Raw genomic sequence first — 54,334 nt, 5'->3', positions numbered from 1 at the left:
TTCAATGGCTCAACTACGTATTCGGTGTAACTTTTTAGAATACTACTTTAAGCTAAATTATTTCCATCTTAATTAGTTTTGCAAAATTATTGTTACAAATTATGTTCGTATCTTTTTTTAGTACTAAATTATGTATTTTCCCAAGTAATTTAAATTTGATTAAGTTTAATTTTAGTTTTTTAACTTTTGAAAATATGTTTTTTATAGAAAAAATAATGGTATAATTAGATTACTAATTTAGTTTATGAATATTAATTAATTTATGTGTTTTCTTTATCTTAATTAAATAAAGACAAACAACTTAAACCTAATAGAAGGAAAAGAAATTTTGAGAGGGCTTGAATCAGTATACCCCATTTTTTAAAAGAATATCTTGAAAGATTATCAATCTTCATCTCTTGAATAGACGGGTTCTATCTATCTACGAAATAATGGATATCATCTCTTCAAAACAACAATATTAATAAAAAAAATAATCATCGGAATAAATTTATATATTTGTTAAAAATAGGAAGAATCCGTACTACGTACACACTCTCGTTCCATATTGATCATAATAATATATATTTAAAAATAATTTAGATTCACAAAATAAATTAAATACAACTATTGATCCTATAAATTAAAAAGCTCTCAAAAGAAAAGAAAGAAGAAGAAATAAACTTTTAATTTTTATAATGTTTTGGATTGTCTAACTTAATGCATGAATGATTGTAGAGGACAGCGATGTTCTTAAAGTAGACTCTTATAATGTTAATATTTTGGAAATTTTGATAAAACCAAACACTTGTTTCCATCAACCTCTCTCTCTCTCTCTCTTTCTCTTCATGTGAGAACAAACCAAAATAATACATAAGAAGAAATCAAAATGCAAGTGGCTCAATTTTCTTTTTTTATAATATTCTTTTTGTACTAATTTGTCTACCCACCTAGGTTTTATGGTTGGAAGTTTGAATTAGTGGTGTTTGAAAGTGATTTTACAAAATTTATCCATTAACGATTGATTCTCACGCATTTATTTCATTACTTTCATTACGTTGCTTAATTAAACTCACTTTAGTCATTTTTTAAATTATTTTGATACACACCTTTAAACACTCTAAATTAATTTTACACTTTTAATTGTGATATATTCTTCACATCGTTAGTAAAAAAAAAAAAACACTCACAAATTTACCTTGACCTAACAAGGAAAAAATCACTTGAACGTTTTTAAAGTATATCACTTACTAATACTTTTCAAACATCGTAATTTTAGAATGGTTTTTTAAAAACATATTAAAGCATAAAAATCATCGTTAAATATGATTTTAGTCTTTGACAATATCATTTTTATATGTATGTGAGGTATGTTTTCATGAAAAATTATAGCAAAAAAATAAAATAAAAAGAGTCATATTAAAATATGACAAGTCTTTAATACATGAATTAAAATCCTATTTTAAACTAAAACTTTATTTTAAAAAAAAAATAAAAATGGACAAGTCTCATATCTCTTCTTATTACTAATTAATTTTGGTTTGAAGCTAATATGCATGTGTTTGTAATTAATTTTGGTTCGTTTTATATATAGTATGAAGTAAGGGATTTAGTAATTGTAAAATAATAAATTGAAATGAAAAAAAAAAGTTAAAGAAATATAATAATTAAAAAGTAAAATAAGGCAAAAAGAATCTATGAGTGGCCATATACCTAAATCCTTAACATGGGATGGGATGGGATTGGATTGGATTGGATATGGTGTGGTAGTGGTAGTGATAGTGGTGGGTGTGCCTTTCCTACCAATTTTGAACAAACAAAGTAACAACATTAAAGTAAAAGTGAACTTTAGGGAACCTTTTTATTTTTATTTTTATTTTTGATATGATTGAATTTATAAATAGGTTGTAATAAACTTGGTTTAATGATAATTTATATAACATTACTCAGGTCCTTTAGTTGTATTATTTATCTAAGTTTAATATAATAACAAACAAATGATAAAAAGTAATTAGAAAGAAGAAAACAAGGAACAATTAACCGACATAAATTTAGAAAGAAAAGAGATACTTCTCTTATCGAATGTGATTGATCTGTGAAGTTAGTCGGAGTTTTTGTGGTCAGAACAATGAAACATACAATTTTCTATTAGGTACAAATAATAGAAACACACATGGTGTGAAATGCATCAACTCATCCTTAATTGAAAAGGCCAAACAACCTAGCTCTGAAATATTCTCCTGATCTAACGATGAGAGAAGATGAGACACACGTGAACAATTAGATTCAATGATAAAATATCCAAAACCAAATTTCAATTGCAAGAGAAAGACCTAACTAAACCGCCATACCCTCGTATTGATTAGTTTCAGCTAAGAGTTCCCCAAAAACGGCAAGTAGAGAGCATCACTCTACCATAGACTAATAATATTATCATTATTTTTATATACATGGAAAAATAACCTCATACGACTAAACTTAAACATAAGATTCATTTGATAACTAATTAGGTTCCACGTACTCACAATTTCAATTTTTTTTTTATTTTTGAAAATTATGACTATTTTCTATCATTTTATTATCGTAGTTTATATTAATATCAAAGTATTTTTAACCAAATTTCAAAAACAAAAACTATTTTTTAAGAAGTATGTTTTTTAAGTTTTCAAGTTGTGATATGGTTTTGAAAACATGGATAAGATATAAATATCAATGCAAGAGATCTAAAGGTAAAAAAGATGTTTATAGGATTAATTTTCAAAAAACAAAACGGTTATAAACAAGTCTTTAGTTTTTTGTTTTCGATTTTTGATACTTAGATAGACACTCTTTTCACCTCCAAATTTCTTTTAATTTGTAACTTATTTTTTTTTATCAATATTTTAAAAAGCCAACAAAGTTCTTAGAGCTATAAAAAATGATTTTTTAAAACTTGTGTTTGTTTTTTAAATTTACCTGAAAATTAATTTTTTTAATGGATATGCAAACTATTGTTTAAACTCGAAAAAATATAGTTAATATTTAAAAACAAAAAACCAAAAATCAAAAATCAAGGTTCGATTCGATAACCATTTGGTTTTTAAAATTAAACATATAAAATACAATTTACTTCCAAATTTTCTTCTTCTGTTATCTTCTTTTTTATCAACGGTTTAAAAACTAATAAAAAATTTAAAATACATTATATTTTTATTTTTATTTTTAAAATTAAAAAAAAATCATTATACTTAAAGAATTTCGATCATCTTAAAAGTCAGAAGAAAAATAGACTTAATTCTTATAAACAATGGTCGGTTGAAAGGGTCGGTTGAAAGGGTTGAAAGTATACATCTAAAATTGAAATATAAAACTTTATAAAGCCACTCAGAAAAACAACACGATTATGACCTTTTTTTTTATTTTATTTTATTTAACTTCATCATTATATTGCATGTTCTTTTCAAAAAAACGAAACCAAAAATCATTACATTGCATGATGGTGAAAAGAAAGAAAAATGTAAGTTGTTTTTGTTACTTCGGTCCTTTGGTAACGTGTTGATTGTGTTTTATTTACTATTTCTATATATTAGTCCTTCACATCGGTTATACACCTGAAATTTTTGTGTTTTGTTTTCATTTTATTATTTATATTATTTTGTATGATAACAATATTTTCTTTGTTGAGTATCTTTATTTTTTAGTGATTAATTTTCCTTCCAACTATGGTTTCAAATTCAGATAATTCTACTTTACCACCGTTAGTAAAATAAATTAATTATATTACATTAGTTTGCTATGCTAAATTCTATAAACTTTCAGAAAAGAGAGTTGATGATGGAATAAAAATATAAATTAAGAGAATTGGCAAACACAAAGTTTTTCTCTTATACATGTACATATAAGTATTCTTAAATGCATGACAATTGATGAGATTTCATAAATCACTACCAAAGAGCTATCAACTAAGGATGTATTGTCATTTTCTATTGTTGTTTGTATGGACCTTCGAATGTACTTTCACTTTTACTGATAGTTATGGATTTGCATATTAGACCAAATCCAGAAACCTCTCGACCTAATTAGCTTAGTCTTGGATGGATAAATTGATTAGACACTCGACAAATAATGAAGATGTTCTAAAGTGCAATTTTTATATATCAATATCAACTTGAAACTTTGATGAAATGTAAACGATTTTCTAGAGATATAATTTTAAAACAAACACATCTAGAAAAGCTTAAAACAACTAAAATAAATAAATAAATAAAATAAAAAGAGAGAAAGAAAAGAAAAAGCTTACTTTGAAACTCTAGAATTAGTTAAATGTTATCCAAATTATTTGCACACTTGGGACGTAGAAAAAGGGATTCTTATAGCCATCAAATCTCAACTAATTGATGTCATTTAAAAATTTCTAAAGTTTTATTAATATATTAGTTATTAATTCTTTGCCTTTAATAGTTAGGATAAACTTTTCAGTTTCCTTATGCTATAAAACTATTAATTAGTTACAAATTTCTAAGAGGATAATGAATTATTGATTATTTTTATTTTAGAAGTTGGATGGACTTTAGGTTTTCTTGAACTATAAGTTGTTCGTGAGTTATAATTAATCTAATAAATACATAAGGTATTTATAAAATCCTCTCATTTATTCTTCAATTACCATAAAAATAGAAAAGTGAAAAGACAAAATTGTTACCAATGCAATAGTAGAAAATGATATAGTGGAAGGACAAAAATGTCATAAAAAATTTCTCCTTATCCAAGCTTTTATATATACTAGTTTTTTGCACGTACGTTGCACGTAGATGTATGTATCTTTTAAAATATAAAATTAATAATATAAGTTATAATAGTATTTGATTAATAATTATATTTTCATACTTTTAGAAAAAAATTACCTAATTTAGAGTTACATCTCATCATTTTTTACTTCAATTTAGAATTAATATTTTATTGATAATTATAATTAATGATAGAGATGTTTCAAAATTAATTTATATTAAATAGTGAATGCAAACTTTTTTTTAGTCTCTTTATTTCAAGTTTAGTTATGAATTAAAATATGATACTATTTAATTTATTTTTTTAAAAAATTAATATTATATCTCTAAATTATATAATAATTTTGAATCAATATTGAAAGAAGTAGAAGTTATATATATATATATATATAAAGAGAGTTCAATAATATAATAATACTATTGTAAATATAATGATATATTATAAATGTAGATATCCATAACCTACATAGGTTATAATTTTTATATAACGCTCACATTCAATTCCATATTGTAACATTCATCCTATTAAATTCCATAATGTAACATATATCATAATATGTCCTATAAATAGAGGAGTGTGGTGTCTTTGTAAGACACCCCAATTGAGTTCAATTGTCTTCTCTTCTTCCTCCCTTCTCTATTTTTCTCTTTGTTTGTTTCATTATTCTTTATTTCATAACACGTTATCAGCATGACACTCTACAATTTTATTATTTGCAAAAGGTAGGTTATAATATTAGTTTGTTTTTTATAGTATTTGTGAATATTGCATGAAACAATCCATGTATACATCATGCATAGTTTAAATGTTTGAGAATGTAATATTTTATACCTATTGCATGTTGCAATTTTACATATTACGTTTACATGGTTATTGTTTGTTAAAAAATATTTTTAGTTCATGATAAGATTATGATTTAGTTCATCTTTAATTTCTTTATGATTTATGTAATTGTTTATGTTTGGTTCTTATATCAATTATTTTAAGATCTATGTATAGTTTATGGATTGTTTATAATTTGTGTTTATAATTTAGTCGTTTACTTTCTATTAGTATAAGTTTTGTAATTGTTTTTATGATCTAAATGCTTTTATCAATTTACTTAAGTATGTTGTAAAATTAACATTTTTGGTGTGTATTGTTATTAACTTTTCATAATATGTATATGTAATTTTTATTTGTAATTTTAATTATTGTACATTAACATGCATGTTTTGAATTATTATATATGGGTTCCATTGATTTTTGTATCATGTGCATGATATGATATTTATCTAAGTTGTCTTAGAATGCATGTTTGATATGTTTATTAAATTTCTAATATAAGTTAGTTTATTTGTTATTTGTTATAGTTTTACTATGTCAAGTCTTACCTAATTAGAATTTCTAACTCTTGATATCAATGGTGATAATTATTTATCATGGGTGCTTGATGCTGAAATTCATTTGAATGTCATGAATCTTGGAGAAACGATTAAAGAAGGAAACACGACTTCAAGTCAAGAAAATGCGAAAGCCATGATTTTCCTTCGATATCATCTTCATGAGGGACTAAAGATTGAATATCTTACGATAAAAGATCCCTATGAACTATGACAAAGTTTAAAAGAAAGGTATGATCATAAAAAAAGTGTGATTCTTCCTAAAACTCGATATAATTGGATGCACTTAAGATTGCAAGATTTTAAATCAGTAAGTGATTATAATTTCACATTATTTAAAATTTGTTCAAAATTATTATTATACAGAGAAAAAGTTACTGATGAAGATATGTTAGAGAAAACCTTTTCAACGTTTCACGTCTCGTATATGCTCCTACAGCAGCAATATCGAGAAAGAGGTTTTAAAAAGTATTCCAAACTCATATCATGTCTTCTTGTGGCTGAACAAAATAATGAGTTATTAATGAAAAACCATGAATCTCGACCAACTGGAGCAATACCATTCCCTGAAGCGAATGTTGTATTTTTAAATATTATTAATGGTTGAGGTCGAGGTCGTGGTCATAATCGTGGTCGAGATCGTGACCGTGGTAGAGGAGAAGTAATTATACTTTACGTGGTAATAATCATTTAGATTTCAAGAAAACCATAAATGATGATCATAGAAGGAAGACTCCACAAAATAAGAAAATTAAAAGTGGTGAAAATCAATGCTTCCATTGTGGTATGAATGGTCATTGGACTCGTACTTGTCATACATCCAAGCACTTAGTCGACCTCTATCAAGCCTCATTGAAGGAAAAAGGGAAGAATGTGGAAGTAAACTTTACCTATCAAGATGATGTATTTGACCCTTCCAACATGACCCATTTGGATGTGACAGACTTCTTTGAGTCTCCTGAAGAGAAAATTGATGTTAATGAAGGAGTAATTATGATAATGTCCAAAACTAATATTTGCATTACGTTTTCTCTATTTAACATTTACCAGTTTATTTACATTATTTACATTTCAAGGTTATTTATTTTTTTTTTTACCAAGAGACTTATTGTAATTCTTTTTAATGAAGAGTTATGAACATTTCTCATATTTTGGCTGACTCAAAGATGAATAATGAAAACTTATGTTTGGCAGATAGTGCAACTACACATACAATACTTAAAAGTAAAAAATATTTTTCTACATTGGCAATGCTTGAAGCAAATGTCAATACAATATCAGGTTCTACAAACTCGATTGAAGGTTTTGGTAGAGCAAACCTTATTTTGCCTAGAGGAACAAAATTCACAATTAGTAATGTTTTGTTCTCCAGTAAGTCAAAAAGAAACTTATTGAGTTTCAAAGATATACGTCAAAATGGTTATCATGTTGAAACAACAATAATAAAACTGCTATATCTTGGCGGTCTGTAAAGCAAACCATGACGGCCACTTCATCGAATCATACAGAAATTCTTGCAATTCATGAAGCTAGTAGAGAATGTGTACGGTTGAGGTCAATGACTCATCATATTCGAGAAACATGTGGTTTGTCTTTCAGTAAAAATTTACCAACAATATTATTTGAAGATAATACCGCATGTATAGCACAAATCAAAGGATGATATATAAAAGGAGATAGAACAAAGCATATCTCACCAAAACTCTTCTATACGCATGACCTTGAAGAAAATTGTGACATCAGTGTTCAACAAATTTTTTCGAAAGACAACTTGGCGGACTTATTCACAAAAGCATTACCCACATCAACATTTGAAAAGCTAGTGTACAACATTAGAATGCGATGATTCAGAGAACTCAAGTGATGTATCCACAAGAGGGAGTAGAAATATTGTTCTCAAGGAATAGGAATACTACACTATTTTTCCCTTGACTGTGATTTTTTCTCATTGGGTTTTCCTAGCAAGGTTTTTAATGAGGCATTTATTAACGTATAAAAATGATGTACTCTTTTTCCTTCACTAGGGTTTTTTCCCATCGGGTTTTTTCTAGTAAGGTTTTAACGAGACATTTATTTTTATATAATATGGATATCTAAGGAGTAGTATTGTAAATATAATGATATATTATAAATGTAGATATCCATAATCTACATAGGTTACAATTTTCATATAACTCTCACATTCAATTCCATATTGTAACATTCATCCAATTAAATTCCATAATGTAACCTATATCATAATATGTCCTATAAATAGAGGAGTGTGGTACATTTGTAAGACACACCACAATTGAGTTCAATTGTCTTCTCTTCTTCCTCTCTTCTCTTCTTCCTCTCTTCTCTATTCTTCTCTTTGTTTGTTTCATTATTCTTTATTTCATAATAAATACTAATTTTTTAATTTAAAAACACATTCTCAAAAAAAAAAAAAAGAGAGAAATTTTAGAATGTTGATCTAGGAAACCTAAGTTATGTCATTTTACTTTCCCATTTTAGCTGGAAAAATAAAAGGAAAAATAAAATAAAAAATAACGTGAAGAAAAATTTTCAAAAAAAAAAAAGAAATAGAAAAGAAGATAATATTTACAAATAAATGAAAGAAAATATTTATATAGATCTTTAACATGGAAGAAATAAAAATCGTCTTTTTGCATTTTCCTTTTCTTCTAATTGAAGCTGTGATTTTCTAGATTCACTATTTATCTTATATTCTCATATTTTTTGTCTCATTGCACTTCCCTCTCCATTTTTGTTGCTATAAGTTACCATATATTTATATTGAATAAATTGGTGAATGTGTGGGCAAGAGAATTCTAAAAGGCTTATTTGAATTTATTATCAAGCCTATACAAATTCTTCCACTACCATGAAGTTAATTAGGGTCATAAATATTTTTCAATTAAATATTGAAATGGTTAAAGAAATGGAGAGAAATGGTTAAGATTCATCAACTATTCATCCTTGAAGTTGAATGACAAAATTGTCATCAAATGAACATTAAGAATACTTATAATCAAAAAAGTAAAATGAACTAAAAAAATTTCTCCACATAGGAGCTTTTATATATACTATAGACTAGTAAACAATGCGTGCAATGCACGTGAAAATCACACCCGAAAAATTATAATTTTAACTTAACTTTATAAATTTGGAAAATCATTTTAATATTTTAATATTTATATTCACACCGTAATGAGTGAAAAATAAATTTATTCAGTAAAAAGACAATTGTGTCATCTTTCGAATGTATCTCTGAATTTGATTTGTTTGCACAATTCAAATTTCATTTCTTAACATCTTAAGCTTACATGTTGCAAACTTAACCATTTAATCTATATATATTCAAATAAAGTGGAAGATTGAAAGGTTAAGTTGTGTAATAAAATATAGCATTATGTAATATCAGTTATGAAGATGGAAAAGTTACATTATGGCCCTAATAACATATAGCATTAACTAATATCGGTTATGAAATCAAAAAAAAAAAAAAAAATTTAATAAGAAGATGAAAAGTTAATGAAGTGTATAACTTCTATCTTGTTGAATGTGAAAATGAATTAAATCTATGTGAATGATAAAGTTGCCACTAAAACAAAACTAAAAAAAAATTATGATAAAAGGGTAAAACATCCACCAAAATCATATTTCTTTTGAAATTATAAAATTGTAAATGTGAAATCATAATTTTTTAATGATTTTGTAGCCAAAAAAAATTAAAAGAAAATACTTTAATATTTCTTATTTTACACATTTTATTTACCTATATGTATACTTAATAAATTCCAACAATATATACATTGTTTTACCAAAATCAAAGTATAAGTCACTCAACCATTTCATTAATAAAATGACTTTAATAAAAAAAATTAAATGAAAAAAAAAAAAACGTGAGCAAGAATCTCATGGTTACACTTAAAAAAAATTCTCAATATTACATGATTTAAACGTAAATAATGAAGTTGTTGGTGGTTCAAGTTTTCCCAACTTATGTTGTGTACTAAAAAAAAACCTATAAATGAAGGAATATATACACGTTTGCATATTCTATATAAAAAAATAGACAACAAAATAAAAAAAAGTATTAGAAGAGAGTAGAAAAACATGATTTGATTTATTCTACGCACATAACATTTTGTTGTGACTTATATACATGAATGAGAAAAAAAAGAATGAGATATTTATACCCAAACATTTGAAAAGGAAGAATTTGAAAGGTTGAAAAAGACATAAAAGAGTTAATATGAAAAGGGAATGTGAATAATTGGGAGAAATGATACAATAATTACAATAATTATTTTAAATTGAAAAATAAAGTTATAAGGCAAAAGGGAAGAATTTGAAAGGTTGAAAAAAAATACAAAAAAGTTAATATGAGAAAAGAATGTGAATAGTTGGAAGAAATGAGACAATACTTATCATAATTAATTTAAAATTGAAAAATAAAATTAAAGGTCAAATTACAATAAAACCAAAGTAAGAAATAAATAAATGAACTAAAAAGGTAAAATTGAAAATAAAAAGTTTCTCAACTTCCATTCTTTTATATATAGATAATAATAATAATAATAATATATAATATATTACACTAATATATATTAAGACCTGGATTTGGAATTAATTCGGATATTCGAATTATACACGAATAAAAAAAATATCATTAACTTGGTCTCTGCAACTTATTCATAAATTATACTCGATGTATACATTTACTCATAATCAATTGATGGTAATATGAAAGTGATTAAATAAAATTAAATATGAATTCATTCAAACTTTACAAAAAAAAAATCAGTTCTTATATTTTTTAAGTTTGATTTTTCAGAAAAACAACATTTTCGTTTCTGAAAACTCGTTGAAGCCCTAACTATTTATTTAGACAAAAGCAATCCGTAAAAATACCATTTTGGTTCATATTCCCTCAATTTTGTCCCATAGTTTTTAAACGTGCAATTTTAATCCGTAAATTACTTTTATTAAATCTTAAGAATAGCCCACATTCTAGTTTGTTGTAGATTTTTGTTATTCATAAGCATTTCGACTATAAATTTTGAAAATATATTCACATATTGTATTTTATCTCATAATAGTTACTATTCACAACTAGTTTTAATAAAAAAAATATTAATCGAAGAACTGAACATAGTATTTATTAAAAATACACTGACTAAAAGCTTTTTTTGAGAAAAAAAATGGTCTCTAATTACTAACTGAAGTTATCTCTTCTTCCTCTAAGATGAACTTCAGACTTGAACGAACTATTTTTCAAACTTTCAAATAATGTTTTTGTTAAAAAAAAAAAAAAAAAAAGAATTTTTTTAGTTCAACTATTCGTTGGGTTGGTCTTTGAACCCTTCTTACCTTTTAGTCTATGTCAATTGTACTTAACTATATAAATAGAAAAAAAAGACGTTTTTGGAAATCACTTAGTGACATGTATTTTTTATTATATTTGTTTGAAAATAATTATGCATCATCCCTCCCCCAAATAATCATAATAATAACATTGAATATGTATAGGATTTTGGTCAATAATTCTACAAAAATTAACTAAGAAATAAATTCCCATTCAATCAAACATATGCATAAACAATTAATTGTACAAATAATTAGAAGAATAAAATCATTTTTTTTCATTAAAATTATTTTTTACTATATTTTTATTCATATTTGAAACGATTAAACCATAATAATATATTAGTACAATAACAATTTTGAAATTTAATTTATAATTCAAAAGTCTAAATTCAATTCAAATTCTATTCCATCACTCAACTAATTTATACTCATAAAGGATAATACACATACGTAAACATATTGAAATTGTCGTCCGTTGATGTTTTCTTGGTAGAAATTGGAGGTCAAGGAATTAGAACCCGAGACCTTTTACCTTTTAGGTTCATATATAAATACTAGTTGAACTAAAATTTTATTGATCCAATTATCGATATTATTCAATAATAAAAAATTCAAAAGAGAAATAAAATGTAATAATATAATTACCATAATATCATTACCACAAAACCTTATTGGATATCATTAAAAAAATTAACAAATAATAAGTAATTAGAATAAAATTGCATCTTCTCTTGAATAAAAAAAATTTAAGAGAGAAAAATATTGTAAAACAACTAAAGGAAAAAAAATTGCCAATTTCATGAAAGAGAAATGAAAATTTATTGACATTTGTAGCTCAAAAAATAAAAGAAGAAACAAAAATAAAATTGATGAACTAGGTAGTATAAAACGATTAGAAACGAAAATGAGATCGATAATTAATTGTTTTCGTGAGATTTATTACAAACAATTAAATGACAATAAAAATTTTCATGCACCTCTATATCATCTAAAAGAGGTTATAGAGACATTTTCAACTAATCTTTCATTATCAATATTTTTTAGTTTAATCGTTGAAAAGAAATCTCAATTCTCCAACCATACTTATAGTCGTTTTTGTGGATATTTTTTTTTTATTATCGAGCATGAAACTAAATTTGAAGTTATGAAAGAGAAATTAGAAGATAATTGCATCATCAAAATCTAAATTAAAAAAATTATTACTTAAAACAATAATCAAAGCATTCAATTTAAAATAAATAAATAAATAAAAATTGTGGGTGAAAAATGTAATGTTTTTCTTAATTTAGGGAACATCATTATGAAACGTAAAAAATAAAGTAAAGAGGGATTATAAATAAATTAAAATTTTTTAAAATTAATGATATTTTGGTTAAAATTAAAAGTTAACTAATTAGCCAAATTAATAAATTCGTACAAATCAAAATAATCATAATGCAAAAAAAAAAAAAAAAAAAAAAACCCTTTAATTAAAAAGAATCATTCCTATTTCTTGGTGTGTTAAATAATAGTAAATTATGTAAAAAATATATCTTATGCCAAATTAATATAATTTTATTTTAAATCAAATCAAATTATGAACTTAAAATTTTATCTCTTTAGAGATGGTAGATTTTTTTTTTTTTTAGCTTTCTAAGTATATAAGAATAAAAAATAATATATATATATATATATATATATATATATATATATATATATATACTATCTAAACTTAAAATCTAAAAGAGTATGAAAAAATATATTGATAAAATATAGACAAACAAACTCTATGAAAAACTTTAAATCAGGTTAAAGAAAATAAAAACATCACCAAAAATCATGTTAAGGAAATGAATTTTAGCTTTCGAAGTATATAATATCTTTTTTAAAAATGGATTTAATCTAAGAATAGTTTATTTCAAAAAATATGTTTTTTATAAAACAAATCTAAATTTATACTTTATCTAAAAAGAGATGGAAGGAAATCTTCCTTCGTCTATACTAATAATAATTTGATATTAAAGAATTTTCTAAAAAAGAATTTTAATATCCATTTTACTAAAATAATTAATATTTTGTAAATATATTTTTTTTTAATGAAAATAAAAGATAATCATGAATCTAATATTTGTCTTAACTAAATTAAATGAAAGATAATCAATTTTATTTTTCTTATTTAATTTTCTAAATTCTCTCTCTAATATTCTTTTTTCCTTTCATTTTTTGGAATTTTTTGTAGCATTATCATTTTTTTAATGTTCTTACCAACATTGTTCTCAATATATTTGTTTTCTTTAAGTTTTTTTTAGAAGTAGACATTTTTATTTATTATATTGTCATTTTTTTTCTCTCTTTCTTCCATGATGATAATTTTACTATAACTATAATTAAATTTTATATGTCATTTTGTAGTTCTTTTGAACTCACCCATTCTTTCTCACATATTGAGGAGTGGATAAACCTTACTTTTGAGGTTCAAGAAATTTGTTAAAGGTTCAAATAATTCAGATTCATAAAGTAAGAAGAAAGTAATTGGCTATTTTATGCTCTTTTGTATCTTGTTTTGTTTTCTTAATTTTTTAAGCCCACACCAATGGATGGATTTATAATAATTTATTATTTCTACATGCTTTTGTATTATTTTTTATTTTAAAAAATTTTGTAATTTATTTTTCAATTTATTCAAACTTTTTCAAAGATCAATTTAAAAACTAAAAAAAAAAATGTTAAAAGATATACATTAATTCAATTCTATTTTGAAAAATATTATGTTCTTCACTATTGAAATGAGTAAAAGATAGAAGACTTCTCCTCCAATTTATATACATACATTTCAAGCAAACTAAACCTAAATTATATTATTTTGTAAAATAAATTATAAATCATTCTAAAATATTTCTTTTTCATGATAAACTATGAATAAATGTTGTTTATATGAGAGATATATAAATATAAAAAAAATAACGGGTCAGTAAAATTTTGAATCACAATAGATTTGTCATTAGTATTTCGGTGTCTATCTATATCAATGATAGATATAACTAGTAGTCTATCTTAGTTCATCATGGTTTATATCACGTACATTATTGTTATATTTATAAATATTTTTAGAAGTTTTGTTAATTAAAATAATTTCTTTATAAGTCTCACTTAATTCAATAATCAAACAAAAAGTAAAAGATAAAATAAAGTCAAATATTTATATCAATACAAGGATGAAGAGATCAACTATCAATTCAAAACATCCATATTCCTATCCTCAACTTGGTTAATCAACTAAAAGAAGAAAAAAAGAAATCCAACCTCTTTGATTGATATTTATTAATTTCTCTTTTCAAATATGTTGTTTTAATTTTAGGCTAGTAACTATTATAAGTAGTATTTTTTAAAAAAATAAAAGGTGTTGATTATCCAATTGTCTACTTTTATAAAGTGATAAAGGATATACATAAAAAATGGAAAGAAAAGAAAAGGTTTAGTTGGAAGCTCTCCATTTATTTTAATGGAAATTTAGTAAATTCTATCTCATCATACTGCCCTTTTCAATTAAAAATATCCATCATTAATTCAAAAGAAAAACTATTTTTAAATTTCCATCATAAATTAGGGAAAAAAAAAGGGTATATAAATTCCACATGTTGGTTCACAACCCTAACCCACCCCCATCCCAAGTCTATATATATTGACATTTTGATGGAGTTCTTGTGCTCCACAAAAAGAAAACACCACAAGTTTGGATAGAGATATCCAAAGGGTGAAACATGAAATATACATCAAAAAAGCCAAAGGTCTTATTGGTTCCATATCCAGCTCAAGGTCATGTCACTCCTATGCTTATGCTTGCCGCTGTCTTTCATCGTCGTGGTTTTCTTCCTATCTTTCTCACTCCTAGTTATATCCATCGTCATATCTCATCCCAAATTTCATCTTCCGATGAAATTCTTTTTGTTTCCATGTCAGATGGCCTCGATGATAATATGCCACGTGACTTCTTCACTGTTGAGGCTGCCATGGAGACCACCATGCCAATTTATCTTAGACAAGTTTTGAGTGAGCATAATTCTAAAGAAAGTAGTGACAGTAGTGGATCAGTTGTTTGTATGGTGGTCGACTTGCTTGCTTCTTCAGCAATTGAAGTTGGAAATGAATTTGGAGTAACTGTGGTCGGGTTTTGGCCAGCCATGTTGGCCACCTATAAATTAATTTCAACTATTCCTGAAATGGTTCAAAGCAACCTCATTTCTTCTGATACAGGTTAACACTATCTTTTGTTGTTTTGTTTTTCAAATTAAGTCAACTTTAATGAAATGACTATATAAGCATGGTATAAGTATCTTATTACAATATATATTCTTATCATAGATTGACAATCACTAATTATTGGTCAACTATATTCTTCTTTCATTTTTTAAATTATAATTAAAGTTTAATCATGGTAGCTTTGCAATCTCTCTCTTAACAAAATTCTCTTAGATTTAATTTTTAATAAAATAACTTATAAGAAATACTTTATTTACTTAAAACAAATATACTTTTGAAAGTTTCATTGTCATTTTATTCTAAAATTGTAGTCAAACAAGATGATGCATGTAAAATTCAAATTCAATGTGAAAAAATATATAATATAAGTTGATGTGACAATCAATGTCTTAAATTAGAAAAAGAAAAGGAAAAAAACATATTTAGTACTGTCTCCCAATAAACTTCAAAAAATTATATATATAAAAAAAGCAAAAAGAAAAATGCTCATTCAAACTATAAGTATATAATTTTTCTTTCTTTTATACAATAAAATAGATTCGAGGAGAGGATCAAATTTCTCACCATGACATTGATGATACCAATTTAAATCGGTTATATTATGAATTATGTTATGCTCGTCCTATTTATTAGGGTATATTTGAAACCAATTTTTTCATAGTGAATGATTAATCAATTACTAACAACATATATAATTGTTTATTTTCCTAAAATATTTCAACTAGATAAAACTTATATCATCAATAATAAAATGTATGATCTTCTCATGAATATTAAAAAATAAAAATGAACATAACTCTTATAAGATAGTTTTAAAATTATAGGGTCGATCCATACGTACCCACAAATGATAAAAAAGAAAAAACAACAAAAAAAATAAAGTAAAAAAATGGAAATTGATACAATTTTGATCTTTTGAACACAACAGGATGTCCAGAAGAAGGATCAAAACGGTGTGTTCCGAGCCAGCCACTGCTGTCGACAGAAGAACTACCATGGCTGATTGGAACACCGTCGGCAAGAAAAGGCAGGTTCAAATTCTGGAAAAGAACCATGGCTAGAGCCAAATCCGTCCAATGCCTTTTGGTTAATTCCTTCCCAGAAGAACTACTCCCCCTTCAAAAACCGACCCCAAAAAGCTCCGCCGCCTCCGTGTTCCTGGTCGGACCTCTTACCCAACACTCAAATCCTGCAAAAACGCCGACATTCTGGGAAGAAGACGACGGATGTGTGAAGTGGCTGGAGAAACAGAGGCCGAATTCAGTAATTTACATCTCGTTTGGGAGTTGGGTTAGCCCCATTAACGAATCGAAAGTGAGGAGCTTAGCCATGGCGCTTTTGGGCTTAAAGAACCCATTCATTTGGGTTCTCAAAAACAATTGGCGAGATGGTTTACCAATTGGATTCCAACAAAAGGTAACCTTATACTTCCTCCTAATTGAAGATTCAAGCAAGCATATAAATAAATATTAATACATTTAATAATAATAACAACATATAAATATATGTAGAGTCAAAGTTATGGGAGGTTGGTTTCATGGGCTCCTCAAATTGAGATTTTGAAGCACAAAGCAGTTGGTTGTTATCTAACTCACTGCGGATGGAATTCGATCATGGAAGCAATTCAATGTGGAAAGCGACTGCTTTGTTTTCCTGTGGCCGGTGACCAATTTCTGAACTGTGGGTATGTAGTAAAAGTGTGGAGAATTGGGGTTAGACTTAATGGTTTTGGAGAGAAAGAGGTTGAAGAAGGTATGAAGAAAGTGATGGAGGATGGAGAGATGAAGGGGAGATTGATGAAGCTTCATGAGAGAATAATGGGAGAAGAGGCCAATTATAGAGTCAACTCTAACTTCACAGCCTTCATTAATGAGATCAATCTTTCAACTAAAGTTGCACATTCAATCCTATAAACTATCGTTTGTAAGTATAAAATACGTGAGGATAGCACCAAAGAGAACTATATCTTTTCTCCATTCACAAATTCCACCTGCAACATCATCTATTCACTCTATGTTTTTAGTATTAAAGATTACGTGTGACGTACACCACACCTATATTCAATTTTACAGGTCACACTCTTTCACTGTTAAATAAATTTACAATAATGGTTATTGTGCCAAACTCTTTTCTTTGTTCAAATTCTGACATCAATACTAAATGCTCTATATATTAGACCACAAGACAATTTCAAATAGTTGACATAATTTATCACGATTGATTTAGATAATAAATTAGGGACCTGGATTTAATAAAAGTTTAAAAATAAATAGGTTCAATATACGGATTAGGATTTGATTACTTATATTATATCTTAAAATGGACATAAACTGACTCAAATATTTTTAAAAATGTCAATCTACATCGTCATTCTATTTGTTTGACATAAAATTAAAATGCACAAGGATCGAACTAAAACCGAATATTTTAAAATGTTTTGGATTAGATTAGAAATAAAGTAAAATTTAAAAACAAAATTTATGTTCTAAGTTTTCTAACATTTAATTAATGCATTAATGGTACAAATGTACTTTCGTTACGTAAACACACATATATATAGCAGACTTATCCAAATTACCAAAATTTCTGTCTCATTTTCTTCGAGCTTAAGCTTGGGCTAAGCTCTATTTGGGTGCCGCTGAAGGATTGAACAGAAGCTCAATAATTCGATCGTTTCCTTTTTTCGTTGCTCAATTCATGTGAAGTTGAAGGATTAATCGAGATTTGATTTTGGTTGGGTTTTTTTTATTTTGTTTTTTTTTTTTATTTTGTTGTGTGTGTGATAATTCATCGTCAGAGTGTGAGGTTTGAAGAACCCCATTGATTTTTCTCAGCAGCAAACCGACTCGATCTTACTTGAATTGCTTCCGATTTCAATTTTAGGTATTCTCTAGTAACCCTAGGTTGAGTTATTTTGATTTGTTTATGATCTAGTTTTAATTGTTGTCGTTAGCTTGTTGTGATCGGTGAGGAAATTTTGGCGCATTTTAGAATAGTGAAATTTGTGGTGCATTCGATCTACTGTTATTGGATTTATAACTGTTATAAGACTTTTAAGGTGCAATTTCTCTTTTGATCTATCTCGTTGTTTGGTAACTGATATGATAAGTGAAGTTTAATTTCCAGATGGGTACTCTTTATTTTTAAATTGCTTACAGTATTTGCAGAGAAAATGCTTTCAAATAGAGGCGTCTGTTTGAAGTATCAATTTTTACTTCGTTTCTTAAATAATTTGTGATATTACTTGAATTCAATCATCTGGATGACCTTGGTCGTTTCCAGTTTCCATTTTTTTGATAGTTTCAGAAAGTTGGGACTTCGAATTTTAATTAAATTTTTGGATGGGTGATTGATAATGCCTGGGATTTGATAATGTCTTTGGTCTTCCACTACTAAAGAATTTTTGATTGAGCACCTTCTATCTTTTTAGGTTAAGAAAATGATATAAAAAAACATTTAAGATTTGAAGTTATAAACATGGAAAATTGTAAATTCTGCCCATTGCTAAGAAAATTTATGGATTCATCCCGTGGAGAGCTTCTGATCTCACTCTTTACCTAATAGGTTGGATTAAATTTCCACCCCTTTTCTCTTTTATAAGAGTTTCAATACAATTGTTCTTTACAGAAAGAAAAGAAAAGAAACATGTTACTTTCATAACCAACTTATGATGAAGTTGGATAAGTTTTACTTGGTTTATTTCTCTAATCTACATTATTTTCTCATATTCTCTAGCAACTAGTAGCTGTCAAGGTAATATGACTGATAACTACAGCAACTTAAGTGTAAGCTCGAGCTCAAGTTTGAATAGCAGCTTTCAGGACACTGAGGATGATCATACAATTGCCAGAATCTTGGCAGAGGAAGAAAACTTGAAGTTTGATAACAAGCTCGGGAAGAGACTCTCTCATCTGGATTCCATCCCTGTACTAACTTCTTTCCACTTTGTTAGTTGCTGCATTAATTGGTCTTGTTATCTATGTTGTGAATGAAAGGTTCTACTGAACTTAAAGAGCCCTCTAAATTCCCTTTGATAAAAGAAAACAGCTAATAATAAAACTGTAAATACCAGTTCTAGTTAGGCAATTAACTAATTGGGTGAACTGTTCTCAAACATGGAAGTTAGTAGGTCATTGATTGTTGTACTCAAGACTTGTTGTTTTATAAATAATAATAATAATAATATTGAAAAACAATTTCATTGATAGTATAGACTTGCAAAAAAAGCAAGGTAGGTAGGCAAACTCCAAGCCTAGAAAGTTGGGAGAAATAACTCTTTTGAGTAGCTAAAGGGAATCCAAACTGCAACTATTCCGAGGGACGAAATATTTACACCACAAAAGAGATGAGCTCCAGACTTTTCTTTCTTGTAGGACTCCATTGTTTTCCTTAAAACACGAAAGCAAAAGAAAACTATCATAAATTGAACACCTGTGACCTTCCTATTGCAATTAAAATGATGACCTTCAAGGAATGGGGATATGAGGTTATTGATATTGATGAGTCTGTTTTCCTCAAATAGTATCATGCCGAGCAAAAAGGACCTTTTAGGTCATAAGTATTAATACTTACAAGGGAATTAAAACTTGTAGATTGTTATTGATAGCATCTCATATTCTTTTCGGTTGGGGAAAATCCCATAGTGAGGTTGAGCTTTTTGAAGTTCTCTATGTTCTTGAGTATAAGATCAACACCAGGCATGGAGTGGTGCCGCTAGGATTTCTCATACCTGAGACTTCATTGTTGTGGTGTAACTGTATATCATAAGTATTGCCACTTTTCCTTATATTATTTCCTTAAAATTTATTATTATTATTTTAATATTGCAACTGTATCTGTAGGTTGGTTGCAGATTTTTTACAGTTTTATAATATGATTGCCTTCTGTGTTAGATTATTTATTATTATGATACTAAAGGCGTCGATTGCATGTCCCTGCAATTATATAATTATTTATCTCCACTTTAGTTTATAACGGGGAAGAAAAACATTGCTTTCTGAAATTTGCAAAATTCTGGAAGGTTATCATTATTACAACTGCTGATTTCTTATTATCATGGCAGCATACTCCTCGGGTTAATGGGGAAATACCAAACGTTAATGATGCAACCTTAGACCATGAACGGCTGTCAGGAAGGTACTATTGATTATATATCTGGTGCTACATCCAGGGAAATTAACTTCTAGAACAGTCAAATGCTAAAAAAAATGCCTAGTTATTAATTACAAGAATTGACTTTCAACTTTTGACTTACTGTGCTTTGTTCTTTAGTGTGTGTACAATGTAGCTTTTATTGATCATAGTGAGTCTTTTTTTTAACAGACTTGTCACATATGGTTTAGCGGAGCTACAGATGGAAGGTGATGGGAATTGCCAGGTTTTAATGAGTTCTAGTCAATATTTTTTTGTATTGAAATTTATAGTTATCCTGCCGTTTATTGTTTATTCATCTCATGATGTACCAAATAACGTATCTTTTTAATGTATTATTAGTTTCGGGCATTAGCAGATCAATTATTTCGAAATCCTGATTACCACAAGCATGTAAGAAAGGCAGTCATCAAACAGGTGTTGTAAATGAAACTCTTCTAATCATTTAAGCTGTTCTATTACTGCTGCTTGGTCATAGATTGCTTGATGAATATTGGTTAAAATAAATGTATGTAGTATTTTATAAACAATTATTGAGGCCCAAGGATTGACTGTAATGAAGGTCTGGAAATTTTCAATTATGTTTGAATCTTTCTTTATATCCAGCAAAATAGTTTTCTTAATATGACCTTGGGTAAACTTTAAAATTTTAACGTCTTGAGGTCGAGTTAAATTTTTTTGAATTAATCTCATATTGATATTCTATAAGCTCGGGTTCCAAAAAGCATGCAAGAATAATCGAGACTCGAAGTTTGTGCGAGGAAATCAAACCACCATTAGCAAATTATTTTTACAAACTTAGCATGAAACTGAATAAGAGAAAAGTTACTGGCTTTCTGTTACTAATTCCCTTGCTTCACTATCCAGTTTTTAGCTGCGTTTTGTCTGTGGTACTGTTACTGTATACCAAATTCGTGCAGTAAATTTTATTGAACACTGTTCTTGCACATTCAGAGCAGTATTTTGCGCTTCATGAAGCATAGCATTAAGCTTTCAATACACCCGCTTCCCCCATTGCTTGTATCACCTTTTTTCCCTCATTCCATACTTTATTCTAGTTTCGGTTCACTTATGGTAAAGAACTTGAAAATCCGCTTGCCACTTGTTTCTTATTGCATAATTTCTTCGTTTCCTCCCACACCAGTTAAAGAAATTCAGAAAACTATATGAAGGCTATGTTCCAATGAAGTACAAAACCTACCTCAAGAAGATGAAAAAGTTAGTTATCTGTGACTACGCTTATTGACTTCTCCCCTTTCCAGATGGCTTAGCTTGTCTTATGCATTGAATAACTGCTTCTTCAAATTCTAACACAATTTTGCATCTCACTAGATCAGGTGAATGGGGAGATCACGTTACTCTACAAGCAGCTGCAGACAGAGTATGTTGAATGCTTATTCTTGTGTGACTGCTGTGAAACTCTTTTCTATGAATTCTTCTTGCACTGCTAGGAGTTTCGATTGAAAGATACACATGAACTTTTATACAGTCCCTTTGCCAATACCTAAGTTTCTAATATTTATAACCTCGTATGTCATCTTTCTTTCACTGGAAGATCATTTTGTTTTCTCCATGATGAGTTTCAATGCAATTAAAGTTGATCTTGACTAATGTTCGGTGAATCTTTTGTTTTTTTCTCTCTTTCTTTCTTTTCTTCCTTTTTTTTTTCAAAAAAAAAGAATTTGTATGTGTGTGCGTTGTGTACTTGTGCGTTTTTCATGAACTTTAAATGTTCTAATTCCCCACGCTACTTCCAGAGGACATGTAATGTTCCTTCAAACGCTGCCTCAGAAACCTTCCCACATATCCCTTGCTTGACGGCACTCCTCTGCTATTTTTTACTCATGCAAGTTCCCAAACATAAATAAATGAATATATTATTATCGTTTTCTTTTCATTATTGGAATAAAATAATAAAAATCTCTTTCCATACAAACAAGACACATATACAATTTGCTGATATTTCAAAGAAAAACCAAAGGGTCTTTGGTCCAAAGAGTTGGAATGGGGAGGACTCCCCTCATGATTTGGTCCAAGGAGTTTGTGGGCCCTGACTTAAAAACATCTATTTTATGTTTTATTAACTCCTTACACTACAGATTCCAGAACTTTACCACTCCGCAAACTTCCCAACTCCTTGGACTTCACATCTCCCCTCTTTTCTCCAAACACTCCTGAGAGAAGAGAAGGCAAAAGCAATGACTCCAAATTGAAATTCTATTATGTTGTGGGTCTTCATGGAAATGTTTCTATCGATGAACGAGTATATGGATGCAGCACGGTCAAATTGTAACCGTTGTTCGCATTGATATCTTGTGGTCTCATATCTGCAATGTGATGGAACTCTTTTTGATAATAATTTCCCTGTCTTCTATCATTTATATCATTCTTAGCAGTTCATGTGCATGCCATATTGGTTCTGTTGTTTTAATGTTCTCTTGCTATTGTCTATTTTGTGACTATTGCTTTTGTTAATTTGTAGTTTGGTGCAAAAATTTGCTTAGTCACATCTTTCCGAGACACCTGTTATATCGAGATCCTCCCCAAAGACAATAGTCCCCACAAAGGTAAAGATTTCAATTATATCTGTTTAATTATTATGATTGAGTTCATGTATTTTTAATCTGCATGGCCTCATACATTACCCATTAATAAGGAAGCTAATTGAATCCGAAACCCTGTTAAAATGTCGCTGAAATTTGTAGACTGATTATCTCTCTCTTGTTTCTTATTTTTTTTTTAAATAAAGAAAATATATTTTTAAACGTAGATCAGATTGTTATTTCATGGAACGACATTAAAAGAAATATTGCGCTTAGTGCTAATTACCCCAACTGAAATAATCATATAGACCGCTCGACTCCTATTGAAAACTAGATGGACGACATCGAACACACTTGAAAGTTGAACCAAGAACATTACCACCATACTTGAATTTTTGTGATATTCTTACTTTTGGACAAACATATCTCCGTCACAATTTAAAGTATTAATCAAGTCACTATTCGTATTCCGAACTCTCTAGCTTGTAGTTTTCATCTAAATTTGTTACTGATCTAATTTTGGCAATCCTTTCATGTTGACAGAACTTTGGCTGAGCTTTTGGTGTGAAGTGCATTACAATTCATTGTATGCCAGTGGAGGTGATAATTCATACACTCAATTAGATTAACCTGATTGTTTCCTATTTCATTAATTTTTCTAACTCTTGAGTGGCTAAGATTTCTTTCATTAAATCTTGCAGATCTTCCTACAAGAACGCCGAGAAGAAAACATTGGCTTTCGCTTTTCTAAAGTAATGGAGAAATACCATCACCCACATCCTCCCCATATATCAACTTCCTCTTGATTTCATGTGTATGAAATCTTGGAAAGTAAGCTAACACAACAATCCCTTATAGTTCCTCACTACAAAATGATTGTTGCAGACTCGTCGAAACAGAATATATAAGGTCTAAGCATAGGTATTTATACACACGTACTGGGAAAGATTAGAATTATATATATATATTTCAAATCATCTTAATTGTTTAGTATAGTTTTGGAAGAATATTATCATTGAATGTTCAGCTGCTCATCGCTCATGTGTCTGTATATATTTGTTGTAGTGAGTTGGGCTTTGCTCGTTTTTTTTTTTTTTTTTTTTGTCTTTCCTTAAAAATATACAATTTTAAGTTATTCTATTTGTTTATTATAACTCTTCCCCTTCATTTGGAACATTAACATATATCCTATTTCAATACTGTTATTCGATCAACATTTTCATTTAAATTAGTATATTTTACCTATCAATTTTGACCTTTAACCATTGAAATTGTTTAAAAGACAACCATTTTATTAGTTTTAATATTGGAATGAAGACGAAAATATGAGTGGGTCTTTAGCTGAGAAAGAGTGTTAAACAATATCATAGTTATATTTGAAATGGTATCATATAATAATATAATTTGGGGTTGGGGGAGGGGTAGGGAGATTGAATTCGGAAATCGTTGGAAAATATTGTTTTCAATGGCATTTGACAGGGATGAACATGATAGATAGAAAAATCGAGTCGCCGGATCAAACTGAAATTGGTCGGAGAATGAGAGGGGTTAGTTGGTTTGGAAATGCTTCAAATCGAAAAGTTTCAAAAAATAATTTTTAGTATTAAACCGACCTAACTGACATTTATGCATCAACGATCGAAGTCGATTTGAACATTTACTAAGTTGATAATAGTCGATTTGGTGGCAGTTTGGTCGAAAAATTGGTTTTGATTGACCATAGTATTTTGGGTGAAACAAAAAAAAAATTAAGATGTTCGTGAAGTTGAAATTGATAAATATTAGGACACCAATACAGAATAGGAAGTGACAAATTATTAAACCCTAGACCTATACATAGGAACAGTATCTTTTTAATCGTTAACTTTGAAGGTAAACTTCTGTACAGTGAAACTAACATATGGATTGATCAAAACTATATCCATTAATCTCTTTATTTATTTATTGTTCTAACTTTCATCGATATTATATTATTTCACTCCTAAATGCATTCTTCTTACCGATATGGCTTAGCTCAACTAGCATTTGTGTATATCTAAAGAGAAGTCATGGGCACGAATCTCTGACTCCAAGTTGTATTTTAATACCTTAAAAAAAATCTTCTGACAAGTCTTTCGAATTTTCTCATTTGACTTCCTTTATGACCAACTTTTCATAGTAATAAAAGTAATAAAAGCAAGTCTACCCGTTGATTAATAGCTACCATCAAACACTTGTACATAAATTCTATCCTTGTTAACTACTCTACAACCTCACTAATCTCTCCATGAAGACATCGTTTCTCACCTACACGTTTCTACATGTCCTCACAATTCTCTACATTCTATTTTACTAATCTTTGTATCTATCCATCCTCACAAAATGATCTTTCCATCTACTTTTGAAACAACTTCAGTTTCCTACAATGTTATGCGTGTGTATATATATAAATCTATATATAAGAAATTCAACATGAACATCTTTTCCTTCTCTTTTTTCTTTAACACAATAAATACAGAATAAAAATTTGAACCTCCAACTACAAGGAAAAAAGATATGTGCTAAACTAGACTCATTTAAACTAAAAAAAAAAATACTTCCCTTGACAATAATAAAAACAAATCATTCTCCAAAAGAAATTCAACAGAAACGTTAGTGAAAAGGAAAAACAAAAACAAAAATGAAATGTACATGTTTTTTAATCCCCTTAATATCATTAATATTTAATACATGATTTATAGTAAACAAAATTTCTGGTGTTTGTAAAAACAAATGATCAAAACTAGCAAAGTTGTTGAGGTATAAGCTAAGAGCTACGTTTTAGTGAAGTGGGCATAGAATGGAGTGTCTTGTGTTTACACAAATAAGCATATGGCAACAACTGCTCTCTCTTTTGCATTCTCTATCTTCCTCTCTAAGGATCTCTCAACTCTATCTAGAATTTAGGAGGCAGGAACTCAAAACTTGAAACTAATCACCTATCATTCATTAATCTATAACTCATCGTGCTCGTTCGATTCGGGTTGGGATTTGGACTCCGACTGGGCACTTTCACTTGCTGGGCTCTCTGAGTCCTTTGCCGATTGGTCACCTTTGGTTGAACTCTCATCGGTTGTTGAATTCGAACTTTTCTCATCTTCTTTACCACTGGCTGATTCGTTCACAGGTTTCTCAATCTTAGGCTTTGGTTTGGGAATCTTATCGATGCTAGCAACCTGTAAGTACATAGATATTACTTATGTAGCAATAGTATTGGGAAATGGCATAATGTTAGCATGTATTTGATAGTTACGAGGGTAGCTATCACATTATCTGTTTATGAGATTCAAATTGAGAGCAGTAAAATACCTTTTCTTGAATGTTAAAAGCCTTCGAGTATACGTCTTCGGATGTAAATACTGGTGGGCTAGATGCCGAATTCCTACGCAGGAGAGAACACTTTAGTACACTTTTGCCATATTGTAGTAATAATAGCAGCACAGGTTCGTAAAATAATCCAACGTACTCCAAATACTATACAGTTTGATGATGATTTAAAGCAAATAGTAGTTTTAAATGAAATAAAAGTGCACACGCTGGAAAGTTTATATTTAATCTATGACCATTTTGCAAAGGAATATGTGGTAATATAATTTTAAAAAAGTGTTGTTTTCAAATATAGAAAAATGAACCAAAATATTTATAAATATAGCAAATAAAAACCGAGATTTGTTAGAGAATTTCTTTTTTCTTTTTTCTTTTAAAAAATTAAAAAAAAAATAAAAGGGTATGCAAAGAAGAGGATTCGAACTATGATAATCACCAAACCAGATTAAAGGCACGACTGATTGAACTAATTTTGCTGGTTCAATAATCACAAAAAAATGATGATCTTATTAGGAACTTAAGGAAAACATTACGCATCAAATCAAAAAACAACTGATAGACAATATGTTAGGGAATACTGTTCAAACTCATAAATGATAAATATGGAAGGCATCATGCTGGAATGATAATATCACTGAATAGCAACAAATTTTCAGGGACATAAAGCCAAACGAAAATTCATATTTTTCTTGTCCAAATTTAAAATAGTCAAAGAATCTGAAAACAAAGTAAACTCCTCATATTAAGAGGTGAGATTAAGAATCTTGACACCCACAAATAATAGTTTTCCACATTAATAGAATTAATTTAGAAGTATATTGACTTCGTTTCAATCAAAACGAATGTCTGAAAGGAAGTCAGTCAAAAAAGCACATCCAATTGTGTATTATTTTAACAAAGTCCGTTTGTATGGAGAAAAGATCACTCAATTGAGGACAAATTGATTAATAAGGTAGAACCAACCAACAGTAAAACAATGTTAGTTGAGATGAACATACCAGGATACCAAGAGAGTACATGCACAGACAAAATAACATAGGACTGAAACCAGGGGGATGAAAGAAACATGACATTGAGAATTACTTACTTCTTCTGTTCAGCTTCCTTCTCATCCAACCAAATCCTGAACTTGTCACTTTCACTTTTTACCTAGACAAGCCACACAGAAAATTTCTCAAAACAGAATGACTCAAAAGGGAGCAATTCAAAATCAATAACTCATAAATACTAAAATACAGAAGGAAACAGCACAATGCAAAACCTTACCTCCTGTATTCTTTCTTTTGGAACCCAAGGTTTCTTGGTCTCCCAATTTTGTACGATCTGCAATTACTCAAGAAGGCCAAAAGGTGAATTTCTTATTAATCTTTTAGAAGAAACCAATTTTCAAGGATGAAAGTACCCAAAAGGTGTATTACATTACATTAAAGACCCTCAGTTGCTGGTAATCAAACAGAAGGTCAAATTTGAAATTAAAAAATAAAATAAAATAAAAAAAAAAGAAGAAGAAGAAGAAGAAATGAGAGAGAAAAGAAAGAAAAAAAGAAGTGCATTAGATCAGAGGAATGAATCCAAAAGGAGAAGCGTTAAAATGCAGTAGACCTCAAATTTCTTCACATGTACTTCACAAATTATCAAAACCTAAAAACTTCTCATTTTCTTTCTAAGCATGAATTCATACAACAATTAAACCAACTTGACAAGGTAATCGGCCTTTGTCCTGAAAAGAAGAAACTAATACAACTTCCTGCATCATGGCAATTCAAACTTCATCCTCGAGCTATACAGATACTACTCCACAAGAACCACAACTAAGAAGCACAAGGGCATTAACACAAGTGATTCAAATCCTTCAAAACACACAAAAACTAAAATAACTGGGGATCAAATGGAAGGTTTCTAAATAAAGTCAACACAATAACCCTCCCCAAGCTTGATCAACCAAAACCTATCAGCCTCGAGAGAAGAAAGGCTGGAAAAAGGGTAAAGAAACCGAACAATTATACTATGATTTGCAAGCAAAGACATCACAGGAACCCTAATCATCATAATAGAATACTTGTCAAATGACACAAAGTAGGATGACAGTAACACCAAGAGATAACTTTACGATTAAAAGTGATGTGGATAAGAAGTGTAATAATACTCCAAATCTAATCAATTCTAGTTGGATATCATCGCGTAAAATCTCCACAGGAGAACAGTAAGTTATGTTGTTGGATGATTTTCTTAAACTCCTAAAAGAAGGTCATAACTTTTTTAAGAAATAAACATAATAGAAAAAATAGGATTTTATTACATACTATTGTAACCCTGTATCTGAGAAGAGTGCACATAATTTAATATTTATTCCACCTATGACAAAAAGGGATAAGTTGTTATATGAAACCTAAAAGAAACTTTATGTTTAAGGTTGATGGACATTCATGTTCCAGTAATTAAGATTTCACGTGCATGCGCATGAAATTGTTAGGATACTTCCTAACAAGAATCATAATATTTCATATATTGAGAATTAACTAAGAACTACAATACGATCCAAGTTTGTGGTACTTGGGACCCCTCTCTTGATAATACTACTCAAAACCTATCTACTCAACAACACCCCCTTCTTCACTCACCAACTTCTTATTTATAATCTGTAATCTTAGTAACCGCCTAAATATCTAATTACCCTTATACCCCTAACCCTATACTAACCTAGGTATCTAATAGAAACACAGACAAAATAAAGTTTAAATAAGTACAAGAATAACAATTAGGGTTATTTTCAAATATAGCAAAATAAACCAAAATATTTACAAAATATCAGAGTCCATCTATGGTGGACCACAATAGACCAAGATAGACTACTATATCATGATAAACACAGATAGTAGTCTATCTTGGTCTATCATAGATAGACAATGATATTTTGCTATATTTATAAATATTTGTAAAAGATTAATTTCTCTAACAATTAAAAGCCTTACCGTTTGTAGGTCAAGAAGATATTTGCGAACTGTTTCAACAGCCTGAGGTCTTGCAGTGAGCTCTTTCAATCTACGTAAAAAAAATCGGTATGTAAAACTTTACTGAGTATAATGCCAACTTCAGTAACACAGCACTCTAATAATGGAATGCTAAACTCAGTCCAATTTATGGACATATAAGGCACTCCTGTCATTCGCAAGTACCTAAAGAATATTGGGTCCCCAGTGGCTTTTAACATATCAAGGCGTTCTTGAAATTCTGTCGCAGAAGCATCTTCACCATCCATATATAGCCAATCTTGTACCTAAAGGAAAAAAGTAGTGAAATAAGCTTCATGACGAGCATCGTCCCAATACCATCAAAAGAAATCCTGACCTCATCAAGTTTCTCATTAAAAGCTTGACGTTCCTCGCTTGTACAAACTTGTTCCAACTCATTGGAGGTTTCAAACTGGCATGAAGAATACAACAAATCAATAAATATAGGCATGAGAAGTATTGCTGCAAAAGTTGTAGAAAACTGCTACAAAGAAGAAGACCGTGCCACTGTGGCCTACAAATACTGTACAGTAGTAGGGGATAGGGAAAGATGAGAAAACACAGAACAATGTTTGAGAAAATAAATGATGTGCCATTCTTGCCTAGTAGTATCTGATTATGAGAACATATAGATTTTATAGTAGTTTTACCCTTAAAAGGTCTAAACGAGGAAGCAGATAATGACTGTGTATATATCATCCGAACAATATTCTTGGTAATCACAAACTGACTCCTAATTATGGTAATACTCTTTGCATATGCTAAAACACAGTTTCTAGCTTACCCTAACCTATTTATTTGCAGTTTATATATTCATGTTAGAGAAGCCCAGTTCTAAGCGATCTAAACTAGTACTTGTGTTCAGATACATCCACACTCCGGCACCTCAATGATAATGAGCGCAGTTGATCAACTGAGATGGAGAAGAGGGTAAGCAACCTATTACTAAACAAGAAATTTTCAGGCAGGCAAATAGTTTAATACAAAACAATAGACAACCAACAAATGAATGACATAGTACTTCCTGCTTTGAATTATTTTTCCTGGTGTTTTCAAGGCGCAAGGTGCACTCTAAAGCCTAAGGCGACACTTTTTAATCACCTCAGGTGAGAGACGACAAAAAGGCGTCACCAGATTGAAGCAAGGTGCCGTTAATAAAATACATAAGGTTAGAAAGAAATTAACTCAAATAATCTTGAGAAAAAAATATTTGAAGATATAGAAACAAAAATCATTTTGTTTCTACTTTGACTCTTTTTCTTCTTCAATTCTCCTTCCTTTACTTGATTTTTCTTTAATTCTACCTTTACAAACTTTGATACTTCCTTTTTTTTTTTTTTTTGATCCTATTGGATAAGAATGATCTCTTTTTTTAAAAAAAGTTGAGCAATTGAACAAGGCAAGCGCCTGGTTCAAGGCGACTGAAAGGCGCAAAAGGCGAGAGTGCCTTACTAAAGGTGCTCGCCTTGGGTACTTGCAAGGCATTAGGCCTCACCTCGCCTCTCGCCTCAGGCAAGTGCCCAGCTGCGCCTTAACAACACTGATTTCTCCCCTTTTTAGTTCCTGTTTTGAGATCATTAAGTTCTCTAATTGAAATTAATAGGATACAAGTTGACTAATATTATTTATGCTTCTTATAAATAAGAACTCAAAAGATCTCGTAGGAATTTTAAGAATGATGAAGAACCCCTAACCTTCTCCTTGGTAGCATATATGTAACTTTCCAAGTTATTTTTAAGCTCGGCAGTTCTTCTTCTCTCTGCATCCTTTTTGTCCAGTGCTTCTAATTTACTTTTGGCTTCAGCAAAAGATTCTTTGGAAAGAGGAACTCCTGGCCCCACAGTCTTCTCAATGATCTTTAAATCATATAATAAAACAAAGAATGACAAGAAAAGGAAGCGTTAAAAATATATTAATCCATACCGTATTAACTTCTAAAAGAGACAAAGCATCTAATCGCTAATAAAGTTAATAATTGACAATACAATAGCCACTGCACTAACCTTTAGTGGAATTCTGAAAGTTCGCTTTTTCAGCTTTTTTTCAGTAGCAGGCTCAGATACACCTTGTTCCTCTGTACTAGGGTTGGATGTGTTACCAACCCCACCATTTTCAGGGATCGATGTGTCATTCTTTCCTTCTGATGTATTTCCAGAATCCTCCACAGTTGCATTGGATGAAGCCAGTGTTGAATTCTCAACTGAAACATTCTTCCTTGGTACATCTACCCATTCTGATATCTCTATAACAGCATCTGCTCGATCGAAATACAGAATTCCACTTCTACTGAGTGAGAAGTGCAATGTTGCCTTGATGGGAGATGACAAGTTCCGAGTTGAATACCTAAAGAGAACAAACAAGAAATCACACTGAGATATAAAATGCAGCAAATTATCTATTAAGCTCGAGCTCACGGCTTGATTAAATAGATCTGCTAGTTGCTCAGATTATTGGCAGTCCTTACTTCTCACTAATGTCCGTCAAACCAGAAACAGCATATTGAGCAAATGTGGGAACGTCAACTCCAGGTGGTAGAAGATCATTCTCATAGGCAAGTGAAACTTCAAAATCCTTATTGTGGACAACTGATCTGTACATCTACGATACATGCAAGTAAAAAGTCATACAATAAGAAAAATAGTTGAGAACTTGTGAGACCTCCCATTATTAATGTGTATAAAAGAAGGGGCAAAAAAGGAACTCACAGGACAGCCAGGTGGCAATAGAAAAGCAGTAATGGGATCGTGTGAACGTGCAAGTGTGGGCCCTAGTAGGAGAATGTTTTGGTACCTATAAATAGTATCTTTTGGGGATTGGGGAGGGACATAATTTTTAGGTCATCATTGTAGTAAAGGCGGCTGAGGCCGATGGGCTACCCTAGCTTGTAGAGAGAGGGGTGGTATGTTTTCTTTCTTGTTTTTTCAGCTGTTGTTTCCTTTGTTTGAGCTTGTGACTGTTATATTTTGGCATTATAAATATATAAATACAGAGTGCTGCCTCTGTTTTGCCATTATCTTAGTAAATATTGAGTAATTATCAGTTAGAGGCCTCACAGAACTTTATTAAAGATTCATGATTTAGCAGATTGATATCATTTATTTACCTTGCTGGGGAGTTTCTTCATGCGCGGTACAAGAACTTGTCTAGTGCTCTCATCCTTTAAGAGATCAGGGCCATCTAACTCAACAACGAATCCATAGGGAGAACCATCCACCATTCCAAGCTTACGGTTCAATTTGATTCCATCACTTAGATTGGCAGCATGGAGAGCTGCACCAAGTACAATAGCTTCATCAGCATCCAGATGTTTGTCCAACTCTTTCCTTCCAAGGAACTCCTGGAGTTTTGCCTGTCAGCAGGAGAAAAAAGGAATTGTTCTCACTTTAGCAGAAAATTGTAAAGACACAATTGAAGAAATTCAATTTACTGTTAGCTGACTAAAAAGTCAATTCCTAGAGGGGAACATAGAACTAAATGCATCCCAAGTCAAAATTGCATTAAGCATAAAGCTTTATCTATGATTTAAAAATTACATTTGGATTAACACGGGTGATTCCATTCACTCTTCAAGGTTTAGTATTTGTATCCTTTTCATTCAACTTTTTTTTTTGTCCCTTTAAAAAAAAGGAATAGTTTCATTTTTTTTTCCTTCCATTGGCTTCAACTTTTGAGCAACGAGAAAGACAGCATATAGAGGTTCCAATTTTCAGCTGAAAATATATCTAGCAAGGAAACATGAGAATTTCATAAAGATAGATCGCAGTTCTATTCCTTTTAAAACTTTACAACGACAAAGCAGCAGCATGTGGAGGGTGAGAATTGAGAAATCCATCACCCTGGAAGGCTGCAAGATGATAATGAAAAGCAAACACTGGAACAAAAGCTACAACTACAACAAAACACAATGTTTGAATTATACAGGAAGACAGTTGACTTCGAACCTGCAATTTTGGCACCCGTGTAGCACCTCCAATCAACTCCACAGCATATATATCGGCCATCTTTAAACCTGAATGCTTTAATAGTTCTTTTACAGGTAAAAGAGATTTCTCCCACAAATCCCCACACAACTCTTCAAACTTCTCCCGCGTAATGGTGCTCCTGAAATAGAAACAGGTTACCAGGAAACTCAGAAGAAAGCAACCATAATCCATAATTCCTAGCGCCAAGGACATGATAAACTCATAATTTCATTTATAAGTAGCAACATGGGGATGCTCTGTAAGAATGAAATGAATAATTGGTAAATAAGAAAGAGGAACGGCTATCATGTAAAACCAACCTAAAGACAATAAAAATTGTTGCTCGTGAGTTTACACAAAGCTTTCAGCAGTCTAGAAACCTTCAAAACAGATGACCAAAACAATTCACACATTCTCCTAAGCGTCCTTTTTCTCTACAGATTTTAGATGATCAACTATGATACCACAAATCAAGCTATTCTATGGCATTAGCATATACAGCATTTAAATTGCCCAATATATATGTAAAGATTCCTTATGAAGAACTCTACTAACCTAAAATCCCGATCATCATGGAGAGATTCAACTGATATTGGAGCGGCTGTATTTGCACTCAAAATTTCTTTAGTTCTTTTCACTTGTTTCTTCAATTTTGCCATCGCCTTGGGATAGTTTCTTACATCCACACCATTCCCAACTTGTTTATTGAACTCATCAGCAAAATATTCAACAAGTCGAAGTTCCATATTCTGGCCCCCAAGTTCTGGGTCCCATCTAACATCCTTCACCTATACAACATGCCAAACTTGCTAAGATATGGCAAGGCACAAAAGAGCTAATACAAAGAGTGAAAAAGTTGATGAGAGGCTACTAATTTTTCTTAATAGTGGTCAGGTAAGGAACAACAAAATTACATGCTACATGACATAAACATGTATTCTTATTTAATGAATTAACCACACTTTTATTAAGAAAAAATCAAAAGAGACTTTTTTTGTAAAGAAACATTTCATTGATATATGAAATCGGGGGAGAACCCCAAACACCAAAAGGTGGTTACATCAGCGACAATCATAGACTAAAAAGGATAAGCTGTAATGAGTTAACCTTGAAAGAATGTACGGGCAAACAAAAGGGGAGGCAACTACTGGCAGAAAAAAAACTGTCTATGTCATGTCACTAACCATTTTTAAATCACAAAATACTTACCATCGCAAAACAAAGGCTGAAAGTTGCCAACTTAGAGAATAATAACAAAAACAGTGCCGATAATAAAACCTTCCATTTTTTAATCATCAAGAATAAACTACAAAGTACCAAGTTTTAATTTTGTAAAGAGTCATGCATCATTCATGCAAATTAGATCTGGTTAAAAAGCAAACTGATCCTTAAACAAGCTCCTAAATCATTCACATTTTGGCTTTAGTCTCACTCACTTATCTACCATTCTCGACAGAGTAGTCTGGCGTTGCATCACTTTTCTTTTGATACAGAGTCCAGTCTTCTACCTTGATCACTTTGTATGGTGTAATGGTACAATACTGCAATACTTATTTATATTTCCTGGAAGGTTTTTTCATCTACCAAGACTAAACTATGGCAAGGGTAACAATAAAATATAGATACAGCCATTATTCCTAGTGTTCTTCTGGACATTGTCAGTCAAGGTTGAATTGAGGTTAAAGCAAGCCACCCTTGGGCACGAAATTAACTAGAAGCTTAAATCTTAAGTACAAACTATCGACAAAACTTGTCAGCCTCGGATAAAAGGTCTCTAGAAACTTTTTTCTCTCTACAATAAGGACATTCGGATAAAAATAAACAATTTAACTGCAGCAAGTGCGCAAGACATAAATACTTTGAAATACATTCGATGGCAGGCTACAGAAACGATGGTTGAGGATAATTTACCTGAAATTGGTTGACCGACACAGTCTTCCCGTACTCTTTCGCATTGTAGGACGAAAAATAAACAAGCGCCGCGTAAGTATTGCTTGAACCCATATCGTAGAAAATAACATGCTTCGACTCATTGGAAAAATTCTTATCAATTCCATATTGTAGCGCTGCACCCGAATGTTCATTGATCAATGAAAGTACATTTATCCCAGCCAGTTGCGCAGCTTGAAGTACCGCTCTTCTCTCTGCTTGCCCAAAGAATGGTGGAACAGATATTACAGCATCTTTCACCTGCACTTTCGAATGAAACTCCGCTAAATTCGAAGCATAACCCAAAAGCATTGCCAACAATTCCTCAACCGAGTAAACAGTCACATTGTCATCAGTTTTGAAACCAGCAGCACCCCTCGAATCTTCCACAATATCAAATGGTAAGTACAATGAGTCCGTCAATCTTTTAGTATACTTATAGGGTTTACCAATAATGTCCCTAATCTGGGAAAACACCTTATTAGGATACCGCGCAACAAGACCAGCCGCTTCTTCGCCTATTAAACGAGTTCCCGATTGAAAAGACACCAAAGCCGGCGATTTACGCTTAGACATTTCATTGATCGCGATCGAAATTGGACTCTGTCCAGGTTTCAAATTCACAACAGCAACTTTAATCGATTCAGACCCCAGATCTATGCTCGAAACCGCAGAATCCGACGGATAGAAAATTAGAGAAAAAACAAATAACAATAACCCGAACTTCATTAAGATCGACGCCATTCTCTACTCTTCAGCTCTAAACAAAACAAAACAAAACAAAACAAACATTCTATTAAAAACGCAAATCATCAAAACGAAAAAACTTCAAATTAACGATGATTTACAAAAAGAAAAACACGAGTACGAAACAGAAAAATCTACCGGAAAAAGCAGATGGTTTGGAAATCCAAAAAGGAAGAGAGGATGAAGCAGAAGGTTTAGGTAACAAAGAGGAACAATGGAGACTCAAAAGGAGAATGAAACCAGCAAAACTTGAATCGCATTCTCCATAGACGAAGCTCCGGTGTGTGAATTTTGGTTTGGTTGACGAGAAAAATGTTGATGGAAAATCATCAATCAAAATAAAAAAGAAAAAAAAATCTTTCTACTAATAGCATTACTGAAGCCGAGGGAGGGAGGGAAGTTTGGGTATTCTATTTTATTATGTGAAGAATCCTACGTGGAAAGTGTTGAGTAACATAGCCAATTGTTATATGCCACGTGGAGAAATCTACACGTGGCGAGTAGGGAGTCGTTCTGTTGTGTTGTGCTTCCGGTGGTCATAGATGTGTGTAGAAAATATTGGGAGTTTCTCCTACGGCGTGCTAATTTTTCCTTTAGACGATCCTTCAATTTTATGTTGACACGTGTCTCCCTTATTATTTTGTTTATTTTGAATCATCGCAATTGAAATATTTGTGTAAAACAAATTTAGATTTGAAATAATACTAAAACCTACAAATTTATCAAAATTCAAAATTTTCTCTTTAATCTAACCAAATCGGGTTTGATTGTAACTTTACATAACTCTATAACTAAAGAGAAATATAAGTTTTCAATTTAAAGTCTTTTTGTATAGTGTAAATATATCTATATCCTTGAAAGTGGAGAAAACAGTTTCTCTTCTATTTTGTTTTTCAAATCTCCTTTTGATTTAGTGGTAAATTCATTTTTTATTTTATCTTTTTTTTTTTAACAAATTCATATGGACTCTCTCCCACTATTTTACTTGTAACAATGTATTCAAAAATATATGGTTTTCTTTTAGAATATGAAAAGTTGAATTAAAAAAATAAAATATGAAAAATGTTAAAGCTTAAAAATTTTTCATTTACATTTTCAAAATTAATTAAAATTAAATATCTTACCTTAATTCTAATTACCAATATAAATTCAAATAGTTAAAATATCAAAAGTTTTTGTAACACTTTTTTAACTTTCGTTATTATATAAAAGGTTGGTTTGATTTTTTTTAATAACATTATTTGGTATCTTCTTCAAATCTTCTATATTTGAAAATCTATTAATTTGAAAAATATCAATGTATAAATCCTATTGTTTGATTAGAGATTTGAAGCATTTCAACCAATCATGGAGAATTAAAGTAACAGTTCTTTGACAAACAACGTTCAACCTTTCGCTCAATAAAAAAGTTTATCAATTTTGAAATTCATTTTGGTTGATGAAGAGGTTTGTTTTAAAACTGTTTTTCTTTTTTAATTTTAATTTTTTTTAATTCAATCATTGTTTTCGCAATCAATTAAAAAAATAAGGAACATAAACATTAAAATGATTTTTTGTTAATTCATGTTTTCAATTCCGACTAGAGCAAAAAGAAGTGATTGATTATGAATAGTTGAATGGGAGAAAGTTTGGTGGTTAATATTATATTGTGTGTGTTTACTTTCATGTTCATAAAAATTATATATGTTCTAATAATATGAGATCATATAATATGAAATTCTACTATATTTGAATATATAAATTTATACTATGTTATTTATACAAATTTAACATTTTTATATACTAAAATAAAACGACAAATTTCACATGCAATGCAAAATGTATATAATATAAACTAGGATACACAAAATCTTCATCTTAAAAAGAGAGCCTACAAAATAATATAAATTTTGATAATTCTTAACTTATTCCAAACAAATAGACTCAGATGAGTTGGAAAAAGAAAAGAAAAAACAAACCATTTAACAACAGAGATGTAGTAATTAATATGTTGATTTCCCTCCTACTCAAACTCAATTTCTCATATACGAACAACAATGACATTTTTTAAAAAATTTTCATGAGTGGTTAAGGTTGAATAATTTTTTTTCTTAATTTTAAATTTTCAAGGTTTTTAGAATAATTGATCTGTGAAAGTTCAATTGTTAGAAAATAAAATTAGGAGTGAAAGTATATTAATTTTTTTTGGTTAATTTTGATAAAGTAACAAAACCCAAAATATTTAATGTAATGAAAATGGTAAGTTCATCAAAAACCAATAAAATATTTTAGTTGCGACTTATTCATCTTCTCTTCCATGGAATTGATAAAATATCTTCAAATTTGTTCTTGTAAATATTTTGTCTGTATATAAAATTGAGGTCTTTTCAAAAATATAAAAAAATGGTAAAATATTTACATTGTATAGAACAATTCAAAAAACGGAAAAAGTTCAGAGACCTGTCGTGTAAAATACCGAAAATACTTCGTTAACCACGCCGTCAATAACGTGCGCATAATATATTTACGATCGTTTAGATATGGCTACAATTTATACGCGATCGTTTAGATATGGCTACGATGTGATCGTTTAGATATGATTATAATTTATATAGCTACAAGTTATCGTTTAGATATGATTATAATTTATACGCGATCGTTTAGATATGGCTACAGCGCGATCGTTTAAATATGATTGCAATTTATACGTGATCGTTTATATATGGCTAAATGATTTTTTTTTTTAATTTTTAATTCTTTTGTACACGATGATTTAGATTTCTAATTCTTTTGTTTACATTTGTCTACTCCCATCTAAATGATCTTTTTTCAAGATTTGGTTAGCAAATGTAAACGCCTAAAAAAAGAAAAGAAGAAAAAAAAATGTAAATATTACACGATGTAAAAAAAAAAGAGGGTTGAAAGAAATTGCAAAATCAAAAAAGAAGAAATACGATAAAAAGAAATAGTAGTAAAAAGAATACGAACAACGTAAAAAAACAATTGAAAAATAAGAAAAATGATAGAAAGAAATTTCAAAAAAAAACAAAAGAAGAAATAACAATTAAAAAATAAAAAAATGATGGAAAGAAATCGCATAAAAAAAAGCAAAAGAAGAAAGCGATGAAAGAAATTACACACAAAAATAGCTAACTTCACGGCCTTTGTTACTGCACCCTAAATAGTTTGGTGTATTGTTGCATTTACAATCCGTTACTTATAAAATTTTCATAGAGCTGTTAAAGTATTTTTTAAATGAATATAAAATTCACCGATGAGTATAAAATTTAAATCAGGAAAAGGAAATTTTAAAAACATAAACAAAACATAATACTCATTAAGAATCAAACATTTTCAAACCTAAAAGTTGAGAAAAAATAATTAGAAAGAAAGAGTGTTTGGACTATCCAACTCCACTCAGGTTTTCGGTTCTTTCACCCACCTCTTATTACAATACATTTGAAAAAAGTAACTTATTTAAAATGATGTATTTAATAATTTTCGCAGCCTCATCATTTCTCAGATTATTTTTCGCTCGACCTCTGCTCCGGCGGTAACCACCACTCCTTCTTCGACTTCACACTCTATCTTCTTCATATTTCTTTAATTAAAGCACCCAAATCTTTGATTTCTTCGAAATTATTGTTATACAATAGCTTAGCTCTCAATTTCTCCATCGTTTTTGTTTCTAGCAATTTGAAGTTTGCTATACATCGTCGTTGTAATTGTAATGACCATGCTTCCTGTTTTTTCTGTTCTGTTGGGACTTATATATGTTTGGTTTCTTTTTTAAGGCAACGAGGCAGCTAGAGGATCGGTGGCTTCATGCTCCAGATGCTTCCGGCGGTTTCTACTTGTTTTTGGGACCCATCTCAAATGGGTAGGTATTTGTGTGTGTGTGTGTGTTTTTTTTTTTTTTTGGTATTGATACCTAAATTTGTAATTTCTGGGAGGAATTGAAAGAACGCCCACAATAGATGAATAACCCACCATTCACACCGGTGTGGTGCTTGGTCACCATCAATCCATTGGATCAAGTCAGCATTCGATTAGAGAGCTAAAGAGTAGAGCGTACCTCTAATATCATTACCTCTCATGATTGTATAGAAATAGGTTTTGTAACGGTCATTTGCTAACTAACTTTCCGAGTCGTTAAGGAGGGTCGGTCTCCCTACACTAAGTGAAATTTACTTATGGCTACACGAACAACCCTATAGGTGGGCTTCTACATTTTCGCAGATTAACTTATGACTTCATTGCTTACTCCATGGGTTGATTTAACCAAATTAAGCTCTTCTCTTGGAATGATCCATTGGGAATTTGGCCATCCGAGCTAACTATTTAGTCATATTTCTTATCCACAGCATTTTGAATTATACGAAGAGGGTCCTTCATTGCTCCATTGTTGTTCACTAATTGGAGGCTTTGTTCATCAGTAACTTCGTAGAAGCTACTGCCATTTGATTCCAATTGAAGTCTGAAAGATGTGTTGTTGTTGAACAATGGTTTGAGCTTACTTCTGACTGATTTTGCTGCATGCTTTTAGGTATCCTCATTGGCAATGTGGAGTTTACGAGCCGGCACCTTTCTGCACTCAGATCATATACTCTTCGACCGAAGGTTCAAATGCTTATCCAAATCACCTCTACGAAATTTCAGTACTCTCTTGCCTTATTTTCCCTTGATTCTAGTGATCCTGTTGATGAAATGACATGCCTGGCTATGAATTTTGGATCATTTACCTCAGATTCTGAGGGCATCCTGTATTTATATCTCAGATTCTGAGGGCATCCTTCTATTCGAGTCACTGTTTCACTTTATTCTTGAAGATAATTACTATTGATTTTTAATGGTTGTCCTACTTCCTATGAGAGACTCTTTGAGAGAAATAAGATCTTGCAATATTCTTCCATTGCAGTTTGCGCATAAACTGTTGTCTCAAAAAGTGCCAACAGCATTAAGGACTTTATCCTATACCAGTCAGGAATATGGAAAAGAACCCGTTTCGAAGAAACGAGACGTGTATCGCCAGAATGTGGATCTTCCAGCCATATTGCCTAAAAAGAAAAAGAAACCTTATCCTATTCCCATAAAGCAAATAAAGCGGGCTGCAAAAGCTGACAAAGAGCTTGCACAAAGGGGTATAGAGAAACCACTTGAGCCTGGGAAAAATGGTTTACTTGTACCTGATTTGATTCCTGTTGCTCATCAAGTATTGGATGCTTGGAAAATTTTGATTAAGGGCCTTTCACATCTTTTACATGTTATTCCAGTATATGCTTGCAGGTCGTTCTTTTCTGGTCAAGAAGTTTCAATATGAAATATTTTTAGCGAGCTTGTTTGGCTCTGTCCTTCTAGTATTTCGGTGTGCTAAATATAAAATTCATAGTTATGCTGAATATCAAATGTCTTTTGATTCTGTGTAGGGAATGTTCAGAAGTTCATGTAGCCCATTCAGGCCACCATATTCAAGATTGTCTTGGTTCTACCAGTGCAATGCGTCGAAGCTTCCACTCATGGGTCACAGGTTCTATTAATGATGTCTTAGTCCCTATTGAGTCGTACCATCTTTATGATCCTTTTGGCCGTCGCATTAAGCATGAAACACGATTCGAATATGATAGAATTCCAGCTGTTGTAGAGCTCTGCATCCAGGCTGGTGTGGATATACCTGAGTATCCTTCACGTAGAAGAACTAAACCCATTCGAATGATTGGAAAGAAGGTAATTGATCGAGGTGGAAATATGGAGGAGCCTAAACCTTGGCAATCTTGTGAGTCTTACCCTCTTCTTGATTTCGATACACAAGGGGCTTCTCAACGATTTGCACCTCCTCTACCTGACGATGTCCCTAGAATTGCCCAAGAAACAATCGAGGCATACGAAACTGTTAGGTATGGTGTAAGGATGTTGATGAAGAAGTATACAGTGAAGGCTTGTGGGTACTGCCCTGAGGTTCATGTAGGACCATGGGGTCATAATGCTAAGCTATGTGGAGAATTTAAGCACCAATGGAGGGACGGAAAGCATGGTTGGCAGGATGCAACTTTAGACGAAGTACTGCCTCGCAATTATGTTTGGCATGTTCGTGATCCAAAAGGTCCGCCATTGATTGGTACATTGAAGAGGTTTTATGGTAAAGCTCCTGCTGTGGTTGAAGTGTGTATGCAGGCAGGCGCAACAATCCCCAAGAAATACTTGCCAATGATGAGGCTTGACATAGTCCTTCCTGATGGCGAGGAGGCGCGATCTGTTGCATAATTGTGTTGGCCAAAGTCATGGCGATTTCATCTACACAGGTCTGTCCAAAGGCCTCTATTCTTACCTTCGAGTTTTTGAAGAGAATTTTTGAACATTGACAGCCGATGGATCTACAGCTTAGATGCTACATTAAGAGCAGTTAGATAAGTGGGGATATCAGATGTATATTAAGGTTTGACTAGATTTCCTTGTTACAGTCTTCCTTGTCCCCTTGTTTGTATAGTTAAAATGCCCTGACCTTCAACTATTTGAATACTTGATAGTTGCCGCTTTAACTTGGTGGTTGAGTTCGACATCTATAATTGTGAAGTTCAGAAATGAAAACATGAAGTAGAAGGGAGCCTCTTACTGTTATGTTGTATGTTGTGATCAGTCTTGAAATTGGAAATTTGGAATGTCAGCAAAGCAAGATCATCAGTATCTCAAGTTCATTTTTTGTATGAACTTCTTTTTGCCTTTCTGTTTGTCATCATATCAAAGATGTTCCTGTGGCTGTGGCTTTTTTTTAAATGAAGAATTTCTCTTTACCAAACTCAATTGCAAAGCTACCTTCAACGACAAAGTTAGGATTGAAACGTTACTTTGGCAACTTAATGGAAAAATGAGAGGCATTGAAGGACTTCGAAGACAAGAGGAGAAGATGCCCAGTTCTTCCCCTTTTTACTGTAGAATTTAGTATGAATATTTGATCGATCTTTAAAATTTCAGCTGTATTGATTTTCGGTAATCTTTTTTGGTAGACATAATTTCCATTTCATTTTTTTCCTTTTTCTCATCAATAAAAGTTTCTTCTGTTTCCTTTCATATCTATACATATCTAAAGCTGAACTTGCAATGGATCAAATTATTCCATTGTTAATGTTCAATCAAAACTTAAATTAAAATTTTCGTAAATGTTCCAACATTGGCTCATCTAGAAAAAAGTTCGAGAATATGGAAAACCTCCAAAACCACTCTTCATCTATGTACTATCAGCAGTTTCTCATAATATATCAAGCATATACCTATAATCCAACATCCACTCTGTGTTTCTAACAGTTTTCAATATGTTGCAAATTTCTGGCCTCAAGTCTGGGGGAGCTTTAGATAGAAAACAGTGCAGCTGATTGTCAATCTCGATCCAACTGCAGCCAGGTTGCTTCTCAGCCTTATTTTCTTTCATCAATACCCTGACTCTCTCAACCATATCCCATCTCCCTGCCTCAGCATGCATGTTTGATAATAGTACATAATTTGAAGCATTTTGTGGTTCGAGTGCCAAAAGCCTCACAGCCGAATACTTAGCTAGCTCCAAATTATGATGTATCCTACATGCCCAGAGCAATGCACCCCATATTTTTGCACTTGACACATTTTTCATCCCCTCCACGATTTCCACAGCCTCTTCTAACCTACCCACTCGACCGAGCAAGTTGATCACACAAGCATAGTGTTCTGGTTGGGGTTTTATTGAATATGTCTCAGTCATGCTCTTAAACAAATTCAAACCCTGATCCACAAAACCACCATGATTGCAAGCAGATAACAAGCCCGTGAATGTAACTTCATCAGGAATGACACCTCTTAGTGGCATCACTTCAAAAAGTTCAACAGCTTCTTTTCCATACCCATTTAATGCATATCCAGATATCAAAGAATTCCATGAGACCACATCTTTATTGTTGATCTCAGCAAATACATTTTCAGCTTCAGTGACTCTTCCACTTTTCGCATACATGGTCAATATTGCGTTTTTAACGAATAAGTCGTTGGCAAAACCAGTCTTGATAGTGAGATGGTGAAGTTGAACTCCAACTTTCAAAGCTGCAAGATTGGCAGATGCTCGCAAGCAACATACAATAGTTGCTTGATCAGGCTTCTCTCCTTGCTGTTTCATCAATATGAAACAATTCAGTGCCTCGAAGTATAATCCGTTTTGTACATATCCTGTAATCAGAGAATTCCAAGAGACAACATTCCTTTCTTGCATTCCATTGAACATTTCGAGTGCTTTATCCATTTGTCCTGCTTGAGCATAACCAGCTATCATAGTATTCCATGAAACCATGTCTTTGCATACCATTTCTTGAAACAAACGGAGAGCTTCATCCATTCTTCCACAATGTGCGTAGCCAGTGATCATGGTGTTCCAACAAACACTATCACGCACAGAAATTTGACTAAAAATTTCGTTGGCTTCATCCATTCTACTACTTTGTACATATCCATTGATCATTGCTGTTTGAGCAGCAATATTCTTGTAAGGCATTAGATTTAAAATTTCCCTTGCCTGCAAAAGTTTACCAACTCGAACATACCCATTGATCATAGCAGTCCACGATACAGAGTCCTTTTCTGGCATTTCCATAAATAGTTTATAAGCATCGTCAATTTGGTTGTCTCGTACATAAGCTCCAATCATAGCATTCCAAGAAACCAAATTCTTAGTTGGCATCTCGTTGAAGAGATTTCGAGCCTCAGTCATCCTACCGCAATGTGCAAAACCAGAGAGCATTGTCACCCAGGATACCACACTTGGGGTTGGAATTTTCTTGAAAAACATCCAGGCAGAATCCAAATCACCAACCCCAATGTATCCATCAATCATCAAATTCCATGAAACCACATTCCTTTCTCCCATAGCTTCAAAGAACTGCAGCCCTAACTGCATTTCCCCATTCTTTGTGTAGCCTGATAACATAGAATTCCATGAAACTATATTCTTAACCAACATTTCATCAAATAGCTTTTTCGCCTCATCGAACCGTCTCTTCTTTGCATAACCAGCAATAAGTGCATTCCGACAAACTGTGTCTTGCTTGTCAGGAAGCAAATTGAAAAGCTCCCTTGCTTTCTCAAGCTCACCAATACGAGTATAACAAGTTATCATCAAAGTCCACGAGTAGATGTCTCTTTTAAACATTCTATCAAACAGTTTGGCTGCATCCTCAACCAACTCATTGTGCAAGTAACCCGCGATCATGGAGTTCCATGAAACCAAATTTCTTTGAGGCATTAAATCAAACAACTCGCGCGCATTTGCTATCCTTCCATTTTTGGCATAGGCAGAGATCATCGAATTGTACGTCACAACGTTCTTCTCAGTCATCTGCAAGAAAATTGCAACAGCTTCTTCAACGCGACCTGATTTTCCCAACTGGGAAATTCTTAAATTTTGAGTAACGACATAGCTTCCCTTCTCCCCAATTGACCTGACATTGAATTTCATCTCTAGAACTGAACTTTGTCGAACTCTCTAGAGACGAAACAACGCCTTCTCTGTTCGTCGATTTGAAATTTGCAACTCGCAACCAAGAACGCTGATGATGTGAAGCCGTGCTCGCGATGCAAATCAGATTTGTGAGTCAAAACCTGTTGGCGAGTAATCACCGGAGTAGAAAGCTCAGCATGTATCAGCGTGGGTGTCGCGCGTGGCCCGGGGAGGGAACGCATCTCAAATGCGGGCGTTTGCAGTGTGGGTAATGTCGTCAAGGCGTCGGTCGCCGGAGTTCGTATGTCGTCGTCGTGGAAATAGCAAAATTTCTTGTGCGATAAAATAAATTTATGACAATGCTCAAAGATTCTACGAGAACCACCGGTCACAACCGTAATCATATTTAGTTATATTTGTAAGTATTGTAAGAAAAATTTGTTTTTTTTTAATTCTTGGATTTTAATAAAAATGTTCATTCAGTCTCTTAATTTTAAAAAATAGATTTTTTAATTCTTATATTTATATAAATAATTTTTAAATTTTACTTTTTTTAGTTCATGAATTTTTATGAATAGGTTTTAAAACCCCATTATTTTGACTTTTATTTTAAATAATTATATTTTAAAGAAATATTTAGGAAAAAAAAGACTTAATTTGAATAGAATATTTCACAAATGTCCTAAATTAAATTTTTTTAATTTTATTAGATTACCAATTTTAACCTTATCATTAATATTAATTATATAGATTTTTCGAAATTAAAATTTATATTTTTCCTTATTTACATTATATTGTTCATTATTATCTAAGTTCTAATTCCTTAAATATTATAGTAATTAATGTAAAATTATCATTGTAATGAATTAAACGTTACCTTATTTCCTTAAGTTATTCATTATTAACAAATATAGAAATAATTTTTTAAAAATATCATAATGAATTGCGATAATAAATATCATATTTCATATTATTTTCATCACAAGCTAATTCATCCGACGCTGGCATGTTGTTATTCTTCAATTTCGTTAATTTCTTCAATTAATCTCATTTTCTTCAAGTAAGCCCGATTCTGTCATCCAAAAATCGCAACATTCTTTCAATTCCAATACATCCAGTTTCCTTATTCACGTAATCCTATTTCCTCTATCACCGATTCCATTTCATTCTTCACCGATTCTTAGTTTATTTCGTTCTTTCGTTATCCTCATACTTTCGGTTAGTTGTCTTTCTCAATTCCCCCACATTTTTTCTTACTCCATTACATCGTAGATTTCATATAACATTTTAAGCTTTGATTCCGTAATATTGCATTTAAATATATACCACTTGATATATACAATTTATAAATATATGTCGACATTCAGTTCTAAAAAAATATGATATATCGGTTCTGTTATTTAGTGTATATATACCCCTTCATATATATAATAATACATATAAATTAACATACATTTACTGAAAAATAAAATATGTTAAATTGATTTATGAATAGTATATATGAAACAATACATTATATATTATGAATGAAATGTTATGTTTTCAATTTGTTAAATTAGTTTATGTATTTTATTTCAAATATTCATATTATATGTAAAAATAATAAGTTATGTTTGAAATAATAGTAATTATGTATGATAATATATTAAATATAATAAATTGACAAACTTTGATCAGTATGCTAAAAATTTATGGAAAAATATGGAAATAAGATAATTGAACTAAAAACTGGAATATGAATATTTCAAATAAAATTCTTTAACAACTCAACTCTTTATACTAAGCTGAGGTCATTACTACACAAATGAAAATAAAACTACTTCAATTAAAATAGAAAATATCAACTTTTTGTAATTTAAAAACTCAAATATTCATTAAAAACAAAATAACTAAAGTAGAAATAAATCTAAAAGTAAGTTTCTAGCTGGGGCTCTATCTAGTTTTAAAAGAGGAAAATAAATAAAAGTGCATAAATACTGAAATCAAATCAAATAACATAAGGCGAAAGCAAAATTAGTCCCCTATGGCATGTCACGGTCACTTCTTGTCATTCACTAGGATTCCTCTGCTCTTACCTCTACCTCTGCCTGAAAAATTAAACATAAGAGAGTAGTATAAAAATATACTCAGTATGGGATCCACTACTAGTCCCGCTAGGTGGCTGTTAACTTTCTATTAGAGTCCTGTAAAGTGGTACTCCTAATTGGTACGTTCCCGAACACGTGCAATCTGTGATCCCGTAGGAACATCTCTGGTCTTCGGTGAACCCAAAGGAACACCTAGGACAAAACTGATCTTCGGTGAACACAAGGAACACCTTAGACAAAACTGGTCTTTAGTGAATCTCAAAAGAAACACTAAGACAATCAGGCTATGAGTGATCTTGTCAAGCCACTCGTAAACATATCTGTTGAATAAGAAATTTTGGAACCAATCACAAATTGCCACATCATTTACTAAAATAATTGTATTTGAGATTAACTAAAAATTGGCATGTGTCTCAAATTAAATTTAAAGACAAATTAGACAATTCTAATGATGTCATGTGTCTTTATTATGACAATTGGATCAAATTAATTATTTTGGTTCAATTAAATATTATTTACTTAGACTAAAGTTTAATTGAGCCAAAAAATAAGTTTAATTTATCCCAAAATAAAATATGACTCAAATCCATGTGATTGAGCCCATGGGTATGGTCCATGGACCAGACCAGGCTCAAGTCCATAAAAGCCCACTAAGGAACTCTATAAATAGAGGAGAGAGAATTTTCCCAAGAGATAGAAGACTCCTCAACTCCTAAAGTCGAACACCCTTGAAGATTGAAGCTCCTTTGAAGATACAAATTTTTTTCCAAGTCTCCAACTTCAAGAACACTCGAAGATTAAAGCTCCTTTGAAGATACAAGCTTTCTTCCAAGTCTCCAACTTCAAGAACATCACATGCTTCGCTTCCTCAAATCAAGCGTAAGCATCCAGCCGAGAGAGAATCAGAGGATCAAATTCTAGAGATCGAACCACATCGCATCAAATCAACATCAACACAAGTTCAACTCCACGAATCAAATTTCTCTGGAAATCTCGTGTGAACAATATCATCTCATACTGGACTAGTGATCCCGTCGAACTATACAATCATAAAAAAGGTGGTGATCCCAAGGGACATCCATGTGGGTACGACTCTAATAGAAAAAGCTAACAATACATCCTATCCATTACATGTAACATAACATAACATCATCATAAACATGACATGAGTATTAATCGAAACATCCTTAATCATGAGAATAATACTTCATGCATAAGCATCAATGTCATCATATATCATCATCATAAACATAACTCAGTCGGATCTATCAATCATCATAACCTAGACTATTCATGACTAGCAATCATCACAAACATAAACACATTATGCATATTAGTTACATCAGTGCATAATGGAAAAGTTACATGCAAGCTCTTACTTCAATTCGTAGGTCTAGTAGGAGAATCTTTTACCTGGAGATTAGCTTAAACCAAATTTAATCTTGACGGAAAGGTCAACCTTCCCATGGAAAATCCTAAACAATAAAGGTAAATAACTAAGTTTAATAATTTAATTAACAGTTGCTTAAGAATAAAAAATCCACTTGATTCAAATTACCCAAAGTTGAGGTTGAATTCAATTTACCCTTAGTTGGACAATTTTCCACTGCTCACTTCCGATTGATCTAATCAGTCCTTTAAGAAAATAATTCAATTTAATCCAAAATTAAATTACTTAGGGTTCAACCAAATCTTTCTTGGGCATTTACCAAAACCCAAATCAAACTTACCAAATAGATGGACAAATGACTGAAAATTAGGCTTGGCGGCTCAATTGGCTTGGAAGATAGGGATTGGCTCGGCTAAGACAAGGAAAATGGCTTGAGTAGGCGGCTCACATGCGCAGGGCTGCTCGACTAGAGTTGTGTGCGGCTCAGGCTGGCTCACGACGGGACGACTCGAGCGGATGGGGTGGCTCTCTGACGGGTTGACTCGAACAGAACGATGCGGCGGGAGGTACCGGCTGCAACGGTTGACGAGCGACTGACGAAGAAGCGACAGACGACGATCAATTGTGACGGCTGACGATAGAGGAGACGAAACAGAGACAGAGACAGAGACGCTGGCGGACGGACGAAGACAACTTAGGTCGAGCGATTGGCTGGCTTACAAAACACGGGGTGCAGAGGACGGTCATTTGGCTCGATTACGCGGACGGTCAGCAACTGCACTACGGAGATGAAGCGCGGCGACGGCGACTAGGGTTTCTTGGTGGTGAGATTAGGGTTTTTCTTTTGTGATGAGGAAGAAGAAGATGAATAGGGTTTCCACGTTTTCCAAGGCTATTTGATGAAATAATAAAAAATTATTATTATATTTCTTTTATCCTTTCCTTATTTTATTCCCAATAAAACAACTCCCTCTCTCTCTCTTCATTTAAACCTCTCAAATCTACTTTTAAACTCAAATCTCCCTCCCTCTCCAATCAATCACTTTTATCTTTCCTAAAATAAATACCCTTACATAATTATATTATCTACATAATATAATTATTTCAACTTCAAATTTAATTAATTAATAATCACATATAATTAATCAAATTTCTCTCAAATACAAATCTCTTAAAACAACCAAAACAAAGAACTTTAATCAAAATTCCAACTTTATTTAATTAGATATTTTCCAAAATATCTAAAAAATTCCAAACTCCACAAATCAATTATTCCAACAATCGAAAGAAAATTACACCCAAAAAATTTTCAAAATTACACTTAAGATAATTAAAATTAAATTACTTTAATTTGGGACGTTGCAAATTCTGAAACAACATACTAAAAGTCTAATAATAAGAAGGAAAAACTAATTCAATAAGGAAAACTTGTATCTGTTTCGGTTATGGCCAACACGTCCAGAACGGCCATATTTAACGCCTCTTGAACTTCATTTTAGAAGGAATTCTAATTTTTTTTGGTCGACCAACTGAACGTTTTACATTCGGTGGAAGGATGACAACTTCAATTTCTATATTATTCAATATATGCACTAGTGTATTTGTAACAAATCACATAACATGAACGTATTATGTAGTAGTATATATGTACGAAATCAAAGAAAATATTAATTGAATCGAGAAAGAAAATAAAGAAAACGATAAGAAACATGAAAGAAAAAAATGAACTATATGTGTCACTAAATACCTGTTATTGTATGTATACAGATGTATATATTGTTCACATCATCTGTGTCTGTAGTGATATATAATGAAATTCAACTACAATTCATGTATATTGAATATATGCAAGAGTATATATGTAACAAATCACCTAACATATATATGAATAAGATGTATATATCTGATAAATCACATAGTAGAAGTAGATTAAACAATGGTATATAAATGTATATATTGTTCACAAAAACTTTACTAAACAAAATAAGATGATTAGAACATACCGTAATTATTGAATATATGCAATACTATATAAATTGAGTAAGAAAAAATTACATAACATGAGAAAAAATTACATAACATGAGAAAAAATCTGTGTATGTATTATTGAATATATGCAGTAGTATATATGTAACAAATCGCAAAACATAAATGTATTATTCAGTAGCATATGTGAAAAATCAAAATAGGAGGAACATTACCGGAATAGATGCTACGAAATGAAAGAAGAAAGAACAAACTTTTGAAGGAAAAAAATATATACTACGAAATGGAAGAAGAAATAACAAATTTTTTAAAGAAAAAAATATATGCTACGAAACGGAAGAATAAATAATATACGAAACAAAGAAAAAAAAAGACTAACTGTATTACAAGAAGCAAATTGGAAGGGAAAAGAAAGAACAATTTTTTTCTGTAATAGAAATTAGAGAAGTATGCCGTCGTCGGAATTGATGATCGTGAGAAAATAACTTTTGGTTGGGCATGAAATTGAAAATTTTATTTGATAGGATAATTTAAAATATTATTACCATATAAGGTAATAATTTATATCATATTTAGATCATTCTAAAGTAATAAATATTATATTAATAAATACAATATATATGTATTAATAATTAAGGAAGTTACAATTGATATAATAAATATGATTGTTTTTAATTAAGAAAAATATACTTCAAGATTAATGAAATTTGGGTAATAAGGTAAAATTGTCCATTCTTTTGTAAAAAAAATATTAGCTCATTTAGAACCTTTATGATATATATTATAAAGAAAGGCCTATTGCGTAATAACATATAGCAATTTAGGTTATTTTAATTAACACCCCTATTTTAAATTAGAATGATAACTTCTAAAAATCATATCTTTTTTAAATTATTTTTAAAATTTTAAATATCATATAATTATTTTTTTAAAATTCAAACATAAAGTACTTTTAGGACCGTATAAACTTATTTTTAAAACTAGGCACTAAAAAAGTACATTCTGGAAACTTCGGACCAATTGAGTCTATTGTGATAAATTTGGAGACTAAAAATGTCCTTTTTAAAACTCATGGACCCAAACCACATATTCATAAAAAAATTTGGGACTAAAAAGGTAGTTTTTCTATATTTTAATTCATTTTTTCTATATTTGAAAACAATCCAATTTAGTCTTTGTAGTTCATTTTATTAAGGTAGAAGCCACTGATCCGCATAGCGACGCTGGAAAACATCAAATTCCAAGTGTAGGATAACTCCAAGGAGTTGCGGGTTTTTTTCTACCAATCGGGGCTACGCTTTATGGCTGCTTCTCACCGCAAAGTGGGAGTCTCTCTATTGAATAACCTTCGGTTATGGTTTTGCGCTCCTAGGGTTGATCCTAAAAGGAAAGAAGAAAACGGAGTTTGAAACTAAACTTCTTGTACTTCTTGTTGTTGGGCTCCGCCCCTTATACTGACCTTGGATTCTTTTGTTGGGCTACGCCTTGTATACTGACTAACCTCTTGTACTTCCTCTTCTTGTTGGGCTCCGCCCTGTATACTGACTGACCTTGGATTCTTTTGTTAGGCTACATCTCGTACACTGACTTCTTGTGCTTCCTTATGTTGTTGTTGGGCTCCCAAGACGGGCAGTGAAAAGATGGGGCTCTTTCCCTTGAACATGAAAAGAGAGTTTGAGCGTCCATCAAAGACTGAAGCCGAGTAAGACCTTGAAGCCGAAAGAGAGACCTCTTTTTCTTGTCCAAAACAAATTGAAAGGACGAGTTCACTCCGTGGGTGCGCTCAACTCCTCCCTAACTGACAAAGACGACAATTTCGACCATCCCACCCTAAGCCTTTATATAAGAGAATTGTAATAGCTTCTTATTGGTTCACACCTTTCCGATATAGGAAAAACTGATTCCAGGTGACCTTGCTTATAATACTTCTGACTATTTAACTTAGACAGAGACTACTTCCCTTTCTTTGGATCTTCCTTCTCTGATAATGGGAAGTAAACTACTTCCCCGCTCTGTGGGATGGAATTCACTTCAAAATGACTTACCAGAACTAGGTTTCATTAAATATCCAAAAAACTAATCAAGTTAAAAAATGAGACTAAAAAAACTTTCCATCAAACTATTTCGATTTGGGTTGATCAAAGGCAAAAAAACCATTCTTAATTAAACTCAAATGATAAAAATTGTTTAAAACATACGTTAAGAATGGTTTATTATGAGCCGTAGCAAAAACGTTTCAATCTGCAAAATATTGACAACAAAAAAACTACAATCACTCACAACTAACAAGGATTGAATTGGAAACAAAAAATTAATTTTTACTGTGAATGACACCATAGAGATTTGAAGTTTATTTTCGTTGAAAAATATCCAAACAAACTCCAAATGGAGATTATAATGATACATAGTTTAGTTATACTCAATTGTTATATCATTCAAGTAATTTTCATGATGTTACACTTTAGATGTCTAAGGATTTCCTTTTAACGAGAGGTAATCGAATTTACTGCCCTCCATTTACGTATCATTCTTCTATAACCATATGATATTTTTTAAAAAAATTAATAGGAAAATTATGAATATCATAAAAAATAAAACTATTTACAAAAAAATAGCAAAATTTTTAAATACCTCTAAAATTTTTAATAAATTTTGCTATATTTTATAGATAATTTCAATATTTTACTATTTTTATTATTTTGAGAGTTCTATTTTCCTCCGTGATTTGTTGGTCATATACACATACATACACATATATATCCAAACCAACTTAGACACCTCAATTATTACCATGAAATAACCACAATTTGCTCAATTATTACCATGAAATAACCACAATTTGCTACAAAGATAACTCATTAGGTACCTGTAATTCATTCATTAAACCCTTTTATTATTTGCCCTAATCATTGATTACTACATAAGATTTATCACATTTCAACTAATCTTGCAAAAGATTTAACTTGACTCTCAAATTTGATTATCTAGAAAATTCATAGAATTTATAACCCTAAAATATTAAGCATTCATT

At 31.0% G+C, this 54,334-nt stretch overlaps 5 protein-coding genes across 8 annotated transcripts; 3 read left to right on the top strand and 2 right to left on the bottom strand.

Moving 5' to 3' along the window:
- The first annotated feature begins 15,115 nt into the window (after positions 1-15,115).
- Positions 15,116-17,864, top strand: LOC103502501 (UDP-glycosyltransferase 82A1). The gene is made up of 3 exons (XM_008466454.3): positions 15,116-15,716; positions 16,651-17,138; positions 17,234-17,864. Exons 1-3 carry the CDS (start codon positions 15,224-15,226, stop codon positions 17,633-17,635), a joined length of 1,383 nt encoding a protein of 460 aa, XP_008464676.2. The 5' UTR covers positions 15,116-15,223; the 3' UTR covers positions 17,636-17,864.
- Positions 17,865-18,289: 425 nt separating this feature from the next.
- Positions 18,290-24,406, top strand: LOC103502500 (OVARIAN TUMOR DOMAIN-containing deubiquitinating enzyme 11). 4 transcript variants are annotated; one of them, XM_051088002.1, is made up of 12 exons: positions 18,300-18,455; positions 18,560-18,605; positions 19,153-19,286; positions 19,458-19,648; positions 20,785-20,858; positions 21,045-21,099; positions 21,216-21,290; positions 22,018-22,091; positions 22,206-22,254; positions 23,356-23,440; positions 23,960-24,016; positions 24,118-24,406. In XM_051088002.1, the coding sequence occupies exons 4-12, from the start codon at positions 19,481-19,483 to the stop codon at positions 24,165-24,167; spliced, it is 687 nt and encodes a 228-aa protein (XP_050943959.1). In that variant the 5' UTR covers positions 18,300-18,455; positions 18,560-18,605; positions 19,153-19,286; positions 19,458-19,480; the 3' UTR covers positions 24,168-24,406. The 4 variants fall into 4 exon arrangements, with proteins under 4 accessions (XP_008464668.1, XP_050943959.1, XP_050943958.1 ...); XM_008466446.3 differs by lacking the exon at positions 19,153-19,286 and having other exon boundaries at positions 18,290-18,455; positions 18,557-18,605; XM_051088001.1 differs by lacking the exon at positions 19,153-19,286.
- Positions 24,407-26,076: 1,670 nt separating this feature from the next.
- Positions 26,077-36,802, bottom strand: LOC103502499 (heat shock 70 kDa protein 17). Its single transcript, XM_008466444.3, has 15 exons — positions 36,549-36,802; positions 35,646-36,423; positions 34,290-34,522; positions 33,714-33,873; positions 32,876-33,121; positions 32,237-32,370; positions 31,776-32,115; positions 31,467-31,628; positions 30,110-30,184; positions 29,938-30,038; positions 29,734-29,803; positions 28,028-28,084; positions 27,849-27,910; positions 26,744-26,816; positions 26,077-26,610 (listed from the first exon to the last, which is right to left on the bottom strand). Exons 2-15 carry the CDS (start codon positions 36,405-36,407, stop codon positions 26,389-26,391), a joined length of 2,697 nt encoding a protein of 898 aa, XP_008464666.1. The 5' UTR covers positions 36,408-36,423; positions 36,549-36,802; the 3' UTR covers positions 26,077-26,388.
- A 3,059-nt stretch (positions 36,803-39,861) lies between these two features.
- On the top strand, positions 39,862-43,094 carry LOC103502498 (APO protein 1, chloroplastic). The gene is made up of 5 exons (XM_008466443.3): positions 39,862-39,942; positions 40,184-40,269; positions 40,936-41,009; positions 41,308-41,675; positions 41,816-43,094. Exons 2-5 carry the CDS (start codon positions 40,215-40,217, stop codon positions 42,648-42,650), a joined length of 1,332 nt encoding a protein of 443 aa, XP_008464665.1. The 5' UTR covers positions 39,862-39,942; positions 40,184-40,214; the 3' UTR covers positions 42,651-43,094.
- A 374-nt stretch (positions 43,095-43,468) lies between these two features.
- On the bottom strand, positions 43,469-46,239 carry LOC103502496 (pentatricopeptide repeat-containing protein At4g02750-like). Its single transcript, XM_008466442.3, has one exon. The coding sequence runs from the start codon at positions 45,856-45,858 to the stop codon at positions 43,633-43,635; it is 2,226 nt and encodes a 741-aa protein (XP_008464664.1). The 5' UTR covers positions 45,859-46,239; the 3' UTR covers positions 43,469-43,632.
- Positions 46,240-54,334: the final 8,095 nt, after the last annotated feature.

This window comes from Cucumis melo, chromosome 7, assembly GCF_025177605.1.
Source record: "Cucumis melo cultivar AY chromosome 7, USDA_Cmelo_AY_1.0, whole genome shotgun sequence".
In the NCBI taxonomy this organism is placed as follows: domain Eukaryota; kingdom Viridiplantae; phylum Streptophyta; class Magnoliopsida; order Cucurbitales; family Cucurbitaceae; genus Cucumis; species Cucumis melo.
The sequence above is the reverse complement of the archived record's forward strand: the minus strand, read 5'-3'. Positions and strand labels throughout refer to the sequence as shown.

Coding starts and splice junctions, on each gene's coding strand:
- LOC103502501 (XM_008466454.3), top strand. CDS start 15,224: ATGAAATATACATCAAAAAAGCCAAAGGTCTTATTGGTTCCATATCCA. Junction 15,717..16,650: donor CCTCATTTCTTCTGATACAG/GTTAACACTATC, acceptor TGAACACAACAG/GATGTCCAGAAGAAGGATCA. Junction 17,139..17,233: donor CAATTGGATTCCAACAAAAG/GTAACCTTATAC, acceptor AAATATATGTAG/AGTCAAAGTTATGGGAGGTT.
- LOC103502500 (XM_008466446.3), top strand. CDS start 19,481: ATGACTGATAACTACAGCAACTTAAGTGTAAGCTCGAGCTCAAGTTTG. Junction 19,649..20,784: donor CTCATCTGGATTCCATCCCT/GTACTAACTTCT, acceptor TTATCATGGCAG/CATACTCCTCGGGTTAATGG. Junction 23,441..23,959: donor AGACAATAGTCCCCACAAAG/GTAAAGATTTCA, acceptor TCATGTTGACAG/AACTTTGGCTGAGCTTTTGG.
- LOC103502499 (XM_008466444.3), bottom strand. CDS start 36,407: ATGGCGTCGATCTTAATGAAGTTCGGGTTATTGTTATTTGTTTTTTCT. Junction 32,371..32,875: donor TGAAGAAACTCCCCAGCAAG/GTAAATAAATGA, acceptor CATGTATCGTAG/ATGTACAGATCAGTTGTCCA. Junction 30,185..31,466: donor TATATGCTACCAAGGAGAAG/GTTAGGGGTTCT, acceptor TCTTCATGCCAG/TTTGAAACCTCCAATGAGTT.
- LOC103502498 (XM_008466443.3), top strand. CDS start 40,215: ATGCTCCAGATGCTTCCGGCGGTTTCTACTTGTTTTTGGGACCCATCT. Junction 41,010..41,307: donor CATATACTCTTCGACCGAAG/GTTCAAATGCTT, acceptor CTTCCATTGCAG/TTTGCGCATAAACTGTTGTC. Junction 41,676..41,815: donor ATTCCAGTATATGCTTGCAG/GTCGTTCTTTTC, acceptor GATTCTGTGTAG/GGAATGTTCAGAAGTTCATG.
- LOC103502496 (XM_008466442.3), bottom strand. CDS start 45,858: ATGAAATTCAATGTCAGGTCAATTGGGGAGAAGGGAAGCTATGTCGTT.